The sequence below is a fragment of the Tachypleus tridentatus genome, chromosome 10 (assembly GCF_004210375.1).
Source record: "Tachypleus tridentatus isolate NWPU-2018 chromosome 10, ASM421037v1, whole genome shotgun sequence".
NCBI classification, from domain to species: Eukaryota; Metazoa; Arthropoda; class Merostomata; order Xiphosura; family Limulidae; genus Tachypleus; species Tachypleus tridentatus.
In genome coordinates this window covers 158,446,357-158,508,284 of record NC_134834.1, presented here as the reverse complement: position 1 = coordinate 158,508,284, position 61,928 = coordinate 158,446,357, and the positions used below count along the sequence as shown (strand labels likewise).

At 33.5% G+C, this 61,928-nt stretch overlaps 2 protein-coding genes across 8 annotated transcripts; both read left to right on the top strand.

Annotated features, from left to right (window-relative positions):
• The first annotated feature begins 15,547 nt into the window (after positions 1 to 15,547).
• LOC143230748 (suppressor APC domain-containing protein 2-like) lies at positions 15,548 to 24,014 on the top strand. Of its 4 annotated transcripts, none has more exons than XM_076464846.1 (6): positions 15,548 to 15,662; positions 15,894 to 16,043; positions 16,652 to 16,753; positions 17,320 to 17,379; positions 18,456 to 18,575; positions 18,754 to 24,014. In XM_076464846.1, exons 2-6 carry the CDS (start codon positions 15,903 to 15,905, stop codon positions 18,874 to 18,876), a joined length of 546 nt encoding a protein of 181 aa, XP_076320961.1. In that variant the 5' UTR covers positions 15,548 to 15,662; positions 15,894 to 15,902; the 3' UTR covers positions 18,877 to 24,014. The 4 variants fall into 4 exon arrangements, with proteins under 4 accessions (XP_076320961.1, XP_076320963.1, XP_076320959.1 ...); XM_076464844.1 differs by having other exon boundaries at positions 15,557 to 15,694; XM_076464848.1 differs by lacking the exon at positions 17,320 to 17,379.
• Positions 24,015 to 31,051: 7,037 nt separating this feature from the next.
• On the top strand, positions 31,052 to 57,251 carry LOC143230747 (uncharacterized). Of its 4 annotated transcripts, none has more exons than XM_076464841.1 (15): positions 31,130 to 31,200; positions 35,372 to 35,529; positions 37,347 to 37,448; positions 37,798 to 37,935; positions 40,944 to 41,039; positions 41,837 to 41,986; positions 42,355 to 42,450; positions 43,490 to 43,641; positions 43,791 to 43,889; positions 45,035 to 45,122; positions 45,566 to 45,596; positions 47,653 to 47,795; positions 49,918 to 49,965; positions 51,708 to 51,901; positions 52,698 to 53,468. In XM_076464841.1, the coding sequence occupies exons 1-15, from the start codon at positions 31,170 to 31,172 to the stop codon at positions 52,927 to 52,929; spliced, it is 1,758 nt and encodes a 585-aa protein (XP_076320956.1). In that variant the 5' UTR covers positions 31,130 to 31,169; the 3' UTR covers positions 52,930 to 53,468. The 4 variants fall into 4 exon arrangements, with proteins under 4 accessions (XP_076320958.1, XP_076320956.1, XP_076320957.1 ...); XM_076464842.1 differs by lacking the exon at positions 45,566 to 45,596 and adding an exon at positions 45,396 to 45,417 and having other exon boundaries at positions 45,035 to 45,131; XM_076464843.1 differs by lacking the exon at positions 45,566 to 45,596 and having other exon boundaries at positions 31,052 to 31,200; positions 35,318 to 35,529; positions 45,035 to 45,159; positions 52,698 to 57,247.
• Positions 57,252 to 61,928: the final 4,677 nt, after the last annotated feature.

Below are 61,928 nucleotides of genomic sequence, written 5' to 3'. Positions count from 1 at the left end.
AACTGAGGAAAAAGTTAGGACACCCTACCTCCTAATAGCTAGTGTTACCCCCTTTGTCTGAAATAACTGCTTCTTGTAGCCATCTACCAGTCTCTGACATCGATCTGAAGAAAGTTTGCCCCACTCCTCAATGCAGAATTCTGTCAGCTGTGAGATGTTTGAGAGGTTTCTCGCATGTACAGCCCATTTTAAGTCACTCCACAGCATCTCAATGGGATTCAGATCTGGGCTTTGACTCGGCCATTCCAGGACTCTCCGTTTCTTAGTTTTTCAGCCAACCCTTGGTGGATTTATTGGTATGTTTTGGGCCATTGTTGTGTTGCAGGGTCCAGTTCTGCTTCAGCTTTAATTTTCGTACAGATGGTCTCACATGATCCTCAAGCACCCTCTGATATACAGTAGAGTTCATGGTGGATTCTATGATTGTGAGCTGTCCAGGTCCTGCTGCAACAAAGCAGCCCCAAACCATGACACTTCCACCTCCATGCTTCACAATTGATATGAGGTTCTTTTCCTAGAATGCTGTATTTGGTTTATGCCACACATGTTCTCTGTTCTGGTGTCCAAATAATTCAGTTTTGGACTTATCTGTCCAAAGAACATTATTTCAGAAGTTCTGGTCTTTGTCTACATTCTCTGTGGCAAACTTCAGTCTCACCTTGATGTTTCTCTTAGAGAGCAAAGGTTTCCTCCTTGCACACCTCTCATGCAAGTTAAACTTGTGCAGTCTCTTTCTGATTGTAGAGGCATGCACTTTCACATCAACTCTAGAGCCTGCTGTAGGTCCCGTGATGACATGTTAGGGTGTTTGGAGACCTCTTGTAGCATCTTGTGGTCTGCTCTCGGGGTGAACTTGCTTGGACGACCAGACCTTGGCATGTTGGCAGTTGTTTTGAAAGCCCTCCACTTGTTGACTATTTTCCGGGCAGTGGAATGGCTGATTTCAAAATCTTTTGGGATCTTTTTAAATCCCTTACTAGACTCATAAGCTGCTACAATTTTCTTTCTAAAGACATCAGACAGCTCTTTTGCTCTCACCATGGTGCTCACTCTCACTTCAACAGTCAGGAGCACACCAAACTAACTGCTGAGTAACGATCTTCTAATCATGTGCACCTGGTGTGATACATCTGTGTGTGAGTTGAGCCATTTTAAGTGTCCTAACTTTTTCCTCAGTTAGAATATGCATTTTTGTAGAATTACATTTACAGAAGATCTTGAAAAGTCTTTTCTTCAGTTTTAATTGTTTAGTTATATTCCTAAAATCTCTCAGTATTGTTAAAATTGAGATTAAATATCTATATATCCAAAAATGTTACAAAAATACACAGGCTTTCCTAAGGTGTCCTAACTTTTTCACGTGACTGTATGCTGAAAATAAAATAGTTTTTCTAGTGGTGCTAAATTACAGAATTGTACTCAAGGTACATTGAAAACTCATACAACTTTATAAATTTTATATTGATCAATTTCTCCAACTTCTCTACCTATAACTGCCTTGCAAAGAAACCCAGACCAGTTTGAAAATGAATTAGCAACATGACCAAGTGTAATTTCAAATAATTGTTGTTTTTTTTTAAACACTTCAGGCTTTACCTTGGTGATGTTGAATTGTTCAGCAAACACAGGTGCCTAAAATTAATTTCTTGGCTGGAAATGTGTAGCTTTTGCTACTCACACTGGGGAACACTCATTTTGTTGCATTTAAAAAAAGACCTTTCTATAGTCAATTTGAGTGTGTTGATTTCAAATCTGAAGTCGGTTTTTGTCTGCAAGCTACAGATTTTATGCAATTTGACATTTTTATTTATTTTTTAATTTTTCGTTATTATAGGAAATTATAGGAATAGCTTATCAATTTGTTTGTGTATTTTATTCAGGTAGGAATTTGCGTTTGTAACTTTTGCTTTTGTACACTTCATCTGTACAATCTCATTTAATGCTCCAGCAGTAGTCAGCCATCATACTTTTGTCCCAGCGCCCTTGGTAGCGTTCTTCCATGACCTTTAGGTCTTGGTGGAATTGTTCTCCTTGTTCGTCACTCACAGCCCCCAGGTTGTCAGGGAGCTTATCAAGGTGGCTGTTCAAAAAATGAAGCTTGATGCTCATGTTGCACCCGAGATCACGAAAAGCGAGGAGTATTCTGTTCACAAGTTCACTGTAATTCTCCGCCTTATTGTTTCCAAGGAAGTTCTGAACGACTGCCACAAAGGATAACCATGCTACCTTTTCTAAAGCGTTCATCTTAGCAACAAACTGATCATCACGAATTAGGGTTCGAATCTGTGGGCCATCAAACACGCCTGCTTTGATCTTCTCAAATGATAACCCTGGTAAAGCTGTGATGATGTGTTGGAAACATTCACCTTCGGTTTCCAGTGCCTTGACAAATTGCTTCATCAAACCTAATTTGATGTGAAGAGGAGGAAAGATGATCTTATCTCTGCTTACAATTGGGTCTTGTATGATATTTGGCATGCCTGCTTCAAGGGTGTCACGAATAGGCCAGTCCTTCTGGACCCAATGTCTGTCTCGTGCTCGGCTGTCCCACATACAGAGGAAACATGGAAACTTGGTGAAACCTTTCTGTTGTCCAAGAAGAAAGTTGACCATCTTTAAGTCTACACAAATGATCCAATTGTGCTCATGATATTTTAATAAGTCCATGACCATTCTCATATCATCATAGTCTTCCCACAAATGCACTGAGTGACCGACAGGTACTGCTCCGTAAACATTCCCATTATGTAAAAGAACACACTTTAGACTGCGTTTTGAACTGTCTAAAAAGAGTCTCCATTCAGCAGGATTATAGTAAGGTACACCCAGTTCTTTGAGAAGCCCTTGGATGTCATGGCAGTAAACAAACTGTCTGTCTTCTGAAAAGAAGGTCACAAAAAGCTGGTCACGCTTTCTGAAATATGATACTTTAACAGAGTGATCAACAAGATTTCTGCCTTGTAATCTTGATGCCAAAAGCTCTGCTGCTTTCTTTGAAAGACCTAAATCCCGCACTAAATCATTCAGTTCAGCGTGGGGAAGAGGCTTGGGGACGGGGAAAGGTTCAGTGTCTGAAGAACAGTTCTTCGATTGTGTACACTTTTCTGACAATTCACTGTCACAACTGTCTTGTTTGCTTGTATCATGTCCAATGTCTTTATCGTCCAATGAAGGCAAGCCTTTGAAAACTGGAACAGGAACTTCTTCTGAGTGCGGAGCAGGTCGAATAGCTGAGGGAATGTTTGGATACGTAATCTTAAGTCGGTTTTTCTTCCCAACACCCGTTGTGTTTACCATGCAGAAATAACAGTCAGTTACATGGTTGGTGGGTTCGCGCCAAATCATTGGAACACCAAAAGGCAGACCATTGCGTTTTCCTTTGGTCCAGTCTCGAAGCATTTCCTCACAATTGTGGCACACAACATGAGGAGCCCATTGCTTGTCTTGATCACCAAGATGAACTTCAAAATATGCCTTGTAGGCACGCTTGACGAACGAGGATATGTTACGTCTCTGACGATTGAGTGTGTAGCATCAGGCTTGTTTCTGCAATGATATCTATTTTTGGAAGCCATGTTTGATCTGAAACAAAAGAAGAATGATCAAAATATTAGAAGCTATCTATATATATGGACGTGAAAATGCTTATACATGGTTTACGCAAGTTCACATTTGTACAATTTCATTAACCTCAAATTGCATACAAACTAGAGCTTGTAGAGAAAAACTAATTTCAGATTTGAAATCAGCGCCTAACACTCCTTCAGAATCAGTTAAAATATCCAATGCAACTCAAAGTTACTGAAAAAGTGTTCCCCAGTGTCATCGGTAGAATGGTGTGTTATCGTGACAAGCACACCACTTGCCACTCTGGTCAGTCTTAAGCCTCCAGACAGATCTTAACAGTCTTGTTTGTATCTCAGGAAGATGTGTGTCTGTACAACGATTTTCATTCTGTCTCCAAGATACTACTCCATTTAACAAGGAGATAACTCTTGCTTGAAGGTACCATCTTCCAGCAATATATCCAGTACCTTTAATCACCAGTAACTTCATGTTGTGAGTGAGCCAAGAAACACTAGTTAATATCTGTCTAAGAGCCTTGTAGTAACTTCTCTATTCAGTGTCAAGATGACCAGTGATTATTAACTTTTTCCTTATACTGGAGGCAAAGTCAGTTGAAAAAACTGGTCAGAAGTTTGGGAAGTTTCCTGATTCCTTGGACAGACTGAAAAATTTTGCATGGCTCTTTGGATTTCAGATGCAACTTAATGACTTTGACATATACAGAATCGATCTTTTGAACGTTAGTCTTGGGTAATGTAGTAGACATCTGTTTTCTCTTCTCTAGTAACATTTTGATGTTAAACTTTAGAAATCTTGGAGAGGTAAGGTCTCCATACATCCACTTCAGACAACCAGTAATATGCCAAGCCTTTTCACTCTGGGAGAGATTATGTTATTTTTTTGTATTTAGAATTTGTGCTCTACCCATACCAGACATTTTTTGCATATATAATTTTTTCTACAAGTGGGTTTGCTCGTCAACACGGATTAGAATTTGTGCTCCTTTATATATTTGAATATATCATATGTTTTGTATCCTGATAAAAGTTAAAAATAGTATTTTCCACTGCAATAATTTATGTTCAAGGGGAATGGGTGGACTAATGGAATTTTGGCCATGATACAAAATTCCAAATCTACAATTTCAACTTAGCTGTAAAGTCAGGAAGGCAAACCACAACCTGGGTCCTCCAAAGCTACTGAACATTACCTTTTGCTTACAGAAGGCATACGTAACTAAGGATAAAAAATATTATTTGTGGGCTTGGTGATCCTAACACAGTGTGGGAATATCTCTATTGGACACTCAAATTGTCACCAATTAGGATAGCTCTTCACCAACTGTGGTTGTGACCATTAGAAAGAGATTGTCAGTATGATTGGTAGAAAATGTCTGCCTTTCGGAACTATCTTACCAGCAAAAGAGATATCAGGCATTAAATTATGAATATGGTGACAAATGGGCCTGACAAGAGCTTGTCTGATATGAGAAGTACACTGCTACGATCACAGTGGGTTATAGAGAACTCTGAGGTCATGCAGAATTGTAAGATGAGGTTTACAAGACAACTCATTGCACTTGTTCCCAGGGACAAGGATAAAATATTTGTTTAAATATAAGCATCCCTGAGCACACATTTTACCCTGTGCTACTGACATTATGGATGTTTCAGCCTGATGTTGTCTGAATTTATATTGTAGATGTTTTGTTTCTGCAACTACAGACCTCCAATGAGCAAGATGAATCATATTTCTAATCCAGTATTCAAGAGTGCAACTAAGAAAGATCACTTCTTAAATTATTTAAGCAGATTACCATTTGGAATAGGTAGAGTAACATCTGATGTTGATTATTGATGGACTAATGCCTAATTTCATCAAGCACTTAGACAAAGAGCAACTCAATAGTTAGAAACATCATAGTTGAGTTTTTTAAGACATTTTGATCTGTAGAGAATTGAGCTATCCATCAAGCAGAGCTCAAGATTTGTAAAAGAGGTTACCCTGAGATCTTGACATCTTATGTGGATGATTTGTTTCACCTATATAGGAAAAGCATATTCCAAGATAACAACAGTAGATTGTGAGACCTAAGTGAGGTAAAATGCATGACAACTCACTTTCAATGGTAACTTTGAGCAGGTCACAGAAGAGGAAGAAAAAACAACAGCAGAGTCTGCACCTTGACCAGACTGCCCCACAGAAATATAGTATATGCAGTATAGTTATGCAGTATAGATACATCATTGCTCTATGTACCCACACTGGCTACCATCAGGTGGGAAAGACTTTTCAGGACCTCCCATAATGGCCGTGCTCCAGCAATTGATGCATATTATACTGTTACATCATTGTGAAAGGGAGAACCAAAGTGTGCTTTATTTGTGAGCTGTTAAGCCACTCCCCAGTGAATTTCTCATATTTTGTCCAGCATCACAATAGACAGAATAACCCATTTGTCCACCTTTCCATCAGGTGTAAGAGGATTATAGATAAGCTATGGCTACTCTTACTTTTGTTCTATGAAACTAACAGAGCTATAGATGGGTCTGGCCACTGAACTTGGGAGGTGCAGAAGTCAGCTTGTTATGAAAGGATTGGCAATTACCCCAGCTCATTAAGAGCTTATTGGTATTGTGCAAGTGACAATAAAGGTATGTACATATAAGTTCAAATTCCTGATTGATATTAGAACTGCAAAAACCCTAGTCAACATTGTAGTGCATTATGTTCTCCAAATAAAGCCACTACTCTGTCAGTTCATTTTTATGAATAGCAATTAGATTGATATAAATGGAGAAGCACTCTTTCAATTGAATTTAAGAAATGTCACCCATAGGATTTGCTTCTGATCTGAATATCAATTTATGAAATTTATAATTTACAAATGTATAATGTTTTATTAAACTACATATTGTTTTCTACAAATACATGTGCATTTAATCAATATGCAAGTATATTTCTCACCCAAAATTTCAATTTATGAATTGTAATGGTATTCATGACTTACTTATGCAAAATATAAATTATTCATACAGCTTAGCTAAAATTGCAAAGTTACACTTGGTACCTAATAGTGGTGTGCCTAATATCTTAATTAGTTGAAGCATGTGAATTTGGGTATTAGCAGCTAGGAAAAGCCACTGTATGGCAGAAGAAATGTATAATAAAGAAGTGAAGGAACAAGAATTTAAACAGAAGTCCAGATATTACTTTGGTATGTACTTTTAGTATAGAAGCAATATGGCTCTGCCTGAACTAGTTCTTATTTCATGGTCAAATATTCAATTGATAAAGGTATGACCAACTGTTCATGTGGCACTTGTAATCATTAAATATCTGAAACCATGTGTCAGTTATGAATTTTCACTTACCCTATTTAGGTCAGGTTGAAGTTAGATTGATGAGTCAGAAATTAGTGACAGCACTTTTTTATTCTATATGGAGATATTTAATGAACCAAGACAAGTCATTTGAGAAAGAAATGGTGAAAGAATTGCATGACCTCATCATCTACACTGTTGAGATTAATTACTAGATCAACAACTGAAGAGAAGTGGTACTTATCAATTTCTGATTTACTGAACAATATTCCACATTAAAATATATGTATAATATTGGGTGGTAGATGGTCAATTATTAAGGCAGCTGAAGTTAATATGTACAATGCCTAGAATATCAACAGGTTTTGCATCTGAAGATGATTATCAGTAATTTGAAAACTAAGCACAAAGGGAATTGCAATCCCTACTTTTTGAACTATTGAGCAGTTTTTGGTGGCAAGATGTTTGTATGATGTATTAGCATAAACACTCACATTATATAGTTGACTCCTTGAGGTGGATTCCTGTATGTGGTGAGGGGAACCTCCCAGAGAAAATTCTGTACTTTTAGTCTACCTCCTCTGGGATCTAAACATCAAAATGTGTTTACCATGCATGGCAACCCATGAAGGGGAAGAGAGGATCTTGGTGGGTGAGGGATCCAGCCCTTACATGCCACTTTGGCCTCAAATTCCTATAGACGGGCAGGCTTGTGGTAGTCCCTCCAGGGTCAGTCAGTTGGTCCACTTGGGCTATGGTCAACCAAATACTAGTGTTCGACATTTTCAGTGGGTGTTGTGGACATCATGTCTGATGCTGATGTTTGGGTATAATGTTAATGAAACCCTGGCATTGCTGCAATGTTCTTGTTTGGCACTGTAGTACATTTCCTTGTGGGTTCCATGGAGGGTGGGATCAGTGGGAACTGAAATGTATTGCTTTTATTATAGATATCCCCATAAATAAAAAAAAAAAAGAAAAATCAAATTATCTGAAAATGACCACACATGGACAACTCTGTTATACAGTCACCATCACAGTCAGAATCTATACTTTGATTTCTAATTATGCATTCTTTATCTGATATATCTTTAGGGCAGATGTCTCCCTTTTTTATTCAAAAGGGATTAGAGGGATTTGCTGGCTCCCCCAAGTCAGTAAAGAAGTTATGCTCTGGAGACATTTTGGTGGAAACATCTTCACCATAACATACCAAACTCCTTTTGAAATTGAAGACCATTGGGAACATACCTATCAAGGTTACTCCCCATGCAACTTTAAATTCTTCCATAGGAGTTGCAGTTGAGCAGGATTTAAAGAATATTCCCTAGTCAGAAATCCTTGCTGATTTCTCCAGCCAAGGCATTTCTGCAGTGTACCAAATCTCCACTCTCAAAGATTTAATTATTATGCCTACTAATGTTCTGATATTGACTTTTACATCACCAAGCCCCCCTACCACAGTTAAAGCAGGTTATCTGAACTGTAACATATGGCCATACATTCCCAACCCTCTCAAATGTTTCCAGTGTCAGTGGTTTGGTCATTCAATGACATGTCACGATCCTTTAACATGTGCTCGTTGTGGTGACAAAAACCACAACGACTATAAGTAAGAACTGGAACCACACTGTTAAATGTAGTGGTTCATATCCCACTTACTCTGTTTCTTGCCCTAAGTAGGTGGAGGTACAACACTTAAAGACTGTAAACAATATCTCCTACCTAGATGCTCAGTTGTTATCATCCCCCACTCCATCTCAGACATATGCTGTTGCATTCTGTTTCACTGCTACAGTGGGAGTGCAGACAGATCTCTCCATGCCTCCAGCAGAGTCGTTTGCAAAACATCTGAAGGGTCTTTTGCTCTCCATGATTAGTAGAGTTGGTCGAATCTACGTCTTTTTTTCCTACATCTTCTTCCAGTGGCTGTCCGTGCCCACTTCCTTTGATTTCGGGTTCTGATATTTGTTTCCTTGGATCTATCCTCTTCTGCAGCCCCAAGATACAAAACAATGTTTTCATTTATATCCTCATCACTGGAATCTGTCCACAGGCAGAGACCTGCCTACTCGACCAAGGACAGGATCCACAGAGATTGATAGACCTCCATCTAATAAATGAAAAAACGTGGTCAAAAATAAAAGGGCTTCCTGTCTCATTCTCCTCCACATAAATAAAAATGGCCACTTTGATATAGTGAAACTGTAGGGGATTTTGTTCAAATATAGATTACATTAAGGATTTGATTGATTCTCGCCATCCTGTGTTTCTCTCTCCTTACAGGAAACGTTTCAGAAACCTGCTGATGCAGTCATCCTTTGGCAGTTTTCTTTCTACAGAAATGACAGGCGTGATAGGTGAGTGCATAGAGGGGTGGCACTGCTGGTTGATCAGCATGTACTCACCCTGTTTTTGCCACTTGATACATCCTTGTTTCCTTGGGTCGTACCATCAATATTTGTTCTCTCTACCTGTCTCTTGAATAAACCTACGATCAGTCAGACCTTGATGGCCTTATTGAGCAGTTACCATCTCCCTTTTTAATCCTGGGGGATTGTAATGGATATACCCCTCTTGGGTTGTGCTTATATTCATGGAAGGTCGTTCCATAGAGTGTATGATCTCGGACCACAACCTATTTCGCTACTGGTTCTTATGCTTATTTTCATGCACCTAGTCAGTCTTTTACTGCTATTTATCTCTCTATCTGCTCCCCTTTACCTTTCTGTTACGTTTCTTGGAGAGCTGACTGTAACCCACGGGGCAGCGATCATTTTGAGAGAGACTGGCTGTGGTCGATGCCGCCCGACTCATGTACCTCGATGGAAGTTGAATCAGGCCAATTGGCACTTTTTCTTTCAGAACATAATCCTTCCATCGTCTGTAAGCCATTGAAAGACGACTTTGTGGCAGCAGTGCTTGACTGTATTGTCCAGACAACTGCTCAATGTATTCTTAAAATCTCGACACGTTTTCCACAGTATCCTTGTCCGTGAAGGAATCCTGCCTGCAACATGGAATGGAAAACTTAAAGACGAGTCTGGGATACCTTTTGTAGGTATCCCACACTTTTAAACTGCATTTCTTTTCAGCAGGCCCGTCCACTTGCTCGGCAAGTCATACATCAAAGCTGAAAGGAATCTTGGATTAAATATACATTTAACATCTCTTCTACCACCAGTTCCAAGGTCATATGAAACAAGATTCGAAAGCTCAGTGAACAGTATATTTCTGCTCTCCTTTTGATTTTTCTCTCTGATGGCCGGCCTGGCATGGCCTAGCGCGTTAAGGCGTGCGCTTCGTAATCTGAGGGTCGCGGGTTCGCGCCCGAGTCGCGCCAAACATGCTCGCCCTCCCAGCCGTGGGGGCGTTATAATGTGACGGTCAATCCCACTATTCGTTGGTAAAAAGAGTAGCCCAAGAGTTGGCGGTGGGTGGTGATGACTAGCTGCCTTCCCTCTAGTCTTACACTGCTAAATTAGGGACGGCTAGCACAGATAGCTCTCGAGTAGCTTTGTGCGAAATTCCAAAACAAACAAACAAACAAACTCTGATGGCCAGGAAGTTTCTGATACCTAGAACATCGCCGATACTCTCAGTGAAAGCTTTTCTCGTTCATTTAGCACTTCTGCTTCATTCCCCACCTTTCTTTTCTATCAATACATGGGAAAAGCGATCTTTCCTAAGCCTGGAAAGGATCCTAAGATTCCTTCAAACTACGATCTAATTGCTTTGATGAGCTGCCTCTGTAAAATCTTAGTTTGGTTTTGTTTGTTTTGAATTTTGCACAAAGCTACATGAGGGCTATCTGCGTTGGCCATCCCTAATTTAGCAGTGTAAGACTACAGGGAAAGCAACTAGTCATCACCACCCACTGCCAACTCTTGGGCTTCTCTTACCAATGAATGGTAGAATTGACTGTCACATTATAATGCCCCAATGGCTGAAAGGGCAAGCATGGTTGTTTTTATGGGAATTCGAACTTGTGGCCCTCAGATTACGAGTCGAGTGCCTTGACCAGCTGGCCATGCTAGGCCTGTAAGATATTAGAGAGGATGGCTAATGCTTATCTTTATTGGTTCCTTGAATCAAACAACTTCCTCTTGCCCACTCAGTATGGGTTCTGACGACAGCACTCTACCGTGGAATATCTTATTCGACTTGAAATCTCGATCAGAGAAGCTTTTCTCAACCAATAACATCCTGTTTCTGTATTTCTTTATCTTGAGAAAGCTTATGATACTATAAGGAGGTATGATATCCTGCGAGATCTCCACTCATACAGGTTGCATGGCCATTTGCCCATTGTTATTAAACATTTTTAATGTGTCAGCAATTCCAAGTCCATGTCAGTTTGACATTTTCCCGTTCTTTCCCGCAAAAACTTGGAGTCCTTAAAGACTGCATCTTGAATGTCACACCTTCCCTTTTAAAGATTAGTACCATCAGTGGATACAACTCCCCTCTACAGTTGCAAACTGTTTTCATATTGACGACTTCCACATCTTGTGTCAGTCATCAAGCATGAGGTTTATTGAATGGCAGCTACAGATTGCCCTCAATCGTTTACTGAAGTGGACTACAGCAAATGGTTCTACCTTTTCTCGCTCTAAAACCATTTGCATGTATCTTTGCCACCAACGGAGTATTTCTCCCAATCCTGAGCTCCATCTCGAAGAAGTTGTGTATTCCATAGTCCCTGAGGCAAAGTTCTTGAGGTTTATCTTTGACCATAAACAAACATTTATTCCACACATCAAGCAGCTACATGTTAAGTGTACAAGGACACTGAACATCCTCTGTGTTGGACTCTGTTCATCATCAGATGCTTTGCACAGGAGCCTTCTACACTTCTCCAGTCCACAGTTTGTACACTGAGTTTCATGAACCTCCTCTATACCTTCACCATTTGCAACTATCTTTACTGTATGCTTCAAAACTTCGATCCTTACCACAACATCTCGTCTGGGTTGTGTTTCCCTTCTTCAGTGGGCCATGCTTTTTCAGAATAGACAGTCTACTATTGTTACTTTTGGCATTCATATCCAGGTGCAGTTGGACAAACTGGGTCTGTCCTTGAATAACATTGCTGTATCTACTAGTTGGCCCATCTCACCATAGCTTGTTACTCTCCCCAAATATGACCTTTCCTTGAGTCATCTGAGAAAGGCAGACACTCCTGATTGGAAGTACCACCTTCCATTTGCCGAACATTTTTCGAAACATCTTCCATTCCCATTTATACAAATAGTTCAAAATCAGGTGACTCTGTGGGTTCTGCCATGGTTTGTTGTGGTTCGGTGCTTTTACACAGGATCCCCTCTACAGTTTCTGTATGCATTGTTGAATTGTACGCCACATCTTTTGCCCTTAATCAGGTAAAGGCTATGCAGTATATGAACTGTACTATTTATATCTTATTGCTTAGCTCTCTACTGACCTTGAAATCACTTCACGTTAGTTCTCACCCTTTTCTCATCGATATTCAAAACCGACTGGCCTATTTTTATGTATCACCTACATCTATCCAGTTTTTCTGGATACCAGGCCACTTCGGTATTCGCGGGAACGAGCTCGCTGACATTGCAGCTAAGTCTGCCTGCTCTGGTGCTATCACTGGTGTACCTGTTCCATACATGAACTACGGTCCTGTATTCAAGGCTCGGCTCCGCGCCAGTTGGCAGTCGACTTGGAGTAAGCAACGTGATAACAAGCTTTCCCAAATCAAACCTTCTATTGCTCTTTGGCCATCTTGCTTCCCTAAGGATTGGAAGGAGGAACTTGTCCTGGCTTGGCCACACATTAGTCACAGTTTTTTAACACATCATTTTCTTTTATCTGGGACTGATGTACCAATATGTGGTCTGTGTGTCGCAACAGCTCACGTTTTACTGTCGTTACAACCATGAACAACAACACCAACTTAAAAAAACTTTACCATTGGTTCACCTTTGACATTCGACAGTGTCATTGGCGATAATGCCACTGTTCACCTCAGTTGTGCTTTTACATTTTTAAGGTGCCATTGGCCTTTTTAACTCTTTTTAAATTTTTAATTCGTAAATTGGACTTTTTTGTTTTAACATGATTTTTTTATTATTTTAATTGATAATTTTACTTTTTTGCCGCCAAACAACTAACTACGTATATATTTGGCAATGTCAAAGACCATACAAAATTCACTAAATACAAAGAACAGATAATATTGTTAGATTTAATGCCTTGAATGTTTTCAGCTAGCAGGACTGTAAATGGTTGCTTGGATATTTAATGTATTTGAAAGCTGAAAATACTGCAATTTTTGTTTTACAAACACTCCAATTAAATTTTGTGATGAGTTTTTGCATCTATGTATGTTTTTCTTACAACAAAGCCACAAAGTCTCAAGGTTGATTTGTGACCAGTCTTAAATGTATCGTGATTTTATTCCCGCAATCCAGTCAAGTAAATATAAAAACATCTTTTAGGCGAAAACTGAAAAAGTAAACGTTTCTTTCAAACTAAAAAAAAAAATAACTTCGTAAATGTCACATGTACAAATCACCAGCATGACTTTATTACTTATATCTACATGAAATGAAGACAATTCTTATTTTACGCCGGTGTGTTTTAATCACTAAATTGTTGCAATTCAGTGTTTTGATTTGTGTGTTTGTAATTAAGTACAAAGCAACACGGTGGGCTATCTGTGCTTTGCCCACCACGGGTATCGAAACCAGATTTCTAGAGGTGTGAGTCCGTAGACGTACCGCTGTGCCACTGAAAGGCAGTGTTTTAATAATGAATCAAAGCCCCTGTTGCACAACAGAAAAAAATACTTGAAATACTATTCATCTATATTTTTGTACTAGATGCTTAGAGGTATCATTCTTCTGTACAGTTAAAAACTACAAAGTTTAATCATGTGCTGTTTCCTGATGCAGTTTTAATGTGCCATGTTATTTATTAAAAACACAGATGAGACCAGTAGATTAAAGTAAGTTTGTCAAATATGTGAATGAACTATTTACTAAGAAACATTTTAACATCCCACGAGAACAAAGGATTTACGTGAAGTTTCAAATTATTAATAATGGTTAGTCTATTATCTTCATCAAACAAACACTTTTTCTCTTTACATCTGTCCCCCCGCTGGTATAGCGGTAAGTCTACGGACTTACAATGCTAAGATTGGGAGTTCGAGTCTCCTCGGTGAACTCAGCAGATAGCCCGATATGGTTTTTCTATAAGAAAACACATACACTCTTTACATCTACTTGAACTTGAAATGAAGATCACATCATCTGAAGCATGGGATTCATGACAGGTAACGTAAAAAAAAAAATTTAAATCGTTAGAAAAAATTACCTATAGCAATACTAAATAGAGCTAAAGAAACAATTTACGTGGTACAAAATATGATTAGTTGTTTTGATCAATCGACTGCCAGTTAAGATAACAAATTAGAAGGAAACTGGTATTACGCTTCCCAGTGGTAGAGCGGTGTGTCTGAATCCAGATTGTGACACCCATGGTGGGCGGAGCACAGATAGCCCATTGTGTAGTTTTGTGGTTAATTTCAAACAAACAGGCAAATATGGTATTACAAAACTCACTTATTATTTCTAGTGTTTCAAAGATTGCACGATATAATTATTTTAGCTTATCGTTAGGTCAACGTAATTATACTACAGTACGTAATTAAATTGTACATAACAAAGCGACATCTGGCTATCTGCTGAGTCCACCGAGGAGAATCGAATCCCTGATTTTAGCGTTGTAAATCCGTAGACTTAACGCTGTACCAGTGGGGGACTATTTTCAATGTCATAAATAATAGTTGGAAATTCGTGTTATCAGTTCGATTTATTTAGTGCGTACATGATATGGTTGTTGCAACTTGATTATTATTTTAGTAAAGTTTGATGATAATTTCTATAGCAATAGTCGCTTAAAGTATTTTAAAAAAATATTTGATTTTAGAAGTTAACTCGTATTTTCCTGATTATATCGGGGATCTGAAAAATGCTAACCTGTATTTTATGTTGATTCTTTTAAAAAAACCATAAAATAAATCAAAAGAGAATTGAATATGTTATCATATGTCAACTGTACTACATCTGGCCATGCCGGTCCGACTTCGTCGCCTTCCGATCCCACGATTTTCAAATTCCGTTAAATCAAACATGTTAGCCTTTTAACCGTGAGGGTGTCATAATATTTTGACCAATCTCAATATTTGTTGGTAAAAGAGTAGCCCAAGAGTTGGCGGTGGATGGTGATGACTAGCTGCCTTTACTCTGGTATGATATTGCTAAATTAGGAAGAATGACGCAGATAACCCTCATGTAGCTTTGAGTGAAATTCAAAACAAAGAAACAAGCCGACGAGGTCTATCATAAATACTAGGATTCAACAGGCCAGCTTGTATATGACAGTGACATACTTTGTGAACATGACGAAGACGGAAGAAGGGCAAAACGTTGTTCGCTCCTCTACATAAAAATTTTCCCAACCCAAATCATCCGTTTTTACATATATATTTCTCTACAAGTGGGTTTTCTTGTCATCACTGATTATTATTCATTTTATTTTTAACCCTGGTTGTTTATTAATAAGTTAAAATGACTTTAATTTCATTTACAAGAACCAGTGAACCAACAAGCAAGTCACGGGTTTAACATTATATGAGGGTTTCAGAGGGCGCTACGTTTAATAAACTGACAGTGGACATTTGGCAATATGATGCTTGAAGTTGAATAGAAGGCGGGAAGTAAAACGATAGTTATAGTACGTTAGAAAATGGAATATGTTAGAATATGGTAAAAATTAACTTATATGTATATATATATATTATAATATGAAGTGCTCGTTTTCTGAAACTAAAATATTAAGATTTAATATTATGTTTCAAGGCTAAATACTTTGTTCGAGAGTATTTCGGTTTGTGCGTAAAATGTTTGCAGTCAGTGATATAATATATTATCATTTTATTTTTTATTTTCCACCTAATATTAATAGTTAAAACGAATGAAACAGTTGGAGCAGGAACGAGATGTATTGTACCAGGGTTTGGAAGCTATTGAACGAGCACGAGACTGGTACCAGCAGGAAATCGAGTGTGTCATGAAGAAAATGCCATATTTCAGTCAAACTAGCAGTGCAAACTTTGTTAGTATTGAGTTAACCCCTTTTTTTTCTTTAACTTTCAACATCTTAAACTGTTGAATTTTTTCTTGCCTCAATATTCTTTGTCATTCCACATAAATAAATAATACAAATATATAATTTCAGGAGAAGTAAACATTAAAAACAATTTATATACATTAGTTTATTACATTTTTTCGAATCAAAACAGAAGTCAAAGTTAATACCTTGGTAAATTGTGTAAACTAGAAATTCTGAAATACTGTAATGAAGTAGGTGTTTGTTTTCCCTCAAGTTTTACATTTAAATCTGGTTTGGTGTTTCTATTTAGTCTTACTTCATATACTATTACTAGTAGAGAAGGAAGTATTGAAGCAGAAACGTTTTTTCCTTTCTTTATCGTTCACCTAGACATGCTACAGATTTAGCATTTTAAAGTGTATTTTGACTATTCAGTGAGTTATACAGTGTAGTTGATGTAGGTTGTGGCTACAGTTGATACATACATATTTATTTGTGAATATCTAATTTAAAGAACATATAAAAATACCTTTACTTTTTAGGTCTATCTTGTATTAATATGGATTATTAGATTTAAATTATTATTATTTCTCTCTTTTTACAAATTTCAGGAGTATTCAACTGATGCTTACCAAGAAAGACAAAATTTCCAAATGAGTAGAATATTTGAAGTAAACCAGCACATTGCAGCACTTACTGAGAGCACTGAAAAGGTTTAAGTGTTAATATTCTTTGTTTCTGGATTTTAACTTCTTTTCTGATAATTTAAAGGAAAAAAAAAAGAAAGAAAAAGTTGTGGTCAGAATGAAACATATTAATCAACTTTGTAGAAATTATTTTTAGAATTTATACCATTTTTGTGTCTCAATTTTTGGTTGAAAGTAAATATAAAAATTCTCAGAGAATTGAAATAACAAATTTACTATATCCATACATATATATAATAAATTTATTGTTTCAGTTATTTGAGATATATATATATAGTTAGACATAATTCATTTGTGCTTACTTTAAAAGATCCTGATCATCAATAAATTATCACATTGTACTTTAAAGCCTTTATTATTGTGGGACTTTAATTCACTGTGCAAAAGTAGGGGCAAAGTGTTCATGCCTATATCTTGTATGAAATGCTATTCAAGTTAGTATCATGCATTTGATATAAGTTATCAATTTTTTGTATTACTTTACAAAGCATTTTGCCTTTTATACCATTTTTCCTTACCATAGTCATAATTATATATGCAAAAAAGGCTCATTGAGAAAATATTTTACGTAGAAGAGCGAACAACGTTTCAACCTTCTTCAGCCATCGTCAGGTTTACAAAGAAAGAAAGAGGTAACTGACCGGAAGCTAACCACATGTTTGGAAGGGGTTATGTAACTGAGTGTCGGAATGTAGAGGGTGGTGTTAGATGTTTGAATATATAATTTTATATTATTTATTTTATTATATTTAATATAGGTATAAAGGCATTCCTTTATATTGGTTTATTTTGATAGAGCTAATTATATTATGAAACCTCAATTCTTAAAATCAGTTTTATTGAATCTCATTAGTTTATTTTAAAAAAATTCATACTGTTTAAGGCAATTCAGATTTTAAATAGTAGTTATAACCTCATCTCAAGAAGATTAGAATTGAAATTATAAATTGCTTCTGTATTTTTTAAGGATTCTACAAATGCCTTGAGTTTAATAATATAAATTCATTTAAGTTACAAAATATAATGCTGCATATCTGTATTTTTAATATTTTAATGAACATGTTCTTTTGCTAGAGAGCACTGCTAACCATTGTGATGAAGAATGTGTATGAATGGTTAGGACCAGTTATCTTTATAGAATGTCTAGACACAAGGATACTTTATAAATAGAAGTAATGAGTAAGAAAATTAAGCATTGTGCTTGTCAGTTCAGTGTTAGACAGTGGAAGTTATTGCATCTCTTCTTTTATTAAGGTAGTCAGTTGGTTACATGTTTATTCATTTATTGATTAAAGCCAAGTAAGCTAGATATAGGCACTATTAAGGAGGAGGTTCAGTTGAAATGTTTGTTAAGTTAGGCTTTCAACTTGTGTAAACTTGAATGTACCCTGTAGTAAACATTATCAAATATATAATTTATTATCATTACATAAATGAAAATAATCTGCACAACTTTAGAATATTTTGAAACTATATATATATATATATATATATATGTATGTACACATATATATTTCCAAGTTATTACTTGTTTTAAAATGTTCATAGTTGAAAATTTAACATTTTTCTTTTGGTTTATATTTCTTAGACTTCTTTGTAATACAGGCTATTGCACTTGGAAAAAGAAAGTGTAGATTTAAGTAAATGTGTCATTTTCAATTATTGAAAATTAAGTTGTTTAATTTGGTAATTTTTCATTTAAATTTAGGAAATTCCTTTGCATATGCATGTTGCTCTTTGTCAGCCTGCGACATTCAGAAGAATGCAGCAAGATTCGACACAATCAACAATTCAAAAATTGAAAGAACAAAACAAAATGCTAACACAGGTAGCATTTCTTTCATTATATTTTATATTGTTAATTTAATAAAATGCAAGTAATATTTTCTTGCTATGCATTTGAACATGTTTTTTGAAACAATATGAATACCCATTTCATGATACGACTTTTGACCTTGAAACTGTGTTGGGCTTAAGTTATTTGTATTTTACTGTAATTTTTATAGGAGGTGAGTAAAAGATCTGAACACATTACCCGACTAGAAAGGGAAAAATCATCCCTCATCAGAGAACTCTTTCAAGCAAAGACTCAGTATCACCAAGAAGTGGATTATACTGCTTTTATATGACCTGTGGGCTTTGTATTGATCTTTACTCACGTGCAAGTGCTATGCAATTTGCAGTTTGTTTAAGCATTGAGAAATTAAGATATTTTTTATCATTAGAAATGTAATGGGTTGCAATATAGGAAAGTATGTATTGCCAAACAAAAGTGTTTTTTTTATGAGATATCTGTCCATTTGTTTTTTAAATTTGTATTTTTTTACTTATTGCAGAAAAATTATTAGATGAATGTGCAATTAAATCTTCATATTATTTATGTAAATTGTTCACTTTCACAACTTTGAAATTGATTTTATAACTATAAAATACAATTTTCTACCTGACCTGAACACAAAGCACAACATTAATTATGATTTGTTATAATCCCTTCCTATTTGTAATAGTGTTATGAAAACCATAATTCCTCAGTGGTAAGTCTGAAAGCTTAAAACACTAAAAGACATACAAGTCAAGTTTTGGTACATGTGGGCAAAGCACAGATACCCAATTGTGTGGCTTTTTGCTTAACAAAAAAACATTTTAATTATGGCTGTTTTAAGAAATTTCTAATTACCACAACATAAACATTTATTAAAAGTATATAACTTTTATTTAAATATAGTATTTTAAACTTTAACTGACTATTGTAACCAAGGATATTTTTTAATTTCTTTTCTTTGAATAATTTCAGTTTTCAAGGCACTTAAATACAAAAGTTCCATTAGCTTAATGTGTAATACATTGGTATTCTACTCATTGAAATAAATGATGCAGTTATAAACAGTATCATTAGTATAGAGGTATTATCACTGAGACCTGATTTATCATTTTCACTAGTTTTTTTAATTGTTTTATTGGTGAACTAAACATTGTTGCTACTTTAAACAATATTTGCAGTAGTTTGCAATGATGTCCCTTCCAGCCCTCAACTATAACCACCCTTTACTATTAACGTATTCATCGACTCTTCTTAAACTAAGTTAATGCTTAGAGACTTTAGTCTCATGGGACAATCCCACCATACCACATCATTCCAAGTGGCTCTTCTCTAGACTTTCTTAACATTTACTGTCTTTCTTGAGTAAGGGTGCCTAAGACTGTACATAATACTTTAAATGAGACCTTGTCTTTTATTCAGTACTTCTCTAGATGCTACCCAGCATACTAACATCCATATTGTTAGCTGTAAAACATTCCTCCGATGACTTAAGTGATATTTCGATCACAACTCCAATATTTTTTTTCAGTATTTAATATATTTCTATTTAAATCATAATGATTTGAATTGTAAAAACCTGCATGCATTACTTTGTCTTGGATAGTTGAATGTCATTTGATGCATATTTTCTCAATGCATCAAGTGATCTAAATTTCCCTGCGAGTCCATGTCGTCTTTGATACAGTTAGCTACCCCAAAAGTCTAAATGTTATTGGCAAACTTCAATATTTTGTTAGTCCAGAGTTATTATAAATCACAAACAGCAGAGGACTCAGCACAGATCCCTGAAGTACACCACTTGCAACTGTGATCCATTCAGATCTAATACCATTTATTACTACTCTGCTTTTCATTCTCTCGCAAATTTTCTATTTAATTTAACATTTCTCCCAACATCCACAGATTGTTGTAACAAGTCTTTTATGATGCACCTTTCTGAATGCTTTTGGAAGAACAAGATAAACCAAATCCACAGTATTTTCTTTAACTCGTGCATTAATATTCTCAAAGATGATTTGTTAAATAAGATTTTTTCTCAGTGAAACTGTGTTGGCTATTTGACACTATATCAAATTACTTTAAGTGATTCTGCAGTGCATTTTTAACCCTACTATCCAAAACTTTTCCAACTACTGATGCCAACACTAACTGGCTTGTAATTGCCTGAACAATATTTATAACGTACTTTAATTTATTGGACTACCATTAATCAGTTTCCAGTCTCCTAATACTCTTCCACTACTCAAAGATCTATGAAATATATTAGCTAGCAGTTCATAAATAAAATCTTTAAGTTCCTTTAAAACTCTAGTATAAAAGTTTTCTGGTTCAGGGGACTCAGCAGTTATTCAGTTTCCGAACATTTCTCTTATAATTTCAAAAATTTTTGACATCAGTATTTTCCCCATACATTAAGTGCTTTGAGGCAAAATACTTGTATCTTCCTGCATATAAAAAAATATATCATTTAATAAGTTTACCATCTCATAATCTTCTGAAAACAGATCCTCACTATCATTTTAAGAGCCTCCATTCCAATTCTGACATTTTCTTATCTATCATATATTCAAAGAATTCATTATTGTTTGATTCAACTGTCTCAGCCAATCCTCTTTCATATACAGTTTTTTTTATTTTAACTTTCTTTTTAACCAGCTTTTTTGACTTCCTACAGCCCTCCAAGTCATTATTTCCAGTAAGTTTAAATTTTTTAAATTATGTTTATCCCTCATATGATCTCTTAAACCTTTATTAAACCATACTAGTTTGTTCCACTCTATTCCCCCTCCAGGCCGGACATGGCCAAGCGTGTTAAGGTGTTTGACTCGTAATCCGAGAATTGCGGGTTTGAATCCTGGTTGCACCAAACATGCTTGCTCTTTCACCCGTGGGGGCATTATAAGTGATGGTCAATTCCACTATTCGTTGGTAAAAGAGTAGCCCACGGGCCGGCAGTAGGTGATGAGGACTAGCTGCCTTCCCTCTAGTCTTACACTGCTAAATTAGGGACAGCTAGTGCAGATAGCCCTCGAGTAGCTTTGTGCAAAATTAAAAAAAACAACAAAAAAACTATTACTCCCTTTTTTTTCTGTAGGAAATATGAGTGTTTTGTGTGTATATCAGTTGTTTCCTAAATACTTCCCACATTTGTTCAAGATCTTCTCTCGGAAGTCAAACAATGTCTTTTTGTGTCAAAATTGGCTTTCCTGAAATTTGGAATTCTCATTTCTATATGTGGTAAAATCCCAAACCTAATAGTAAAATGGTTGTTTCTATTTAAATGATCAAGGCAAGTATAGTTAAAACTGTATAGGTAATGAAAAATATCAGAATTAAATAGGTTCAGCAATCACCAAGTTTTTATTTAAAGAAGGATGATGTATCAAGCTGGAGCTCTTCATCACATTGTACAGTTTATAAATGCATGATCTGACAAAGAGAGCTAGCTCAAAACATTAACACTGTTTAAATAAAGATGTGGTTACTTAACCTGTTATTTAATTTTGTACTTGAATGCTCACCAACCATAACTGTTTATCATATTCACATGGGTTGCTAATATTAAATTTAACTTTTTCTCTTGTAGGTTCCATCACCAGTTGGTGTACAGAAGTATCCTAAACAATTTTCAAAAACCTATCTCTCTTAAAAATCAGATTCAATTTTTTCCCAATCAATACCCTTGAATTTAAAATATCCCAGAACAATATCTTTTTCATCTTCCTCTCTGATCTCGTATAACAGTTCATGAATTTCTACATTCTGATCCAGTGGTATTTAACAAATCCCAGTTGTAAGACTTTTTTCCTTTATATCCAGTAACTCTAACCCAATCTGACTAATCTTCAGCCAACGTATGTTGATACATGATATGTTTCCTCTAATAATATTCCCTTTAATATGTTTTATCTCAACTTAACACACAAATCTACTCTCCCAATTTTCAATACTCTATTGCTAGTAAATAATCTGTAGCCTTGGTATTTCATACAAAATTCTGTCATCAAAATTGTTCATTTCCAACCAAACCTCAGTGATACCCATAGTATCAAAATCTTCAGTTTCCACAACTTCTTTAAACTCATCAACTTTATTTCTAATACTCCTAGCATTACAATAGCAACAATTAACTTGTATCATAGCTCTAGTCTGAGTTTAAATCTACCACTACAATTGAGTTAATAGCCCTTGTTAACATGCTATCTCCTGCCTTGTTTAAGTATAAGCCAACCATTCCAGAAAGATTAACCTTAAAATTATCACACGGATCTAACCAGTCTGCTTGGTCCTCCCTATATATTGATCTCAATCTGGCATTCAATCTTAGTGATGTACTTAATATCTCGGCCCCACAGTTTATTCTTGGAAATATCCCTGGGAAAATGATGCTATGTCTCCTTTCCTTAAATGCCTTTATCAGTATTTTGTACTTATGAGTTTCTCAGATCTTTATTTCCTTACATCATTAACCCTGACATGTACAAGAAAAATTGCACTGCTACTAGCACTCTTAAATATCTCTCTGGTGCTATCAGCTATATCCTGTACCACTGCTCCTGGATAGCATAAGTACATTTTTTTAGTCCAATTTACTCTACACTTATATAATATCCATATCCTTTACACTGTCATCCATTGTGAACCCATCTGCTTCCCTTACCTGCTGCCTGTTATCACTGGCAAGTGCTTGGAATCAGTTGCTTAACCTTATATTAAGCCCATCCTTGCCCCTAAATTCTTTATTTTCCAAGCTTTTAGCCTTATTTCCTTTCTTAGCTCCCTTGAAAGTTTGTTTGCCAAATGTACCCAATATGTGTAGAAGTTTACTCTTCACATGTCCCTGCCACCACTTCAAGCAATTTGCATTTCTCTTTTTCCACCTTTGCAACTCCCTCTGAAGAATCCTCTAACATCTCCATTAACCTGTATATCCTGGCTTACTAGCCTTCCTAAAAGGACATTTTCACCTAGAGTTTATAAATAAATCACTTTTGTTGTTGAGCAAACTTTATTTACACAGTCCTTGTGTTTTACTTTGATTCTCTTACTATTAAACTTATCACCTATTGTAATAATGACCACAATGACAAAAACCTTCCATAAAGTAACTAAGTTAAACTTGTTTGTTGCATGTATTAAGGGACATCTAAATGCTTGCTTGATGTTAACTTGTTATTGTTTGTCATGTTTCATTTTTTGCTTAGATTGAAGTGCATGACTGTAGAGCTTTTTGTAGTATAGTAATTGGAAGGGTTTAATATAAAAGGTATATATAAAAATTGTTTGGCTGTTTTTAATTTTACCTCTCAAGTGCCATTATTTATAAATATATTTTATAAAAGTCTTTCATTTATATGTATTTGGTTATTGCTATTTGGATGGGTTTGCAGAAAACAAAATGTAAATTGAACTATTATATGGAATAAAGTTAAAAAGATTAAAAAATGATCAACCCAGTATTTACAGACATTATAAAACTTTTAGAAAAAACTGTTTTTGTGCAAAACCACTGCTGTTAAATGTAGTTTATTTTTTTCAGTGGTGTGATTTTAAATGATAATTTTGAATAAAATCAAGTTTGCTGTAATATGTTCAAATTAAGCTTTTTCAAACAAGCAAATATATGGACATTCATCAAATTCTAATCATATGTACATTGTAAAGATAGACACAAATAATTTGCACAAAAATGATGCAGGTGACATTCTGCCCTATAGTATAGTTGAGCTTGCACATACCTCAGCCTAGCATTTCCTTAAAAAAGCCATAAACTTTAATTTTATTTTATCTTAGTGTTTGCACTGAAATTTCCAAAGTTTTGTTGCAGGACACTTTTTCTTGAAAGAATGTTAAAAACTTCCTCTTCATCTTAGAATATAAGTTATATGCTGTTGGTCAGAGAACTTCATATATCCAATCAGTTGATTGATATTAATACATTTCTTTCGATACTTCTTTTTTTTGCCAATTGCAGTGGTCACAGCCATAAACAATAAATAGAAAATTGACAAAGATTTTAAGTTACTGATGGCCATGATCAGATCTGGAGTTTGTTTCTAATACTTATAAACATTCTACTAAATACCACTGTTCTTCTGTGGAAAAATTCCATCAAATCACTTTCCCAATCACAACCACTGTATTTAAACTTTGTTTCTAGCTATTATCAAAGATGATCTTCATTAGTAGTTGTTTATTGCACATGCTGTGACATCATAAATGGGTGTGACCCAAAGGATGTACTAATAAAATCACAAACGGAAGGAAAATCATGTGACAAACAAAACTTTGACAGTTCTCAAGGGGTGGTACTTTCTTAGCAAATAATCACCTTTGTAATGAGCTCATGAGTACTGATTTGCCTTTAAAACTACTTCCCCTGTTATAAATTCTGTTCAGCCTGATGGTCATGATTGTGAAATATTACATGGCATCACACTTTTCCACTGTAACAAGTTTTTGCAAATTGAAATTTTTTGTTCTAAAGAAAATGATTTACCATTGTTTGTAACCAACTCAGAATCAACATGTGTTAAATTTTGTTTTGTTTATAGCTGTTAAAAATCTTGTTTCAATAAGAGTACTCCCATTGGTAAGCTTCAGTGCAAACATTTGAGATACTGCATCTAATCTAGCTCAGGTATAAGAAATTATTAGCAGTTGTAAATTATACATAATTTATACATTAATATATGAATTTTTTTTTGTTTTGTTTTTAATGCAATTCTGCCCAGTAAGATGTTTCTGCTGTGTTGTGGGAATTGAAATCTGAATTTTATAAATAATCTAATCACTCTCAACTTTGTTTGCAGGCAAAAAAACATTTAAACAAATAAAACTGACTGTTATTAGAATTCTAAAATGCACATTTTTTTTAAAGTTAGGATGACATGATACAACAATATTGAAGCTTGATTAATATACTTATATAAATAACAAAGTAACACCTTGCATTTATGATTTTATGACAAAGCTACAAAAGCTATCTGCCATGTCCCTAATTTTGAATTACAGATCAAAGGGAATGCACTCAGTCAGCTGTACCTTATTATGCGTGAAGGATTGACTGTAAATATTATAATGCACCTCATCTTGAAATGTGTGGAATATTGTGGTGTTACTTGGATTTACATCTAGCTCATTAGTTTATAAATCCAGAGCCAAACATCCTAATAACTGAACATTTACTAAAAAGTACACTTTATTGTCTGTTTGTTTTTATGTCATTTGTTGCATTTTATCCAATGTTTTTTTTTTCCTTCCAGTATAGCAGTTAGTCCCTCTAAGTTGTAGTTTATAAAATACTGGATTGTTGAGTGTGACTAAATATTCTTCTGATTTCCAACTGAGTTCAAGTAGAAGAAAGAAAGAATTGAAACCAAAAGATACACAAGTACAAAAATCATTATTTACAAAAATGAAACAAGGGCAAGCCAATGGTGCATGTTGAGTTGGTAAGTGTAAGATGAAGGCTTTATTCAACAGTTCTTAACAATTTGGTATTTCAACCCTTCTAAGCTAAACTAAAAATGAAAATAAAACCCATAGTTATTGTTGTGGTATTCTTGGTTAAACAGTTTTCCTGCTCAGAAGTTAGTTACAGAAAAATGAAACAATCATAGTAAATAATAAGTACTTATGGTTCAGAACACTGTTGGTAGAATTTAATCTAAATACATATATTCAATATGCAAGAAACAAGTGATTCCTTAAACCTAATCATAATGGGATATACATATGACAATAATTAAAAACTAACCTTAAATAAATATATACAATTAATCAATCCTTCTTTACAATTAAGGTAAGAAGTTTAAGTTACCTAAAGGAGCACTGACAGCAAATCTTCCAATGAAGCTTTCTGGTAGTCTGAAAAACAACTTGTAGCTCTTTCAAGAGTGTGTGTGCCAGAGCTTACACATTTTTTTTTCAGGTTTTGTTGATGAATGTTTATGTTTTAATAGAATTATTTTCCATAGTAAAATCTCCAGGATTTGTCCACCTGGCTGTCTGATCTGAAAGAAGTGTTTTCAAATTTCTATTCAGCATGAGTTGCTCTTTTACTTCAGTAAACATAATCGAAAACACTCAATACCAAAACATCTATACACAATCACATACAGGAATAGCTTTTTACAGATTATTTCAAGTATGTGTGCCTTTATGATAATAATGGTATACAGGCTACTTCTGTAAACTTAACTGTTATAATTATACTTTATAAATATGTTGCTGTGTATGAGCAGTGTAATACAACAGTATTACAGGATAAATATTTCTTGGTAAACTTTACCTAAACAAACTTTTCAACCTAAAGTTCCACACATCAGTGAATTATGTTCTGCTGAAATGGTCCACTTTTATACTTTAAAAATCTGATGGCATTAGGGTGTTGATTAACAACACTGTAAGAATATGACTGTCATAGCACAGTGCAAGTGGATTGTCACATAGGCCCTGTCCATTCACTGAATATCCTGATGTTGGACACCATATGGGAGTTGAAAGCACTTCTGTTGCAGTTTGTTTGTTTTGGAATTTCGCACAAAGCTACTCGAGGGCTATCTGTGCTAGCCGTCCCTAATTTAGCAGTGTAAGACTAGAGGGAAGGCAGCTAGTCATCACCACCCACCGCCAACTCTTGGGCTACTATTTTACCAACGAATAGTGGGATTGACCGTCACATTATACGCTCCACGGCTGGGAGGGCAAGCATGTTTAGCGAGAACCCGCGACCTTCGGATTACGAGTCGCACGCCTTACGCGCTTGGCCATGCCAGGCCACTTCTGTTGCAGCAACAACAAAGTAAGATAAACCTTGCTCAACACAAATGGGGCAATGTAGCATGAATACATGTTACCTGTGACATATATATAATTATTATCGGCCATTAGCTATGGTTTTCGGACTGTGCTGCAGCTAGTAGTACCCGCATCTCTTAAGACAAAATATTTTTCAGACTTTGCTTAAAATAGAAACTGAAAGGCATCGAGATTTCCTCAGATGTATGCTAAAATTCAATGGTATTTCTGCTTGCTACATTCTATTTGGGATGTTCAGTGTTAACAACCAGCAGAGAATTGTTGGATCTCCTATACAGAGGATAGGCCTATTACGCTCTTTGAGACCAAACGAGGTTATCACTACATACTTATTCCTATCAATGGCATCATAAAATGGGTCGAGTCCTATTGATTGGCCAATACTTCAGCACAGTCTCTAGCATAGTTTGGAACACATGAAGAAATCTACATGGCTCAGGAGCTAAATTCAACAATCTACTTCTTTATAACATCCAGTCTGATAGTTTAGCAGAACGTTTAACACAAACTATCATGCAAATAAAAAGTGTCTACAGGTTGCTCAATAAACAATCATATTTAGACGGGAAATCCTGTTTCCCGCTGTTTTAATATATATTTTTCCCACGAGAACGTACATCACAAAATCTCTGCAAAAGTGCGTTGAATGGTTTATCTTCGTTATCTGATGTGCAGAGTTTACACATCAATAGGTAGAAAACGCTATCTAACATTAAGTGCTACAAAATAGTTAAGGAATGGGTGTACCAGTGTGAAGATTGTCCATTTTTAGTGTGTACAGTTCGCACAAAAACAACTCGGATAAGACTAGATAGAATTGCATCTGGTGTTGTGGTAACTGTCCATTAACATATAAGCTAGAGTATATGTCAGGCACGCAAGTCTACGTGGAACACATCAATAAACTCTCGATGACGAGAAACCCACTTGAAATAAAAATGTATCTCAGAACGGCTGTTATGGGTATTAACACTTTTTAAGAAGAGAACAACGTTTCGACCTTCCTATGTCATCTTCAGGTGAAGAAAAAAACAGGGCGATTATACGAGAAGTGTTAGTCTTTTGTGTTTCTTTGTGTACTGTGTTATCTGTTTTAAACTCCATTATGCTTGAAGTTACCTACGTCAATAAATTAGTTTATACCTCGCAGAGGAATCTCTAGTACATAGGCTCGAACTGGAGTTAGAGATTGAGAGAAATAAGTCAAAGAGGACATTATCTAATGTCATATTGATCAACACAGTGACGAGGAAAGAGCTGAAAGTATTAATCTGGCTGTAAAACAGAACGATAACTGGGAGTTAAAAAATTAAACTAAAAGGGTGTTTCAACTCTTCCGAGCTAAGAAACACCCGGGGTAAAATTCTCACAAAAAATACAACTACTCAGCTGAATGAAGTAGGTTTATGAAAAAGAAAAAAATATATATGCGTAACCATAAAAAATGACAATTTGAGTATCAATGAATAAATGCTTTTTGACGGAACAATGAAACACGCGCATCCGATAAAAAACAGTTTAAATAAGTCCGCACTCGTACCTCCTCAAAAAATAAGTTCCCAGTACAGGCCGACTCTCTTCCTAACCTGATACAGAGTGGTTACAATTCTACTAGTGATTTATTTATCACAACGGTTTTAAAACCCTTACTATCCGAGTTATCAAGCACAGTTTTACCATTGGAGACGTTTACCAAATGTGGGATAACAGCTACCTGATTATCGCAGTTAAAATGGCTAGTGTTAATAGATACAATACCTAGAACATCATCAGTTTGTAAAACTGTATGTTTTCTACTTGTTTTTGTTACCTAGGATTTTTTAATCGTTTATTTAGTTTTGTTTGTTTTATTTTTTTAATTTCGCGCAAAGCTACACGGGGGCTATCTGTGCTAGCCGTCCCTAATTTAGCAGTGTCAGACTAGAAGGAAGGCAGCTAGTCCTCACCACCCACCGCTAATTCTTGGGCTACTCTTTTACCAACAAATAGTGGGATTGACCATCACATATAATGACCCCACGGCTGAAAGAGAGAGTATGTTTGGTGCGACGGGGATTCGAACCCGCGACTTTCAGATTACGAATCGAGTGCCATGAGAGATATGGCTGAAACGCTGCATAATGTGCAAGGATTTTGACAGTAGTGCCCTTCAATTATAGTTTAGGTATTATTTTAAGGTTATGGCTTTTCTTATGCTCGAATGACTACTCATATTGATATTGGGTAAGTGCTATATTTCGTGAACGGTAAGGCACAATAGAGCTAAGCAGTACATAAATTCATCTTGAGTAATTTAACATAGAAGATTTAGCAAAAGTGATCGTCTAATGTAAAAAGTAGATATACACATCATGTTTATATTTTACAAGTGATATAAATAAATATTCATTTTATGCATCACTCTGTGACCAGATTCTTTATTTCAATCATTCTTACGATTGAATTATGCAGTTATATAACAATACTTCGTATTTATCTGGATATACCAAAAATAGAACATGCTAAAAGTTTATGTACAGACAGTGTTTATATCTCAACAATTCATAATGTTATAACTTTGTTCTTTAGTTTTAGGGTTCTTTTTAAATGTTTGGAGAAAATAATTCAAGATCTAGTCCACATGATAACATATTTGTTTATTTTCTCTTTAAAATTTCTACAAACTTGAATATTGTGGTAAGTTGTAAGCCACGGGAATTACTCGTATATTATGTTAAAGTAAAAATAAACTTGTGCTTTGTTTTGGAATTTCGCACAAAGCTACTCGAGGGCTATCTGTGCTAGCCGTAAACTTTCTTCGAGAAATACATGGATTAAGTTCATCACAACTGGTAGTATTAAGAGAGAAATTTCTTATTTCTGGGCTTAGTAATTCATTTGATGATACTTTTAAAACTCTTACAGTAAAATAACACATTATTCTTTATCTGGAAACCATGAAAACAGCATAAATTTAAAATTTCATTTTCTTTGGTAGATCAGTAATATATCTTTTAAAGGTTGCCACAGTAAGACAGGTTGTTTTTATGTGTTTGTTTGTTGTTAAATGCAAAGCCACACGACTGGCTAACTGTACTTCCAGATTTATTGTTGAGCCACTTGGGTCTCATATGCAATGGATAAATTAGAAACAAAATTCCATAATGACACTGCATTAAATTCTACATCACTTTTAGTTTTATTAGTCAAAATACTATCAAAGAGTTTTACTTTATTAAACCTATTTAATTACTTGTATGTCTGTTTTCTTATAGCAAAACCACATCCGGCTAACTGCTGAGTCCACCGAGGTGAAACGAACTATATATCTTATGTATCCAGTGTATCTGTGTGCTGTCCCTCATTTTCGCTGCATAATTTTATGCGACGCCATGTTCTGTGAGACATTTTCCTCAACATGGGCTTACATCAGCCATGTATTTATAATACATGCGTAATTAAATATGACATAACATATGGATGGGTAGGGACTTACGGGCTACCCTTTATGTAAAGCGTATTTCATAAAACCTGACAGAGTAGTTATATGAATAAAAATAAAACTGTTATGACGTGCTTATTTTCACTAAACTATGACATTTCGAATCAAAATTTGATTTACATGATACATATTTTCGGAAACGTTTATAGTAATTTATTATAGTATAAAAAAGCATACGATTTCCTTAACAAATTATTTTTAGTACGTACTAGGTCAACGAAATTCAGTACATTCTATCCCATCAACCTTTGCGTGAGTTTAGTTAGTAATAATCCTACAGGTTACGCTTTCTTTGTATGTGCAACTTTTTGTATGATCTCGGAATGGGTAAGTATTTGTTTTTCTGTACTTAAATATCACATATTTATATGTTTTTTAACAAGGTTAAAGTCTATTGAATAATAAAACTGGTCGTTGTTTCCTGTTAATAGTCAATATTAAACAATGTAAAATATTACATGGTTTTTACTTGTAAAGTTTTGGTGTTATGATGTTTTATTGTCATTTAGAACATGTTATCACGTAAAAAAGTTTATTTACCTAACTTTGTTTAAGTTTTAAAGTATTTAATCAAACTTTGTACTAATTCTATCAACAGACAAGTTTTCAACTGCGTATTAGACCCCTGCAAACTTGTAATATTTTAATAATGTTCATAATTTATATCTATAAGTAAAACTAATGTAGGAGAGTTTTTAAATAAAATGAGAATATTATACAATGGGAAATATATGTAACCACCAATAACTTAGTGGCATGGATGAACTAAAACAATAAAATCGCCTAATTAAAACTGCATTATTTGAAATTTCAGCCAGATAAATACCGTATTTTACTATCATCTCTCACTCTTTTTTTGTGTTTTACAATGTATTTAAATATTTGATAAAACATGTTTATTCTTTTAAACGTTTAACAGCGATGTTTTAACTGGGTTATTTTACAAGATTAACATTACGTAACACAAACATGAATCAGAACGATCCACTCGTTTACTGTAATATCAATTGACATTTCTTTCGGCACACGGTGGTATTTAATCGACACGAATTTACGATTGTTATTATCTTGGTTATCTAATTTTGCAGTGACAAAAGAAAGTTCGAACCAGCTTTTCTGATGTCGCGCTACACAATGCCAGAGTGATTTATTTGTTTGGATCCTTACTATCTGTTTAACGTCATTATTAAATATTTCACTCAACAAAAATCTTAATATGTTTTAGTTGTTAATAGAAAGTGGAAGCTATAGTATTATATTAATTAACAGTTATCATATTACATTTATAGTTTAATTAGTTATACTGTAAACTTTTCTGTAAATTTACTTTTAATGTTAAAATTAAATGTTATTTAATGAATTTCAAAGGGCCACCAAGAGACTAGTAATTAGAGAGTGAAAAGGGTATTTTTATTTTGAAAAAGTGACTGAAGCAAGGAATGGATACGTCACTGCATCTGTAGATTATGCCATATATAAGTACTATGTTAAAAGTTTATAAATTGTGGTTGAGCAAACAAGCAATACATTTATCAATGATACATTGAAGCCAATCTTTAAAACTTCAACTTGGAAAACTAAGCTGCAACTGATAAGGAGAAAACCTGTAGAAATAATAGTAAGCAATGGTAAATTTGCATTAGTGTATTTTCTCTCGAGACTAGACACACCAGTCTTATATATATTATGTATACATGAACATGTAAGGCCATCCCATCCATAAGCTGATATAAAAATAAAACACTCAAAACCAACCATTATCTTTCAAGTATTTATTAAGGATTCTATTAAAGTACCACTTTTGAAGACAAGTCATTCCAAAGATGAACTATCTTGTTAGAAAAATAGTTATTTTAACTGAAGATGACTCCTACTCTGTCAGAATTTATATTTTTATTTCCTAGTCTTACCATTTAATACAAAAGAAAAGAAATCAATCATCAACATTATCAGTTCCTTAAACAATCTTCAACATCTCAGTCAGGTTCCCTCTAACTTCTTTTTCAGAGAAATAATTTCAGAGATCTTAAAATTTCCAGTTATCATCCTGCTAACCCTCCTTTGAATTCTCTCAAATAATTCAATGCCTTTTTCAAGGTAAGAAAGCCATGCTAAACAACGTGGTCTAACAAATGACCTGTATGATGACGTTATGGCCTCTTTAATCTTGTACTTAAAATATTTCTGATACTACAACCTAAAATCCTATTTGTTTTAGCAACAGCACATTACTTGAATGGCTAAAGAGATTGATCAGCCAGAACACCAAGATTTCTTTTTCCCATGACACTGTTAAGGTTATCACCCCAAGAAAATTATTCTCATAATTCAAATTGTTTTTAGTTTGTTTTGCAGTATATGTTTCTCTACATTTTTTGTTTCTCATTATTCTTGCCATCATCACTGTTTAGTTCTCATTTGAAGTTGTTCTTACACTTGAGTTAATAGCTCTTGAAAACAAGCCAGCCTCTACTCTATATAAATGTAAGCTATCCTTTCAAAATGCTCCCTTTTCCTGTTGAACTGATCACACATATCCTAACGGCTAATTTGCCTGTTCCTTGCATATTAACCTAAGCCTAGTATTCAGTTCTAGTGAACTATTTATAATTTCATCTTCACAACCAGATTTTAGCAGTATCCCTGTCAGAAATAAGTTGTTATGGTAATTCTTTGAATGCCTTTAACATTGCCTTATACTTAAGGATTAGTTTTTCTGACCTACACTTTTGTACATCATTAGCCCTTACATGCATTACAAGGATTACTTCAGTGGTAACACCTTTTACTATATCACTTGCTCTGTTGGTTACCACCTTTATCTCTGACCCTGGATTGCATAATCTAATTCTTTCTTTCCTCCCTGTTTACTCCACAAACTTATCTTATTCACTTGCCTTACTAAAGTAATAATCTATAACAATAATCTCTTATTTTTCATCAGTAGTTGTACTAAAGATAAACAAGAAAAGACAAAAAATTACATAAACAGGTAAACAAGTAAAAACACATGTATAGATGTACAAAGCAAACAAATTATAAGAAAGGATAAATAGAAGAGCAAGGTTTAATAGTAAGTGTTGAATAATAAGGGGAAGCCACACGAGTTAATTACTAGTGTTTGGATAGATATGAGTTGCCCAAGAGTGGGTAGTAGCTTCTGTTGATTAGCTACCTTCTCTATAGTTTATCAGCTCAAAATCAGGGACAATATGAACAGAGATAACTTCTCTAGCTTTGAATGAAAATTCTAAAAAACAAAGGTTTCTGTTTTGTTTTAATTATTTAAATCAAATTGTTTGTTTGTAGCTTGTACATGCATCTATCTTTTTTATTGTTTCATTGTGTTAATAATGTTAAATTTTTTTTTCTTCAGGAAGAGGAATAAACTGAAGCAAATTTATATTGTAAAAATAGTTTCTTTCTATTAAGGGCTTTTTGTAAATAGTCTAGGACTTTTTCACATAATGATGTATTAATAATTGCGAGCTCTTCTGTTTCTGGCATGGTCAAGTGTGTTAAGGAATTTGACTCATAATCCGAGGGTTGCGGGTTCGAATCCCGGTCGTACCAAACATGCTTGCTCTTTCAGCGCTTGGGGCATTATAATGTGATGGTCAATTCCATTATTCATTTGTAAAAGAGTAGCCCAAGAGTTGGCAGTGGGTGGTGATGACTAGCTACCTTCCCTCTAGTCTTACACTGCTAAATTAGGGATGGCTAGTGCAGATAGCCCTCGAGTAGCTTTGCGCGAAACTCGAAACAAACAATTTTCTCTTTCTACGCAGTGCCAGTGTCTCTCTTGTGAAAAACAAGTTATGATCTAAGTACATCATTTTTCCTCATCATTATATATACTCCTGTTCTAAGTTCCTTCTTATTCATTGAGATAGGGTGGTTCTTATTAATTAAACATTCTCAATTATTTTAGCTTTAACTAACATTTTAGTATTATTAGTAAATTTTGATGACATACTTAAGTATGATACTAAAAATGTAGAATTTAAAAAAGCAGGTAAATCAGGTTCAGGAAATCTGCTAATTAGTACATGTTTGGAAAGGAGTAATTTCTTCAGAAATATGTTGTGAATCAATTGGAGAATGAGAAACATTTTCTTTAATGATATGGATATCTGCTGTTAGGTTACTTAATACTCACTTGTCAGATCTTATGGCATGGGTTTATGATAAACTATTTTCTCATCATGGTGCTAATTATTATATTATTTCTAGTTAAGAAACTATTTATAATATTTTTTGTTGTTGTTATATCTGAAAGATAATGCTGTATTATGAATTAGTTCTTAAGAATTATTGTTTGCAACTATTCAAGAGGTTATCCATATGCATATTGTAACAATTATAGAGAAAAGTTTTGTGAAAAATATTTGTAGGTTTAGAATTTTTATAAAAAACATTCATGTTTATTAATTTCTTTTCATAGAATACTACTGAGACCCATTTCTGAACTTATGCTCTTGCATGTGGTTTCATCTAGAGATATCAAGTATGTTGGACTTTGATGATCCACCTCCTAGCATGGTCACTCAACTTTCTCCTTTAAATAGACTGACACTTTTGGATTTGATGGAAGACAAATGTGTGAACAATTGTTCAGGACATGGTGATTGCTATGAAGGAGTTTGTTTTTGTGAGGTATAAAGTTTCATTTGTGTGTGTGTGTATGTATGTTTGTATTAAACTCTTAACACTTTTGGTTGTTTTAAGCAATATTTACAATATTCTCAAAATTTGTAACAAAATTATTTCTGGGGCATAATCTATCGAAGGATTATGAGGCAAAATGACAGACACTGGGTGGAATTGAGGTTTTGGTAATAGCCAGTAACTGTATTATATGGAATTGTAATTGTATCTTATTGTAGCAAATGAAGTAGAAAGTTGAGTAGAACTGAAGTCATATGCCAGATGCTTGAGAATCTAGAGAATAGATTGGATATTGCTTGGAACTTGATTAGAACTGTTATGAGCTATATTTAATTACAGAGTTTGTAAGTGTATTATCAAATGGAGATTTGTGATTAATTTTCAAAGTTAAGGTTATATTATTGAAGCTGTGCCAAGGTTATGTTGCTGAATTAGAAGTTTTGTGTCAGAATTATATTACTTAGAAGTTCTTTGTTGTTAAAATATGTTGTTTTAACCTGTAATTATTGTATTGTGAGTATATTTTGTTTTGCATGTGAAAGTTGAAATAAATACTCCATCTTATTTTTTAAGAATCCTGGTGTTAACATTTATTGTTCTTTATGTAGAATAAAAGACTTATGGGATGATGATGTTTGGTATTGTGAAAATAAAAAATTCGCTTTCTGTATTACTAATGAATTAAGGAGACTTTTTTGTCAAAAGAAAAACATTGCAGTTACTGTTCTGCTATATGTTCAGAATAATTTTTATGTTTTACCTTTATGTTTATTTTTAATGATTTAGTTTCTGATTTTTTTTTTTTTTTGGTTAAGCTTATGGCATATTATTCTATTTTTAAGTTTTGCTTTATTTAATTAATAAATCCATGTTTAAACACAAAATATACATTTTCCTATTGTTTAGAAAAAGTTCTTGGATTATGTTGTGGTTTTATCCAGTAATAAATACTTTTTTTTAATATTTTTTCAAAAGTGTTAAGCAGTTTTCTTTTAATTTTCAAACAAATTAATATTATTTATGAATTCCCTTTTGAAAGAAAATGTGCAGAAAATTAAATTTAAAAGAATATGAATAAGTAGTTTTGTGGTATATGTACTAACAAATTAGTGAGTTGATTTGTCAGAAATTGACTTTGTTTTTTTGTAATTAATTATTATTTTTTATTTCTTTTGTTTTCCTGCTTAACTTTGCATGTGATGGGTAGGGGTCAAATTGCACTTGTCACTATCTTCTGTCAAGTGCCATTCAACATGGTATTATGTATTTGATGTAGGTTATCAACTATTCATTTTACCTTACATTGCTGTCTTAGAGACAGTTCATTGTATAGAAAGGTAAATAACAAATACAATATACAGTGATACTTTAAAAAAATGTAGATGTACATTTTGAAGATTCTAGAGGTTATGCAACCTGCATGATCCATAAAATTATATTTACTATTTAAACAAATATTACCTTGAACTTTGACATGTTAGTGTCTCAGTCAGATTGAGTTCATGGGTTCACCAACATGTCTTGCACACAGATACTTTTGTAACATATCTTATTTTTTGTTTATAATAAACTTCACTTGTACATACTACTAAATAATTAATACATTTCATGTAGATACACTAAGTAAATGGACAAACCCTGTACACATTTGATAAGTAAGTAGTTCTATGATATTTAAAAATGAGGAGATTTTCATTTTCATATAGTTTGAAAGTTAAGTAATTTGTTGCAAAAATTTAATATGTATTTTGAGTGAAAATAAAGTATTTTCTTATATTAGCTATAAAAAGACAGTTATTTTCTAGGTGCAGTACAGTGGGGGAAGTTGCACTGATCCAAACCTTGGATACTTCATTACATTTTCCAGTGTATTTTACATCATAAGTGTTGTATCTTTCATACAGCTGGTGAGTATATTAAGGATTTAGTTTAAAAGCATATTTTTCAGTCAGTTTTTCTGCTATACATACATACAGTTGAGAATATTCTACATTTGCTGTACACGTGAATGCATCAACTTTGTTGATAGTTATGTCACAATATTACATTAATTTATTTTTCTCAACAACTGCACCAACATTGTTTGGAAAATTTGTTTCTATTTAGCTACCAAAATTCTGTTTCTTACAAATTTTATGTATGCTGTATGTTGCACCACCTCTCATAAATTTACACGTAATCCAATCTGGATGTTCTCTTCCTTCTGTTTTTGTTAGGTTTATAATCATATTTGCTACATTCTGGATTTCTTTTTAGCTGCTCTGTGTGAAATCAGAATACCGAAGAAGAAAATCTCCATCTGTGTTAAAAGCGTGTAGAATCACAACACAGAAGGCACTGTATATTTTAATCTGTATTGCTACATCTATCAGAGGATCTTGGTTCTCATCCCCAGTAAGTAGTTATAAAGTATTTGTTAGGTTTTTATCATAATAAACATCAGCTTTTTTACTGTAATGTTTTTTCACAAAAAAGGGTTTGTGTTATTTTAAGAGATGTAAAGGTGATTTGTTTAATACAACTGTTAGCACACTGTGTAACTTTGTGATTAACTACTAACAAATAAAACAGCTTCTGTTATGTATGATTCAGATATAAGCTGACATGGGTAAAAGAAGGTCAGTTATTTGCATTTTGTACAAAACTGTGAGGATGACAAACCTATATATGGTGTGAAGCTATATATTTTATTGTTTTGAATGGTTTAACTTCTGCTGGATGCTAAGCTCATCCACTGGTAAGACACATGAAAACATAAATCTTCTGTCATGTATTTGAATGATTTATCTTGATTATTATTATTAATTATCTGAAAATAGTGATTCTTTCACAGAAACTAGAATTAGTTAAGTAATATTGTAATTACCATGACATCCTAATTGTTTGAGAAAAAATGATTTAGCAGTTAGTTTTGTTTAGAAACAAATTTCCTTTCATAAAACCCAGAGAATAACAATACTTCTTGTTGACATATGTACTGAATATGGATGCTGATTCACTTTTATAAGAAAAAAATTACTAAAGAATGCTATTAGATCCAGTAAAGTAATCTTGCATTGGTTTACAATGTAACAGTTTATACTCAGATAGCAACAACAATAAATTATTATAGCAAATAAGCTGTCAGTCAAACTTGTAAACAAAGATCTTTTTTTTTTCTTTTTAATAGATGAAGAGAAAATGGTAATTCTGATGTGATACTTTACACACAGAAAAGCTCGATCCTTCATGTGTGATGGCTAATGTTCACCTCAAAAGCACATTTAACGTGAACTGTGCTAGATATCATAATGCAGTAGCAGAGTTTCACCATTAGGTGGATGACACAATATTCTTGCACTTGTGGTCAAAATAACGTTATTTATTTTCTCAGCATTGTTTAAAATGGACATATTTTTAGTATTATTAATCAATTCAGATTTGCAATAAGTTATGAAACAAAACTTTCATTTAAGATTCATTGATTTCTTTCATAACTGAACAAGATAATCTTTTTTTCTTCCTTGCCCATTATGAATTTTCAAATGATGGTGTAGTTTCTGCTTGTCTGTTAGTGATGATGTTTCTAACACTGGGCCTGTGACTTTTGCAGCTACTGGAGTGCTCGTTGTTTGTAAAGGACATCATAACCATCATTGTTCAACATGTGGGTTCTTTTGTGCATATGGCCTCCTCTTCCTCTTCATTCAGCTGATGTTCTTTCTCTGCAGTTTGATTAGGATGGTGATGATTTTGACAGGATCTACCCTGATTTTTCTCTAATCACACCTTTATTTATGGAGGAAACTCCTCACTCTTTTCATCTCTCATTTGACATGATTTTTCAGGTATGTTCTTTCTCTTTCCCTTTTGTCTTTTGATTTCTCCTCTGCTTTACTACTTGCAACTATGCCTTTCTTCCTAAGTCTGGCTGCTTGGGAAGGTTGTTTTCTTTTCTGTGGGATATCAACTCCTTCTAGGCTCTGTTCTTCAGTAAAACTGGTTACCATCTTTGAGAAGGGTAAGTACTTTATTTTTTTCAGCACTTTTCTCTTTTATAGGATCTTGCTAGGTGGCTGGTGTATTCTTCTAGAGTATGCTTATTTCCAAAAATCCACATCAGGCCAGAGGTAACAGAAAGCAATCAACCCATTTGTCCTGGCTCTACCTGTGCCTACTGTTAAGTTGAGGTATTTTGCAAGGCCACTGGAGGAATCCATTTGCTATTGAAATTTACTCAATTGTCTGATCCAGACCATACCACTCTGTGGAAAATCATGGAAAAAGTCAGCACCAGGGAATAGTTTGCCCACTTTTTTGGTTTGCATCTGCTTGTTTTAAAAAATAGTTTTACTCTTACTCATAGCACTGTTTCTAGTAAAAGACTTTTCTGGTAGGTGTTAAAAGGGGATCCAGGCACTTTTCTGGGTTTTCCCACAATGAATTCTCTTTCTCTCCTGATCAAGTGAATCATTATAGAGACCCTTGTCACTTATCAGTTTCTAACCACTGGGGTGTTCAATTTTGGAGGGTTCCTTACTGATACTCTACAGCAAGCATCGATGGGAAGTAGGGTGGTTGTTGCACTGTCTTTGTAGTGTGGGTCACCTTTCAGTCAGTTAACGGGATCTACTTCTGCAGCAAGTGTCTAGTTGAGTCAGTATGAGATACTACACAGTCTGACTGGCCTAAGTACACTATGCCTCTTGGCTTACCATGTGTGTGAGTGATAGATCAATGATGATCAAATTCTATCCATCCCTGCAATGCTTGTGGGCTCTTTTTCCTTTCCCTCAGTTTCCTTCTGGTCAAAGACTATAGTATACCTTGGTGGAGACAAGATGTGGTATTCCAAAGGTGTGTCCATATGAAGTGTCATTGCCGTTGGATGTCAAATCCTATGGGTTTTCCTTTTGGGTGCTTTTAGAAGGGAACTCCTCTAGGTTGAATGGTTATACCAGTCCCATTACCATTTTTGTGTGGGATTCTAGCTATTCTACACGTGGAAGGGAGATATTGTCTCAATAGTTGACATTTTCCTTACCTGGAAATATATTTCGGATACATTCTCACCTCTTTACACCTTTCTACTCATCCTCCCCACTTAGTGCATTTTTTTTCTGTCTTTGTCTATGAAAAGTTATTCTAAGTGGAAGTATGTAAGGTGAGTTGCTGCACAAGGAGCTTGTGTATCCTTTCTATTGATGGAAAGGTGTTGTTGCATGATGGTGTCATCACATACTAGTGCAATTCATGTTAAACATGATTTTTAGGTGTAAATTAGTTTAAGGCTATTTGCATGCAGATCTCATTGATAGGTGCTCAAAAGATCAAGCTGTTCTGAGTAAAGAGGTGATTATATATTGTAAATGCATTTTCAGGTACGAAGTTAAATATTTAACACCTTTTTCTTTCTTTCACAGGAGAATGCAACACTTCAATGGACATCTAGTTTATTAAGTGCTTATTATCCACTTCTCCTTACAGGTTCCTCTCTCATTGTCTGTTTTTGGGCAGAGGTAAGTAAAACATAGTAAACAGGAAAACTTTAAACTCATTTGTATTTCGGGCTTTGTTTGAAATGCTTTGTACTTTGTTTAAGAAAAGTGAAGTGCAGTACATAAATTGTGATAAGCATACAGATGTTATGAAGGAAATGCGTTCTCTCCATCCAAGAACCAAGTTACACCTACACCATAATACTTTTTATTCTGTCTCTTGGAACATTATTTTAAAAACTGTTTTAGTTTGACTTCTCTCTCATGCAATTTTAGTTATAAATAATCGATGGGTTATGTCATATCATGAATTTCTTAAATTATTTAAATAAAAAAATATTTATTTATGTTTGCTGATGGTATGTATCTAAGTATATGTGCTAACCAAATCAGTTTTCATTACTTGGTACTAAATTTTTCTTGTGGAGTATTCAGTTATTTCCTCTGAAAATAATTTAATGATTAAAATTAATTTTTTCAACCAATTAAATAATTTTTAATAATTTATTTTATGGTAAAGCAAATATATGTGTGTTTGATACATGCTGCTGTGTTTGAAAGGCATGTTAATAGCTCTTGTATCATTTGGTCCACTGGCAACTCTTTGAAATCAAGTTATTGTAACTATCTTTTATGAGATTCTGAACAATGTAGAATCATTTGTTGCATAATTATAAATAGTGTAAAGTGGATATATGTTTGTTTCCTTGTTTTAATAAATTTGCAAATACATTGATAAAAACAACTATTATCTGATATAAACATAACTTATGAACGAAATCATTATTAAAATTGTCTTTTTTCTTTCTCATGTACAGATATTCCACTTGCAAGACAAAACTCTGGATAAATCTTCTTTCCTTGACAAATCATTTTTTGGTTTTCTGGCCTTTAACATAATTACATATTCATTACTTCTCGCTGAACTGCTTTTACTCCAGCTGGGAAACAGAAGTAATAATGAAAAGGTAATATCTAACATTTTCACATTGTTATTAGTTTATACTGAATTTACTTTGTTTCAGTTAGGAGGTAGAAGAAATAATGAAGAAACTGAATTTGACATTGCCACATCAAAACTGTGTTAAAGTTAATTTATTTGAGGTGGGTAATCAAAGTGAAAAAGAATGCTAAAATCTAAAGTTATGATATATTCTTTACATAATAAAACACACATTAAAAGGGTTTCCCATTAATTCTGCACAACTGAAATCCATATCTTTGTTAAACATTAAAACACTGCTCATTTTTAGATTAGGTAAGGTATTACTGTAAAATGTTAGTCTAACTAAGCATATATATATCAGTTGCAATAATGTTAAGTTTTTTATTGCAGAATTTCTTTACCAGTGTGTTCAATGGACTCTATGCTGCTCTTATGCTCATCGTACTAATTTTTTTTCTTGTTTATGGAACACTTATGTACTTTAAGGTAGGATATAAATTATTTTTTATGTTGTTAAAAATTAGGGATTCTAAAGTGGGTAGTGAGAAGTGACAACTTACCTTTAAAGATAGAAGATTCAAAATACATAAACTTAGGTCAATAATTAAAAACAGAACAAAACACATTTATATTGAATTTTCTTTGTGTCACCAGAGCTGAATATAACAATGAAAACTCTGACTTTAGTGTTTTTTAATACTAAATACTAATACTAATTATGTAGATAAATAATCTATTTGTTTCTCTGTTCTGCAAAAAAATATTTAAATTAATACAAGAATTATTTATGAAATAAGTTCCTATTGTTTATTGGTTTTGTATTCCAAGGCATATTTAAGCTCTAATGAAGAGAAATTAGGAGATGCAGCAAATAATACTAAAGATGATTATAATGAACTTAGGATAAACAAGGTTTTTATATATTTTATGAATTTCAAGAAAGGTCAAAGTTTGCTTTGTACCTCTGGTTTTGTGACATATGGTGCTTATTGTTATGTTGTACTGTTTTAAGTTTCTCAGTCTTGATATTAATAAATGCTAGTTCCTTAGTTTCTATTGTTTACTTGGTTGCTAAAACAGAATGAAGAATAATGTCTGGTTTCCAGGGGCAATCTTAAAAATGACAGCATAATGATTTATTTCTATTATACAATAAAATTTGTCATTATATATTTTGACAATATTTCCACTTTTACAACCTCCATATGTTTCCTTGGTTATTAATGTCTTGTTATTATTGAATTTTCCATACACACATTCAGTGTATGGAAGTATATAAACAATAAATGCAGCTTGTTTTTAAGGAGTAGTGATGGTTATGGAGATGTAAATATTGGAAACCTTTCTACTCAACTCAAAGAATTAAAAACTGTGAAACATTTTTTGGGTGATTAAAGATAATTTCATAAAATCTGAAATATAGTACTTTTCATTGGATTAACCATTTGAATTTCTGAAGATAATTAATGAAAATAATTGCAAAAAACAATTTTAAAAAGTAAATCATCATAATTTTTTGTTACAGCTTCAAGGAGGGTTCATCCAGAATTCCACAACAACTATAAATACTTCTCAGCTTCATCAATCCAGACTAGGACTTGTTTCTCAAGGATTATTACTTCTCATCACTGTAGCTTTTATCATCTCCGATACCTTTGGAAGTTCTTGGAGAGATAAGTAAGTAATTTCAAGATTAAACTTAAAGAAGATTATTAAAGCTTATATAAAAATATACTATACTGAATTTTTCTTGTATAAATATTATTTTTTTACAGACAAGATTAATTAAGATATACATTTAATTATTTTTTGATAAATCAAAATAGGGTCCCTGTCTTGAGTCGTAACTGTCACGATGTGATGTTTCGAATTGTGGAATTGGGAGTGGCTTTGTGGTTTCCTTGTGTCTTGTGGAACTGTATTAGGTAAGTAATAATTAACAGTTTTGAAAACATCAAGTTATGTCTTTAGTGAACCTGTGGGTCTATAGCCTACATTTTGAGGGCCACTATAATGCAAATTTAATACTTAACTTATAGTTTTGCACTTTTTTGTTTAATGATCATTGCTGCTATAATGCAAACTCAGTTTCTTTAACCAAGCTACAAATAGTAATTAGTAAGCCTACTTATTTATGTGCTAAAATGCAAATATATGCCAAATTTGGGTTTTGTTTTGGGGAATCCCTATAAAAGTGTTTTTGTGATAAACCCGGGTTCCCTAAGGAGTCAAGTGAAAAATATTAAACTTTGTGCAGGCCTTGAGACTGAGATGATCCATTTGGCATATTTAAAAGGTGGTAAGTCCAGCAGTTTAAAAGAAAGGTACTTTTAGAAATCACTTGGTTCCCCAAGGGGTGGAGTGAAAAGTTTATCTTTGAGCAAACCTTAGTACCAAACAATTCATTTGGTACCACTTAGAAGTCAATGTGACCAGCAGTTTATTAAGAGTTATGCAACATACATACACTTACCCATCTTGAGTCTTATTATATAGATATGACTAAACAATGTCAAACATATGATGCATGTGATGATATAATAAGTTGAAGTTGAGAAAGAACATGATGCAAAACTTCTGATGCAAGTTGGTAAATAACTGAGAGATTTAAAAGTAGTATAATACATCATACTTAACAAAATTTCATATTCAACAGTAATCTGGGCTTAAGCAGAATATATTACACTATCTAAATTGTATTGATATTAGATGGGGAAAATATACAACACAGTAAAAGAATTTATAATGTGCTTTTAGCTTTCTTTGGAAATGGTTCTATGAACAAATATTTTGAGAAGTCTTTGCAACTGAACAAACAACAGATTATTATTTTGATGAACTGAACTAGTTTATCATTTTGAAATATTGTTCTAACATTTATATCAAAACAGAACTCTTATTTTATATATTTGACATGAACTAGTTGTATAGTTTTTTCAGATGAAATTACTATTTTAAGAGAATTGTTGACAAACCTTTGTTTGATTAATTTGTTTTTAAGTTAAATATTTTCAAATATAGTGGGGCAAGGATTTGCTAATTGAAGAGTAAGTTTTTTCTTCATTCACAGTCCAGAGCAGCTGTGGATTTTGAATCCAAAAAAGATTTTAAAGAGACTAGAGCAGGACAAACATATTTTGTCAACTGAAGAAGAAGCCTTGGTGTCTTCATCTAAAGAAGTGGTACTCAGAACGGGTGAGTTGCCCTGGTGTCTAAAGAAGTGGTACTCAGAACGGGTGAGTTGCCCTGGTGTCTAAAGAAGTGGTACTCAGAACGGGTGAGTTGCCCTGGTGTCTAAAGAAGTGGTACTCAGAACGGGTGAGTTGCCCTCGTGTCTAAAGAAGTGGTACTCAGAACGGGTGAGTTGCCCTCGTGTCTAAAGAAGTGGTACTCAGAACGGGTGAGTTGCCCGGGTGAGTTGCCCTGGTGTCAAAGAAGTGGTACTCAGAACGGGTGAGTTGCCCTGGTGTTCAAAGAAGTGGTACTCAGAACGGGTGAGTTGCCCTGGTGTCTAAAGAAGTGGTACTCAGAACGGGTGAGTTGTCCTGGTGTCTAAAGAAGTGGTACTCAAAGAAGTGGTACTCAGAACGGGTGAGTTGTCCTGGTGTCTAAAGAAGTGGTACTCAGAACGGGTGAGTTGCCCTCGTGTCTAAAGAAGTGGTACTCAGAACGGGTGAGCTGAAAAAAGTGGTCTTACATTGAAAAATAATGGAATAAACATTTCCTCTGACACTCTTTTTTTTTTTATGTTACCTCTTACCATCCATGGAAGGGTTTTTTACCTTTACCATATTTGGTGTAAATGTGTAGGTGGAGATGGTAAAAGGTTAGTTACTTCTTTACTGACATAAAAGTGGGATTGCAACTTATGGGTTGCTTTTGAGCATATTTCTACAAAACCTTTAGTCCATTTGGTACAGATGTCTGCAATTTGCTGGGGGGTATGAGATTTTCACTTGACCAACAATACTGTAATTGTGAGATTTCTTACTGTTTCATCACAAAAACTAGTAAGAGTTTGTTAAACATTGTAAGTACAGAGAATGACATTATTTTAATTAAGTATTTCTACTGAAACTATCTCATTTGTTGTAATTATTTGCATTCAAACTCTTAATAATTTGAGTGTAAGGTGATTTTCATGAGAATTTTATATGAAAACATGGTTATGAGATCTGTCTGCAATAGTAAATTGTATAAAGTTTAGGCAGAAGTTTATACAGCATAGCAAAATGTAACCAGTGCATAGTTAATTACTTCATCTGTTTAAGATACTGTTATTTTCTGTTGTATTCTTAGGATTATGTCTAAAAAATGTTAGAGAGAATGTATTATGTAATATTCCCAGATGAAGTAAGTGTTCAGTAACTGTAAAATATTTATTATTGCTCATATCCAACACTTTATCAATATTAAAATGTATTCAAGTGATCTTGATAGAGAGACCATGGATATGCCACTGAACAGAGCACAATATGTGGTAACTGTTAATCCAAATTTTCAAGGTCACAAAATACTGTGTATTTAAGTTGTTAAAGCCTACACGTTTAGACTTTGTATAAGTATAGGATGTGTTAATTTTTTTGTTTAAGTAGTAATCTGTTTTTTTAACAATCCCAGTCTCTCATAAAGAAATATTTTCATTTTTTGTAAAACTGTGATCAGGGAATTTATTAGTGTTTCTTTGTGAGTTTCTGATAGCTGAAAATGCACTTGTGGAGTTTTTTTTTTTTTTTGTTTACAATGTTTTCAGTATCTGTTAAGTCATGGTCATCAAAGAAAAAAAAATACATGACCCCAAAACTGTCTCAAGAACAGTAGATATAGAGTCTGAGTGAAAGAAAAAACTTATATTAAACCTTCACCTTATTTTCAAGTATTCGTAACTGTCATTGATTTGATTCTAATTATGTCTAGGGACTCTTAACTGATTATGAAGAAACTATTTGATGTGAGATAATATTAGTTAAATACATTCTACACTGCATTTCTTAAATACTGCTGTTGCCTTACTAAAGTAAACACAGCACTCTCATAAAAAAAAAAAAAATGCTACTAATATCATGTGATGGTTGAAATAGTTTAAATCATAAATGTTAAGTGCCCTTTAAATGACAAAAAAAGCAGCTAGGTGATGGCATAGCGAGTGTTTAAAAATCAGTGCAAGTTGACTAGAAGACCAAAGATGGAAGGCCTTTGAAATGTCACACTTTCAATCTAGGCTACTTTTGTATAATAGTCTTCCAGTATTTCCTTTACGAATATCACTCTCAACTAAACAGTTGCTTCCCATTTTACAATTTTTTTTTTTATTTATTTATTATTATGTGCACTCTGCCTAAATCTTATGTTATACCTTTATACCTCTTACTGAATGGGATGTTCAAGAAAGATATTTTACATTTTTAATGTTTTAATTTTTTATTTCTGTGTTATGCTTTAACAAATGGCACGATATATTAGAATTAATATATTTCTATACACTAAATATAAAAAAGTATTTTACGAAGTTACACCATTAAAGTGTAACTTTTAATGTCAGAGCAGGAAACTAGGTTGTTTGGCAAGTAAGTTATTCCTAAAAGTTAGACATTAAATTTTAAAAATTTTATTACAGTTTAATTATTGTTGAAGCAAATTTTTCATAAATACATATTTCTTATACTGTATTTTTGTTGTTGTACTTAGATCTGACACTGGAGAATCTACCTGAATGTTGGATCTGTTATGATTCTGAGAGACAGGATGTAGGGCCTCTGATTCAGCCATGTCTGTGTAAAGGGGATATGTCTGTAGTTCATCATGATTGTTTAAGAAAATGGCTTGTTCAAGTAATAGTAATGTTCATTAATACTATCTTAATTAGTAAATTTTATGTTTTTTTGGAGATAAAATGTGAATTTGAGATGAAGTTTTAGCAGAATGCTTTGTGCTTTAACTCTCTCAACATGATCTCAGTGAGTCTGACCAACCATGTGATCTCTTTGTACTTACTTAGTCTCTATAGATTTAATACTTCTAACTTTCAATACAGTGTGTATATCTTCACAAAATTTGATAGTCTTTCAGTTGACATTGTAATTCTTTCTTATACAGAAAATACCTATTTTAGTGAAATATCTTTAATACATTAAAATAAAGATTTGTCCATGAATATATCAAGTATTTGTTGTGAATAGTCTGTGTCAAAAGTAATTTTCACGTTAAGATTCAAAATACTTTTCCTCATCTCAAATATCCTTTGTGTTGTAAAATCCTTAACACCTCCTAAATACATTTCTAACATTTTTGTTTGTTTTTATTCAATAAAACTTAATAGTTCATGGGTTAATTTCTCTAACCTAACTCTAAATGGGAATTGTAAATCTCCTCAATCTTGTAACCACCAAAAACAAGAAAAGAAAGAAATTTAAATAAACATAGAAAAAGATATTTCTATCAATATATCAAGTACTTGTTTTGACTAGTTCCTGTGCAAAGTGATTTTCATGTTAAAGTCAAAAATACTTTTCTTCATTTCAAAAATCTCCAGTTTCATTTGCATAATCTCTATAAAAACCCTTAAATAAATTTTGTATGTTTGTTTTCAGTAAAACGTTATATTTCATCCATTATTTTCTCTACCCTAACCCTGTACAAGGTTGGTAAATACGACTGACCTTGTAAGTAAATACAAAACAAATACAAATTACCCTTTTATTCCTTCTATAATGTCTTCAGATTGTAATATGAAACTATATTTGTTTATCCTAAGTAACTTTAAGCTATATATCTATTTATAACTAAAAGTTATTGTTTGATTGCCCTTTGAACTGTGTCGAACTGCTATCTGCACTATTGTGAGTTGTAAATCATGCAGGGCATGTGCACATGTGCGACTTGTGCCTCAAAAACATTTTTATCATTATTTATTTTACATAATTGCTGTTAGCTAACCTACAAAGATCCCTATTTTTACATTTTAGTTACATTTATAATAGTAAGTAAAGAATAAACATGAACAACAGGAAATAAAATACATACCCAATCCTCATTGTTACTTCTGTTAATTGTCAAACACATTTTACCCTACTTTTTTTCATACTAATGGTAGTAATGCGCTAAATAAATTTTATTTAATTAAACAATGTACCTAAGAAGATAGACTGACAACTAATAATTCTTTCTGACTCAAATTTTTTTCTGCTTTCTAATTATGTGACAAGAACTGTTGCAAATTTATACAAGCTAGTTGCTAACTTTCTCATGAGAATTAAGCATGGTGAAAGTGGCTATTATCTGTTCAGAAAACAATGTTATACATTATGTCACATAATAGTTGAAAATAATGGGTGAGGGTGGAAGGAGAGGTCTGATTTTCTATTTCATGGCTTTGTAATCAAACAAAATTAAAGGCTATAATATAAAATTTATAGTTTGTCTGAAGAATGCTGATTTTTAGTGAGTAATTTACATTTAATGTTCATGGTGTGATGGATAAAATAGAAAAGATGCAGAGACAAAATGTTCCATGTGTGTTACAATAGGGGAAATTCAGGATTTTTTTATTATATTACCTCATAGAATTAAGAATTTAAAACTTATATACTATTAAAATAGGGATTATTAGCAGAAATTTTATGATATACTAATTCATACATAAAACAGAAAGTAGCATAATAAAGGTTTAAATGTAAGACTAGAATTCTATCATGCACAGTAAATGGATATCTGTGGTGAGAGGGTTAACTTGTTGCAAACTATTTTATTCAATAGACAGGTATCAGTTTTCTTGGTAACAATGATTTTTTCTTATCCATTTTTCATAATTATTTTAATGTTTGAGTGAAAATCAAATATTATTTAAGTATGAATTTTCTGTTTTTAAATCTATAAATTATTGTATGGATTTATAAAATAATGCAGAATGCTGTATGTACATTTTAAAGATTTTGAATCAAAAAATATTTTCAGACATCAGAAAATCCAGACAACATAAGATGCAAAGTCTGTAAAATAGAGGTAAATATTTTTCTGTCTTATTGCATAGTTAAAGATAATAAATATTATACTGTATTTATTGTACTAATGCAGCAGAAATTATTCAAGTATTTGTATGATGTTTATCTGTAATAACATATTATATTAAGATACACGTGAATGGTATCATTAAAATATGTGTTATTCATCAATAATAATTATTTTTATTTCCCATTGTGTGGAAGATAAATGTGACTAGGAATATTTTAAACTTTATACTTGCACTCAGTTAATAATATAGGGCTCATTAAATTCACATATAAATTGAATTTCTAAAGGATTTGTATATTTTTTATTTATGCATCACTCTATAATAAAAAAAAAATTGTACTGTGAGTAAAATATTTGAGCTTGTGGCTGAACCTGTGGAAGCTGTCTGTTGGTTTGCTGCTTAAGTGGCTTCCTGTGATGGAAGTATATTTATATAACTTAGGGCCTTTTCTCTCAAATATGAATATCAGAGCTATGACTTTAAGTGATCCTTTCTCTTAAGAGGTGTTATTGATGTTACATGTGTATAGGATATGGCAAGGTGTTAAATTTAGAAATGTTATTTGTAATAGTGGCCAAATTTTCTGTGCTTTCATTGTCTTAAATATTTGTCTGTTTGAGTCAACCTAAAATACCAAACTAATCCAAGCTGTTGTCTATACATGTATATAGTTTTGAGAAATTAAGGCACTCTGTAATGTGAGCTTAAACTGTTATGGAAGACTCGGTAAATGTAATTTAAAGCTCCTAGTTTGGCTTTATGGAATCTCCCTTCTTTTCTCACAGTAGGCTTTCAAACTGTTTAGCTAGTGCATGTAAGGGCATGCCCGAGTACATGTTGCTATTATGTTAAAAAGTTGGGCCTTCCTTAGACTTCATTATTATCTTTCTGCCATATCTTTTTGCAAAGTAATTCAAATCGGCTCGAATACTGTGAAGTATCTTTCATTTTCTTATCTAATTGTCAGTTTTCAAACTGAGCTGCTTCTTTGCCATTTCATATACCTCTTGGGGACTTTTGCATATTATCTTGGGAAAGGAGTAATCATATATGGCTTTTAAACTTTAATGTTTTACAAAAGTATATTTTAAATAAGTTATTTTTTTATATCTCTCGTTCGTCTCTCCTCATCACTTTTTCTGAGGGTTTAAATATAATGTGAGCATTCAACACCAGAGGCATTTTAACACTTCAAACAACTCGGTGCAATTTTATTATGAAGCCCATTCATACTGATCAGCAATAGGTGTAGAAATTTATGCTCCCTCTCCCATTATATTGGGGCCCCAAAATATGAGAGACCCATTGGTGCATTACATTGACATTATATATGCCACTGTTTGGCACCACGTAAAATCATAGTGTGACGGGGTTTAGACTTCATGAGTTAGGTTATGAAATCATGGACAGCTGTCATCTTAAAAACTGCATAAACTGGATAAAAGGACACCAAATCTCATGAAGATACATATTTCTATCAATTTAAAATGCAAAAAATTACAAAACAACCTGATGGAGGTTTGGAAATTTGTTATTTGTTTTGAATGTGTTTGACATCCATAATGTATTATATAATAATATATTCATTTGTAAATTTCTTCTGAGATTAGTTTTCAGTTAGGTTCTATACAGTTAACTTATTTTGTATATTAAGACACTGTCATTGTTCTAAGCTTTTGTAAGTCAAACTAATTATTATTGTTTGTTATTACAAAAATTTTAATTTAATCAGTACAAGCTTGAGACAGGAACTGTCTGGGTATCTACAGGACTCACCAAAGCTCAGTGGCTACAGACATCTGCTATAATCGTATGCATGTGCAGTACTATTGGTGGAGCCTATTTTTTGGTTACGATGTTTGATAATGTTGCCATACGGACAGCGACAGTAGGAGTAACACTGTTAGTTCAGTGTGTATGCATGAGGTTAGTTATTATATTATTAAAATTAAAAACCTCACTCGTTTTTTTAATTATATATGAATCAAAGAATTGCTACTTGCTGCCAGAAAACATTTTCTGAGAAATTTAATAAAGTTTCTGTTTCTTTGAGGTCTGTGGATCTATAAAAGATTACATAGCATAATGCTTTGAATAACTTGTAGTATATTGTACTTTTAAAAATTTAGTAAAAATTTCTTCAGACTGATATATCCTTAAATTCCTTAGTAACTTTGATCTGTTTTTTAGCAGAATCATTTAGTCTTTATGTGTATCAACATAGAAATTATTTTAGAATCTAAGTTTATATTTTTAATAGAGGAGCTGATTTTTAACTTGTAACCAGTTGCTTAACCCTTTTCCACGTATATTCAAAGTACCTTCTTATGTTTAAATTTATCCTGGTTCTCAGAACTTTGTTCACTTCCAGGTTGATAGCATATAGTTTGTCTTTTAGTGACTAAGTGTTAAATTTATGGGGGTCAATTTTCATGGTGGGCACAGCACAGATGGCCCGTTATACAGATGTGTGCTAAACAACAAACATATAACAAATGGCTTAAAAATTAAAAATTAACATTTTAATAAGCCACATTGAATAACCTAACTGATAAAGTTCTTATATCAGAATTTTTCAAACTTGAGTCCTGACAGGCAAAATATGGGTTAAAATGCACATAGATAACATTGTAAATACATTTATTATACTCGTATTTGTGTATTTATGGTATGTTTTTTTACTGGTTAACCAAAATCTCTAACTGTTTACATACGTGTGCAGGCTTCTCGGGTTAAATTTCTTGACTGCATACCATCGAGCCATGTTCTCAACAGTAAATATTGTGGAAAACAAGCCAGAAGGTGCTACTACAGTATTAGGTGAACAGACCAAAATAGTCTGTGATGAGCAACCTGATAACATGAAAACTGAAGTATCAGACCAGAAAGCTTTATTAAATCCTGTGTTAAGTTCAGATGGTGGTGGTGTGGCCATTGAAAGTGAGGTTATTTGATTGTTATAAGTTCTGTGTGATATTGAAACACTCTTAATTTAAAAAGAAAAAAAATTCAGTGAAATATCTTGGTGTCTTTGAAAATATTTAACCACTGGATCAAACAATATAAAGTAAATGTTCTTTGTCTTGCAGTAAAAAAAATTAAGTAAATTTCTTGTGGATGCTCTGGAGGTGTTACAACTTCATGTACATTCCAACAATAGACAAAGTTTTCAGTAGTGTAGTGTTATTTTATTGATCTGTTTAGGTTCAGAAAGAAAATTTGTAAAAGAAACTGTAAAGTGAAAAGATTGCTAAGCTGCAGGCAGCTGAGTTGATCATTTGAATGTTTGTTTTACTGTAACACAAGACAGAAAATTACTTAAATCTTTGTAGAATGGATGACAGTTGCCTGTTGTGGAGACATAAGTGTAGAGGATGACATTTTGAAAATCTTCTGCCTTTTGTCTTTAAGTCAGTGTGTGTGTGTGTGTGTAGGTGTTGTTGGTCTTTTATAGTGTCCTGGTGGATTGTGAAGGGTGTGTTGTGATTGGTTGGGTTGTCACCGTTTCTGATTGGAGGAAAGATTTCTTGTAGATTCAACCAATGGCAGCCACAGGTTATTCATCTCCTAATATGGAATCTGTTTAGTGAAGGTTTAATAGTGTTAATATAAAATGATTCTTTGATTTTTCTTGTCTTTCAAAATTTGTCTGTGCCGATGATTCTAGTTTTCTCCCAGTTTATTTTGTGTGCAGTTGATGTGGTGTGCTCTTCAATGGCTGAAGTTTGTGTTTTCATGAGTTTTGTACTATCTTTGTTCTTTTATTCTTGTCATGAGTTTTCTTCCCATTTCTCCAATGCAATACAGGAACATGGAATTTCATATATGACGTTTTTGAGATTCTCTTTGATAGGTCGCTATTTGTTTTTTACCAGAATGGACCTTGAGGTACTGTAGGATTTCCACCAGACTTCTATGTTGAATTGTTTGACTATGCATTTGAGTTTTTCACTGACATGTTGCAGGTATGGTAGGTAAATGGTGGTAGTGGTAGTGATTTTCTGATCTTTTCTTTGTGTTGTGGTCTTCTTCAAGGAGTTTTTGATGGAGGAGGAGATGTGACTATTCTGTTTAAAATTCTCTATGATCTTTTGGCATTCTGCTTTGATGGATGTTTTATCACAAATGTTTTCCGCTCTCTTGTTTAGGCATTGGATTATGCCACGTTTTATTGAAGTTGGATGACAGGACTGAAAGTGTATGTATCTGTCTGCATGGGTGGGTTTTCTGTATACAATTGTGGTTATTTGTCTTGCATGTTTGCTGATGAGTATGTCAAGATAGACTGTTTTGTTCCTTTATTTCCATCGTAAAGTGGATTCTTTTTTAACTACCATATCTACAACATTTCAGTGAAAAACTCAAACGCATAGCCAAAAAATTCAACATAGAAGTCCAGTGGAAATCTTACAGTACCTTAAGGTCCATTCTGGTAAAAAAAACAAAAAACCAAACAAATAGTGACTTACCAAAGAGAATCTCAAAAATCAAACTGATTTTTCTCCCAGTTTTCTCAAAAATCAAAGAATCATTTTATATTAACACTATTAAATCTTTACTAAACAGAGATTCCAGATTAGAAGTGAGTAACCTGTGGCTGCCATTGGTTGAATCTACAGGAAATCTTTCCTCCAATCAGAAACAGTGATAATCCAACCAATCATAACACACCCTCCACAATCCATCAGGATACTATAAAAGATTGACAACACACACACACAACACACACACACACACACACACTGACTTAAAGATAAAAGGCAGAAGACTTTCAAAACGTCATCCTCAACACTTGTGTCTCCACAACAGACAGTTGCTGTCCATTCTACAAAGTTTCATCATGAATACTCTGCCTAAACAATCTATCAAAGAATACTTAAATCTCAGTTTATCTTTTGACTAAAATGTGTTCATTATAAAATGTTAGTTATATATTTAAAGTGTATTTTTATTAAAAGTATTTATATTGAAATGGTATTTATTTCTACATCTTTCTAAATATACACACAAACATATATATATATTTAATTGTTAATATATATGGTAACGATACAGAAGTGTTTAGTTCAAAGTTGATAGGTATGAAAGTACAGTGATGACTGCTGTGATAAAGTTTATATTAGGTCAAGTGATACTTGAGTATACAATGTAACAACTTCATGTGGCACTTAGCCATAAATAACATACCAACCAACACTCCCATGCAAGTCTCACACATGTATACTGAAATACTATTCATTACACACTTCTGCTTTCAAGCCACAATGAACAAATTATGAAAAATGTGGAAAACAAACAGGCCTCAGGGTTTTATGAAGAGAGTTAACTGGTTATGTTTGTTTCTCTTCCACATTTTTCATAATTTGTCCAGTGTGGCTTGAAAGCAGAAGTGTGTAATGAATAGCATTTCAGATCTTTTGTTTCCCACAAACTATTGCCCAATAAGCTTTTAATCCAGTACAAGTTAAAACTAGATTTTTGTTTATTAAAATGCAAATCATTAAACACCTCTGATTATTAGAAAGAAAGTGAAATGAACATCTGCATTTCATTTGTTTTTATAACAATGTTAGGCCTGTTAGTTTTTCATTATTTCACCAGCTTTCAGTATTTCAGCCATAAATTTTATATAATTATACTGCTTATATAAATATCATTTCAGAGAATCATTTGTCCCTCATTTTCCAGCCTGAGTGATGAGTTTTTGTAATGAATGAATAAAATTGCTGAACAATGACTTGTGGAAAATAAAGGATAGATCTGAAATAACTTTTGTTACACACTCTTGATTTTCAGCTGCAGTGAACAGATTGAGTGAAACAAAATCTGCACTTGACTTGTTTTTATAACAGTTACTTGTATCTACATAGCTGAGTAGCAGTTAAGTATTTTGTTTTTTTCATGCTAAATGGCATTATAATCAGATCACCCATTTTAATATTTTTTAGTATGTGAAAAATCATTATAAAGAAATTTAGAAATTTTGAGCTAGATCATAAAGATTAAAAAACTCACTAGAAGTGATTGTTTGAAGTACAAGTGTATATAAACACACACATGTATGTGTAATTATTACCTGTTACACATTTGATACATCATAAATAAGCATAATTTTATAATTAAATTTATATTTTATTAAAAGAAACACTTACACTTGCATGGTATTATGCCATGAAAAATCTACACGTATTGATCGTTAAATTAGAACTGGCCAATTAATCTGATGTAATCAACTACCTATGAGGATTAATTAATGTCATGAAAATAATTGCGTAGCTGAAATTACTGTTTCAAGTAATTAATGTATTTGATTATTCTCTCTGAGTATCATATATATTTGTGTAATAGTTGACATCTGATTTTTTTCTGGCAATCTGAAAAGGCAATTGCCCACCAAAGGCTAAGTCGCACTTTATACCAAAAACCTATGAAAACAAACGGAAACACACAACTATACCAACACAAACTTGGTCTCAGGACCTACCATGTGACAGTTTTTACTTTCATACAGTTAATACTTTACAGAATAACTTCAAATTATAATATGAAACTACATTTGTTTATCCTAAATAGATTTAAATTAATAATAATACACATCTATTTATACTTCTATATTATCGTTTTATTGCACTTTGAACCATGTCTGACCACTATTCACCCCATTATAAATGATACATGTGTTATGCTCTTAAATTATTGCCCTACTCTCCAATTTATCTCATGCAGAGTTTCTATTACATTATTTTGTTTACCTAATCTAACCTTAAATAACCGTAAAAGTTCCTATTTTTTATTTTAATTACTTTTCAAATAATGAATAAAGAATACACTTGAAAACAAGATATTAAAGATATTTAATTAAATAATGTTCTAAAGAACACAGAACAGTATCATAATTTTCTTGCTTTCTAACTATGTGACAAGTCACAAAATTTAGCTAAGCTTGTTAATATGTTTCCTATCGGAATAAAAGTTGAACTGGAAGCTAATTATCTGTTTTTACAATAATTAAATTGTAATTAATAACTTTATGAGCTGTCTTAGCCAAAGATAACATTTTTTTGTAATGTATCTTGACTGCAACCATAATATAAATATATTACAATTTTAGAGAAATTAATATACTCATAAGGTATGGGTGTTAATATAACTGGTAGATAGATATGTAAAGTTTACTTGAAACAAAAAATGGTTATTCTGTTCTAAACATCGGTTTTGATGTTTACCTTCTTTTGTAAACAAAAAAAATAAAATTTCTTTTTTGTTGTTTGTCTTTTATATCAAAGCAACCTTTTATGAGCAACCTGTTAAAGTATTACTTGTGTAAAAGTCATCTCCTAATTATAGCCTAAACAGATTGGTACAAAATTTTAAAAATTACTTGTTTATTTATTCAATTTAAAGTCTGCCAGCTTAATCATGTAGTGTCATAACTCATGGACATAATGAACCAGTTGAAATTAGTGTTTGATTATTAATGTTTTTGATTATCTAAATCCTGTGAGAATAGTCAATTAGTTGAATGTAATTGATTATTGAGCCCAGAAATTAATCAGCAAGTTCCACTAATCACCCAGGTTTATGTTAAGTCACTAAAATGGAACATGTAATTTTAGTAACACACATGTAAAAACATACATTCACACACGCCAGTTTCTTCTACTCCACTGCATCAAAGCTGTATAAATAAACGTTTTGTATGTGATAGTATTCATGGGTTTAATGACATACTGTAGAAACTACATATACCTCCAGTGACCTTTTCTTGTAAATGCATGCACAAAAGACCTCAGAACTCCTGTAAATGGTAAGTTGGACAGCTTCAAAATAGTAATGTGCTGGATGTAACTACATGGAGCAAGCATGTACAAAAAAAAAAAAAAGACTTTTTTTTTTTTTAAACCATGTATTTTCTTTTACAAGTCTATTAATTGATATATATATATATATAAATATAATTAGGTAACTCTTAAGTTGATAATCCTGAGTTAACTTCAGCAAAACAATGTGTGTGTATATTTTTCTCTAAATTTGATGATATGGCATTTAAAATTGTAGTTAAGGTGTATACTTCTATCTCTGAGGAGAATTAACTAATTTTTGAGAGAAAACTTCACTGTTTAAAGAAAGGTTTAAATAAACGACGGTTTGCAGTTTAAAAAAGACACTGTATAATAAAAAATAAAAAATGCAATTATTGAAAGAAATCAGATTCACAAAACTTTAGTTCGTTAAAGTGCAGTTATTTGACAAGATGTGCAGATTGTGGTTATTAAATCAATATGCATGCCTAATGGTATGTATATATACACTTATCATATGAAACACTAAATAAGTAGTTCTGAATATTTTCACAATGAAAAATCCAGTTTATGGCTTTTTTTGCTGTAGTTAGGTAATGAAATTTGACAGATAATTTGTTTTTATAATTTAACTAAGTATGCTTCACTTAACCAGTTTTCTTGAAGTTTTGGTATATAAATGTTTAAATCTTATTGTGTGTTTACATAAACTAATTTGGTTTTATTTTGTTTTGATGTTCATTTTTTGGCTCACATTTACTAAAAGTCAAACCAAAATTTTCGTTTTCTAGAAAAGAATACAATTTTTTTGCGCAACTAGCTGTTTTAATTTTATAGTTTGTAAAACTCTATTACTTTTCAATTATTTTCTCACACGTTTGGGATCATTCATCATTTACCATTTAGAATCTGTAATTTTATGCACGTATGCAGGAGGGTTCCAGGAAACCCCCTTTTTTGTGATGAAAAAAAAACAAAACAACTTGTATAATTATAGTGCAATTGCTTATGGTATTTAACATTTTCTGCGCAGTTTACATTCTTCTAATGAAGCAATAATATTTTTTGACTTGAAATAGTTCCATGTAGTGGATTCTATTGACACTTTGGGGCCGTGGTTGTGTTCTAAGAGTGTCGGTCAATTCCCACTGTTAAAGTAGACCATGATTTGATAGTGGGTGTTGCTGACTAGCTGCTTTTCTCTAGTCTGCCACTTCAAAATTTGGGACAGCCGTATTTCCATTAGTTCAACATACGGAAACATAAACAATCACTACAATAACGGGAAAGGGCCAGGTGGGTTAAGGCGTTCGACTCGTAATCCGAGGGTCGTGAGTTCAAATCCCCATCGCACCAAACATGCTCGCCCTCTTAGCCGTGGGGGCGTTATAATGTGTGACCAATCCCATTACTCGTTGGTAAAAGAGTAGCCCAAGAGTTGGCGGTGGGTGGTGATGACTAACTGCCTTCCCTCTAGTCTTGCACTGCTAAATTAGGGATGGCTAGCGCAGAAAGCCCTCGTGTAGCTTTGCGTGAAATTCAAAAAACAAGCAATAACGGGGCGATTTTGTTCTTTTCAAAGACGCGAATGACGTCATGAGTGAAAAGTACATCGGATTACAGAAATGAAATATGTTCTTCTTGAGCTAAACCAACAACAGTGCTTGGTTGCACTATATTATAATTTACTTGCTAATGATGTTCTTACGGAGATACTGAAACATGAATCGCTGATGATACGCGTCGCTTACGTTGGAACGCCAGATTTTGGACTGATGGTAGAAGTAAGATGTCTTGCCTGTTTTGCACACAAAAGACGTAAAAATGGAAAAAGTTATAACCTCTAATCACCTTCTCAATTACTAAAATATATAAAAAATGATAGGCATTTGTGGCTTAAAAATAATAAAGTGCAAGTAAACAGTTACAACAGCCGGTATCAAGCTTAATGTAATGTGGTACAAACTGTTCTATAAATAAAAAGCAGTTAAATACAGTTTGGTTTGATTTGTTTTGAATTTCGTGCAAAACTGCAGGCTATCAGCGTTAGCCGTCTCTAACTTAGCAGTGTAAGACTAGAGGGAAAGCAGCTAGTCATTACCACCCCCCGCCAACTCTTGGGCCACTCTTTTACCAACGAATAGTGGGATTGACCGTAACTTTATAACGCCCCCACGGCTGAAAAGGCGAGCATGTTTGTCAAGGATTTGAACCTGCTACTCTCAGATTACGAGTCGAGTGCCTTAAGTTAAATACAAAAACGTGACAGTTTAAATAAATGACAATAACCATAGATTTATGCAGTGTACGTCTTAACAAAGTTCCAATGTTTCCTGAAGTCAGGAGGTAAATATGTGAATTCTTCAGAGTGAAAAACCTCCCATTTTTACCGATTTTTGGATCAAAATTAACCTTTTTGTCGCCAAAACCTTCAAATAATCCCCCACTGGTACAGCGGTAAGCTTACGGATTTACAACGCTAAAATACGGGGTTCGATACCCTTCGGTGGACTCAGCATATAGCCCAGTGTGGCTTTGCTATAAGAAAACACACACACACACACGAACCTTCAAATATATCCCTATCTCTTACATTTAAAGAAAACTATCACACTGCATGATTCCAACTCTTGTCTTATTGTAACTACCGTTGTTTTCGAACCACTAGTAACATACGTATTATCTTATAAATTTTACTACCCAAAAATAATGTATTTGAGGATTAACTTGTGCGGAGAAATCGACTACACACAGAACTTTACTTCTGTTGGTAAACTAATTCTCAACTGAGGTTCAAGTGTCTATGCTAAATTTCGGTTTCAAATTACTTGTTATTTAAATTTATTTTTGATGACGAAGGAACAGTAAATTAAAACGATATTTCTCTTTTAATTGACTACAAAACAATTTCGATTAAAAACAAAACATGCATTTAGACCGAAAAAAATCTAACTATAGATGCATCTTTTAGCTTAGGCCTAAATTTATGGGTAAGTATTTGTTTGTTTGTTTTGAATTTCGCGCAAAGCTACTCGAGGGCTATCTTCGCTAGCCGTCTCTAATTTAGTAGTGTAAGACTAGAGGGAAGGGAGCTAGTCATCATCACCCACTGCCAACTCTTAGGCTACTCTTTTACCAACGAATAGTGGGATTTATCGTCACATAATAACGTCCCCACAGCTGAAAGGGCGAGCATGTTTGGTGCGATCGGGACTCTCAGATTATAAGTCGAGTGCCAGGCCATCTCGTGTATATAGCATGAAACATGGATTATTGTAATTTCTTTCATGTGCCTTTAACCCTATCTAAAAAAGTGAAAGCTCATTTATTTTTAAGTACAGAAACATCTATTATTATTATTAATGTATTAAATTCGCTTACGTATTGTTACCACGGAAGAATTTAACGACATGTGTTCGTGTCTTTGCATGACTAAACCTCAAAAACGAACGATCCAGTTTTTATGGCTTTAATAAGCTACTGAACTTCCAACGATGTGTAATCGTGTAACGCAAATTTTTCTATTACAAGTACTTCTAAACACAAGTATTCAAATCGTCTAAAAACAAGACATTTTTTTATTAGCGATATTTTTTTATGCCACTAGTACTAAGCATGGGGTGTGCGTATAGTCAAATTCACTACAAGCGGTACTAGTGCTTCCCTTGCTTCCATGGTAGGCCTGGCATGGCCAAGCGCGTAAGGCGTGCGACTCGTAATCCGAGGGTCGCGCCCGCGTCGCGCTAAACATGCTCGCCCTCCCAGCCGTGGGGGCGTATAAATTGACAGTCAATCCCACTATTCGTTGGTAAAAGAGTAGCCCAAGAGTTGGCTGTGGGTGGTGATGACTAGCTGCTTTCCCTCTAGTCTTACACTGCTAAATTAGGGACGGCTAGCACAGATAGCCCTCGAGTAGCTTTGTGCGAAATTCCAAAACAAAACAAAGCTTCCATGGACCGTTCGCCTTTGTAATCAATTTAACTATACGCACACCCCATGCTTAGTACTGCTGGCATAAAAAATATCGCTAATAAAAAAAAATGGAGGGGGGAGTCTAATAATTATAAACATAAGTATTCAAATCGTCTAGAAACAAGAACTAACAATTAAGAAACAATTCTTAACTTGTCTGGAACAGCCCGTCTAATAAA

What these genes read in the sequence shown, in the direction of transcription:
- LOC143230748 (XM_076464844.1), top strand. An exon ending in TTACTGAGAGCACTGAAAAG is followed by an intron (nt 16,754 to 17,319) that starts GTTTAAGTGTTA and finishes TATTTTACGTAG; the next exon opens with AAGAGCGAACAACGTTTCAA. An exon ending in GTTTACAAAGAAAGAAAGAG is followed by an intron (nt 17,380 to 18,455) that starts GTAACTGACCGG and finishes ATTTAAATTTAG; the next exon opens with GAAATTCCTTTGCATATGCA.
- LOC143230747 (XM_076464840.1), top strand. Translation starts at nt 31,170, where the DNA reads ATGTGCAACTTTTTGTATGATCTCGGAATGG. An exon ending in GGAAGTTCTTGGAGAGATAA is followed by an intron (nt 43,642 to 43,790) that starts GTAAGTAATTTC and finishes AAATCAAAATAG; the next exon opens with GGTCCCTGTCTTGAGTCGTA. An exon ending in GCAAAGTCTGTAAAATAGAG is followed by an intron (nt 49,966 to 51,707) that starts GTAAATATTTTT and finishes TAATTTAATCAG; the next exon opens with TACAAGCTTGAGACAGGAAC.